Raw genomic sequence first — 72,089 nt, forward strand, 5'->3', positions numbered from 1 at the left:
ACTCCGGGAGTTGGTGATGGACAGGGAGGCCTGGCGTGCTGCGATTCATGGGGTCGCAAAGAGTCGGACACGACTGAGCGACTGAACTGAACTGAACACACAATTCAAGACCTCTTCATATGACTGAAAGATATTAAGACCTACATAAATGATAGATATACCATGTAAATATTTTTGAAGACTTAGTTTTTAGTTCTCCTCACATTGATTTAGGGACTCAATATAATTCCAATGCAAGTCCCAGCAGGCATGTTTGTGAACAATGAGATGCTGATTCTAAGCTGTATATGGAAATGCAAAGGAACAAGCAGGGCTATAACAAAAAACCTGAAGACGAATCACAGTATAACTAAGGCAGGTGAGGGCTTCCATGGTGGCTCAGCAGTAACGAATTCACCTGCAATGCAGGAGACCTGGCTTCGATCCCTGGGTCTGGAAGATCCCCTGGAGAAGCAAACAGCAACCCACTCCATTATTCTTGCCTGGAGGATTCCATGGACAGAGGAGCCTGGTGGGCTGTAGTCCATGGGGTCCCAGAAGAGGTGGACATGATTTAGCGACTAAGCAACAACGACTAAGGCAAGTAACTGGTGTAAGCACAGGCGTAGACAAATGGAAGAGACGAGAGTGCAGAAACAAGCCCAGTGTTACATGACCATTGGAATTAAGACTAGGGCGGCACTGCGGAGGAATGAGAAAAGGATGGTCTTTTCAATAAACAGCCCTGGGTCCACTGGTTATCCCCATGGTAGACAAATGCAACTTGGCATTACTTTCATATTTCCTTTAGAGTAGGCCAGCTAATTAGTGTAGTTTTTGTTGTTCATTCAATGATTACTTGCTAAATGGCATTTTCCTATTTTATTCATAAAATGTATAACTATCTGAATTATTTTACTTATTTGCTTTTTAATTATCTGTCTTGTTTCCAGTATTGCATAAAGTCCTTGAGAAAAAGAATTTTCTCTGTTCTGCTCAAACCAGTGTACTTGGAATATCTAGAACATTGCTTGGCACCATCAGAAGCTTTTTAATAAATAAGTGAATTCATTAACCTGCCAAGGAAATTTGGAATGAAGATAGCAGGTAATACCTTGATCTGGCCCTTGAATGTTGAGACAGAGTTTACTTGGGAGAGCCTGCGTGCTAAGTTGCTTGAGGCATGTCTGACTCTTCACAACCCTATGGACTGTAACTCACCAGGCTCCTTTGTCTATGGAGATTCTCCAGGCAAGAATACTGGAGTGGGCTGCCATGCCCTCGTCCAGGGGATCTTCCGGACATAGGGATTAAACCTACATCTCATGTCTCCTGCATTGGCAGGCAGGTTCTTTACCACTAGCGCCACTTGGATAAACCTTTGGAAGAGCCTGGGGTGGGGTAAAGGTTTGGAATGTATTCCAGATGGGGAGTGTAGTACATACCAAATGTGAGTAAATGTGAGAGGGTATTACAGGGTGACTTTCTAAAGAGGCCATCCCTCTAGGCAGTAAATGGAAATGTTTGTTTAAAACAGAGTTTTATTTATTCAGTCACAAGACTCAGAACCTCTTTGGAGACGGGCCGTGTGTAATCTGTTTTAACAAACCCTGTTCACTTAAGATTGAGAACCACCAGATCAAGCCATTATTCTTCCTTTAGCTGGGACCACTTCAAATTTTAAATCATTTACATGGGCTTTTTTTTTTTTTTTAGCACCACAATTCTATTTTTAATGCCAGTGGAAACATAGGAAGGTGAAAGAAAAAAGAAACTCATAAAAATCTATGGCAATCTGTAAGTATGAAACAATATACTGTTCTAAGGCAATAAGGGAGAATTTCTCTTTCTTCAAGCTGAAAGGGCTTTGAAAATTGAAATTTTGAAAGGGCTCTCAGTTGAGTGAACATAAAAGCCGCAAGCCAGCTGGCCATAAAACATCTTGAGAGACATAGCCATGATTTTTCAGTAGCTATTCTATTAAAGATTTTATTCCACCTTGACTTAGAAGTCAATTTTAAACCGCCTCCACTTCCGGAAAACATTTTTCAGTGATTGTCACAGGATAGGCCGAGTGGCAGGCAGGCTTTAGTTTACTTAAGGAAACTACCAGAAGATTTCAGCCCCAGGTGTTTCTAAATATTATGGGGTGGGGGGAAGGACAACCCTCGACTTTACAAACACAGCAGGCAAGGTAAGGCCTTCTATCTTTCTTCTTTTAAATAAAAACCCTCAATACTGTTTTTCAATCAATTCCTAGCATCTATCTCAGTCTTTACCACGGAAACACTTAAAATTAAGACATTCATGGTTTGTTGGGGAATTAAAATAAGATCGTTTTCGTGGCCATGTGTCTTTTCCCTCAGAGTCATCGAAACAAAAGCGTTTTCAGTCCTTTGTCAAGTTCAGAGTCATCCGTCCACTCTTTTTCACTTCTAAAGTGGACCACTGGCGATTAATCAAAGGCAAGGATCTCCACGTGCTAAACTCCCTCGGGGCAGAGCCAGGGAAGGAGATCGACTCCCAGACCCGCGCCTTCCAGGCTGGGGTCCCTCCTGGACGACCCCTTCTCGCCCCTCCGCAAGTTCTAAGGGCTTTCACCACCTGGCTGGGTGGTCTGACCTTGACTCGCCTGGTCCCCCTCGCCGTCGGCGCTCAGCTACCCTCCGCGGCCACCAGGGGGCGGCCGAGCTCGGCGCCGCCGCGAGGAGGGGGGACTGCGGGGAAAGGAAGTGCCGCGAGTTCTGGCCCGGCCCGCGCGAAGCGCAGGCGGCGGCGAGCTGCGGCCTCTCGCCGGGGCCTCCCCCGCCAGGCCAGTCCCCCTCGTGGCCTTTCCCCGCCCCGCGCGGGCTGCCAGCGGCGGCGTGTTCCGGGTCCTGTGACCCGTCAGGCGGTGCGGCAGCGCGGCGGGAAGGGCGGCCGGTCTCGGAGAAGTTTCGACGGCCGGCGGGGCTCCCGGGGCGCCGCAAGGAGGGCGCGGCCGGGCGGGGCCCCGGAGCTCGCCGAGAGCGGCCGGCCGGCGGTGCGGGGTCGGGGGCGCTCATGGCAGGCGACGGAGCTGGGGACCCGGGCCGGGGGGCGGCCGCCGCCGCGGCGCCGCCGGAGACCAGTGAGCACCTCTTCAAGGTGCTGGTCATCGGCGAACTCGGCGTGGGCAAGACCAGCATCATCAAGCGCTACGTCCACCAGCTCTTCTCCCAGCACTACCGGGCCACCATCGGGGTGGACTTCGCCCTCAAGGTCCTCAACTGGGACAGCAGGACGCTGGTGCGCCTGCAGCTATGGGACATCGCGGGTAAGAGGATGGCGGGAGCCGGGACGTGCGGTGACCCCGAGGCGGGCGGACGGCGGCCTCCGGGCAGGGGGCGCCCGCGGGGTTTCCCCGCCGTCGGAAGCCTGGCGGGGGCGGGGGCGGCGCTCGGCTGCCCTCGGTCTCCTTGCTTCTTTCTGTGTCCTCTGCCAGAACTTGCCTGCCCGAGTAAGTTTGAAAGTAAGGGACTAAACCACCTGGAAAGATGGAAGGGGATGCTGGACTCCAGGGGGAATCAGCACAGTGGAACAGGCTTTGGTAGTCGAAGAATTTAAAAGCAGAACAAGATAAATAAATGCGTAGAGAAAATAACCCTGGTTAGACGCCTCAGCTCGGGCTTTGAAAAGCTCTGGTGTTTTTAAGAGATAGGAGGCCCTCTTCTTTGGAGCTCTCACCTGACCAGAGGTGAGAAGGCCACGGAGGCTTTTCCCGAGTTTTAATTCTGAATCTTGACGAGGAAGAGGGAGGGGAAGGGGCTGGCTCCTCTCATTCGCTTTAACATATTACAGATAAGAACAGAGCTTCAGAGTGGTTGAACGACTTACCCAAAGTTACACTCCTAGTTAGGGACACCCCCGAGACTAGAAACCAGGGTTTCTTTTCAGAAGGGTTTTCATCATCCACCTTGAGTCTGAGACCCTTCCTTGGGAGTGAAACCCCATTCTTTGTAGCCATCCTCGCATTCCTAGGGCAGGCCACTCAGGCAAAGATTTGGGAAAACTTCTCTTGAAACCTTATGCTCCTCTTCTCCCCCTGAACCAACACCTAGCCCCACTCCTGCCTCTCCACACCCAATATATAATATTATTTCCTGGCATTTGCTTTCCATTGTCATTTTGGAGCAGTTTGAGGAGGGTACAGATTCTCCTTACTCTACTGTATGAAAACTTGAACTCTGGCTGGTGTGGTGGGTTGGATGTGTGCATTTAATAAGCCATTAACTTTGGGAAAGTTGAAATATGGAAGTGGTACCAGGAATTACCTTGTTCAGTCATTGTGAGTGTTAAGCTCAGTCTGCCTTCAAGATGGGGGCATGTTCAGGGTTAAAGAGACCATCCTTCATCCTCCACTTGTATGACTGAAGCCTGTAAAAGGTGTGGTCACCCAACTGGTGAAGAGTCAAGGACCCAGGTCTGTCTGCTGGGTACTGCTCTTTTCATCAACGGCTTATTACATATGAGATGATATTGAAGAAATATCACATATATACTTATTTATTTAAGACTAGGCTTCTCTACCTCTGATAGGAAAATAAAGTGATGTATGTCACCTCTAAGAAAGGGGGAATAGTCAGCCTTTGGGCTCAGCTTGTTTTTTTTTTTGGTTACAGAAAACCAAATGTTCGTTTGAAAAGTTTTGAAAAGTCATCTTTTGAAGCCAGAGGCTTCCTTTCGAAACACTTCCTGCTTTTTCACAGAGCACTTATGATAAGAGTATTTCTCCTTGACAAAGTCATGGATTCTAAAGGTTGCCTTACCATGTGATAATCATTCTACCAAAATCTTCAGTGTAGCCGTGAATTTCCATGAAGATGATTTTAAATCTCTGCCTAGGAGAATAGTTGAGTTTGCTTTATTCTTCACGTAAAATAGTGTGGTGTTTAGCAATTAAATTGTGATTGGGTCCTTCTGCGGGTAAATAAAAGATTTTTTTTATGGCACAGTTGTGTTTTTTTAAGCTTCAAGGAAAAATGTTTATATTTGGAGACTTGGGAAAGCAGAAGCATGAGTTAGAGTTTTCTTCCTCTTTTTCATCCTGCTTAACCAGACCTATTTTACTAGGAGGGGAACGTATTCAGTCTCTACCAGACTCTGGTACATATCGGCCTAGGTGGAATTTTCTTGCAGTTTTGCTTAAATCCAAAGCTTGACCCTTTCCAGGAAGGAGAGCAAACCTTTCAGAATCTCCAAAAGGGATTCTATCCAGCAAGTACACACCAGCAATGAACAAGATTAGAGGTAAACTTATGAGATGATTGGAAATTATAAGGTTCATCTTTTAAATAAGGTTTTCAGTATATAAGGAAACTAAGAGCAAAAAATAATGTGGCTTTAACTTAAGGTTTAGGGAGCTCTATCATTAACTCTGTCATTAACAAACCAAAGTTTGGTTTGAATATTTGAGCTACTAGTGAATCCTGGCTCATACCATTTGAATTAAGTAGTCATGATGTAATGGAGGCAAAGTGAAGGTCACTCCAAATAGTTCCCCATGGCTAAACATATTTGCTTTGTGTAGCAACAAAGTTGAATCATATTTAATTCTCAAAGGGGGGAGGTATTCCTTGATTGCAAAATAGTAGGTGGAGCTGGCCACTCGACATGACTAACTTAAGGTGTGCTGTTTTACTGGTTAGACTTTTGTTGCTGCTCTAGAAGTGGGAAAGGTGTAAAGAAATTGTGTCAGGTCTCTGTACTTGAAAGCTCCAGCAAGCATAACAGGCGGGAATTACCCAAATGTTTTCTGTAAATGTAGCCAAGCATTTTAAGCTAAACTCTTCAAATTGAGAACCATAGTGACTCATGGATACAGGCCTTATAAATCCTTATTAAATCAAATGAATGCAGCTTTAAAGTACAGATGCAATTTTACACAATTTTGTGTTAGGCAATTCCTTTCTTTTACTTCATATCTGCTTTGAGACTGCTGCTCAACACATTACTGAAATATACTGAAATATTGAAGTCTTTGATAAGATTTTAAAGAGAGAGTTTAATAAGTGTATATACTAAATTAGGATGCAGTATCTGATCTTCCTTTTAACATGTATTATAGATGAATGAGTATTTGGCTCACTACTTATTATAAGCTTATTAGCAACTGTAGAATTTTCCAAGTAGGCTGAATGGCTGGTCCAGGCTAAATCTTTTTTTTTTTTTAAGCTTGTCCATTTAGATCTAGTATAATTTAGTCTGCATGCATTCATTGCAGTGATTTGCTTTCATAGGGAAGGCAAAATTTTATCTCTACCTTCTTAGAATGTTCAGCTGGTCCAGAGAATTAAATTAATGTAAGATTAATAGCAGAAATTTATTTGAAAGTGAAAGTTGCTCAGTCACGTCCAACTCTTTGTGACCCCTTGGGCTATGTAGTCCATGGCATTCTGCAGGCCAGAATACTGGAGTGGGTAGCCTATCCCTTCTCCAGCAGATCTTCCCAACCTAGGAATTGAACTGGGGTCTCCAGCATTGCAGGCGAATTCTTTACCAACTCAGCTATCAGGGAAGCTTTATGTGACACAAGAGCCCTCATAAGGAAAGGAAGAACCCCCAAAAGTACAAAAATATAAATGCTTTTATACTAGGTTGAACAAAGGCAGCTGTGGAAAAATAACCAAACTCTGTGGGATGCTAAAGGAAGATAAGAGCTATTTTAACAAGATCTGCTTCTGCAGAATTCTCTCAGTTTGATCCTCTCTGTGATGAGCGCAGTTCCTTCCTTCCTTATGGGGAGGACGTCTTTCACATGGGAGTTTTATCTCCTGATTTAAGGGAGAAGAAGGGGAGGTTGGAGTACCCATCTTGCCCTTGTTTTTCAAGTGCCTTTAGTTCAAATAATACTTATGCCACAGTGGCATTAGAGTAGGCAGGGAGCCTATTCTACTGCTTTTCAGTTTTTAGTATCAAAATTTCTTTATAAAAATCTGAGTAATACTCCTTTGGGCCAGAGAACAAATCAGAAACAATGTACTCTGAAATTCATGTAAATATTATTTATTAGAGCATAAAATTCATGCTTGGAAGACCTTATAAGTTATATAAACCATACTTAGATTCACTTTTGAGCCATACTTAGATTCAGTTTCGAGTTTTTTGATTCCCGTCTGAAAATAAAATGTTGATCTTGTCTTCCTTGTTCTCTCTCGCATATTGCCAATTGCTGTAACTAGTGGTCTCTTCTTGATTTCTTTGATAATGCTCCAACTCTTCATGAGCAAGAGTTTTCTTGACCTTCAGAGTGTCTATCGGTCAAGGATTATTAATGTTCAAGTTTTTTCTAAATATGAAGAAGCAGTTCTTTGAGGAATTAGTCTCTGTTATATGTAGTCTCTTAGTCCTGCAGTGACTTTCATAGGGCTTATTGTGGGTCAGTTACTTAATAATTCATTTAAAAGGATTGAAATAAACTCTTTTATTACATCTGACTTGTACAGTCTTGCCATCTTCAGCCTTATTCTGGCTCAGTTTTGTGCTGAATTCCAAGCAAAGCCTACTATCCCATTTTACATCTTCAAATCTTCCTTATTTCGTAAGCCCTGAAACACCTTTGGGTTCCCCGGTCTGGACTGTGCTTTCACAAATGCCCAGACAGGAATTTCAACATAACAGCATATCTGTGTAACTGACATGAACAAAATTTACCTGGTAATGTTGTGCCTGTTGCCTTTCCTTCTTTTGAATGTGTTACCATTCTTAATTAGCCTCAGTTAGCCCAGGTACGGTAAAAGTTGCTCAGATTAGAGGTACAGAGAGCCAAGTTCTGATAAGAAGTACTAAAACTTGATTTGGCTGCAAGCCATTTGCCTAATCAGTCTATTGTTTGAATAGGATTAAAGGCTTTTAGAAACCCTATGGTGTAAACGCAGGGAGGTGTGGTGTGGTAAGCTGACCAAGAAAACACAGGTACTCCATGGCACAGGTCTCATGTCTCTAATAGCAGAGTGGATTTTTGGTAACATAAGAGTGACATAAACTTTTGTCTTAATTTGCAAATGTTCTGGTCAGCCCTGTTTTGGAGCATATGACTCATATTTCATACCTCTTGTAATCATTACCATCTCTTTATGTCATCAGTCCAGAATTTCTAGTTCTTACACTTAATTATGAAGCATACTACTTCCAAGGCAGACACTTTTTGATTGGCTGCATCTCTCTCTCTCTCTCTTTTTTTTTTTTTTTACATTTGGAAAGACTCTTGAAACTGTGGACTTCTCTGAAGTTAATGAAGCTATTTTATTGGTATTTGGTGTAGAGCACACCCTGGAAAACAAGGTAATAATTGCAGCTGTTTGTCTGGACTAGTCTGTGATCTCACAGATTAAACCTGTATGCCATGCATTATTCCAGAGGTGCAGTATTATTTTCAAATACATCTTAGGAATTTCAGCCTTATGTATATGGTATTCTGACCTTCCAAAATGGCAACCCACTCCACTGTTCTTTCCTGGAGAATCCCATGGACAGAGGAGCCTGGCTGACTACAGTCCATCAGATTGCAAAGAGTTGGGCATGATTTATTGACTAACAGCTGCAGCAGCAGCATCCTGACCTTCCAGCTTTCTTAAGCTTTTGATATGTAAAGTTCAGTGATTCTTCTTCTTTAAAAGATATTTTTATTTTGTATTGTGGTATAGCTGATTAACAAACAATGTTACCATAGATAGCTTCTTATTCCCTTTTAACAGGTACTCAAGGTTTTGTTTTTATTCAAGTGAAATGAGATCACCACATCAGGAGACAATTGCCGTTAAAAGAGATAGTTTGTTACTGATAGTTCCCTATAGGAAGGACCATGTCACACCGTGCAGGACCACACAGGGAAGCACCAGGGTCATTTAGGAGGCAGAAGGAGCTGGGAGAAAGCAGAGCAAGGGCTAGAGCCTTTTTTGTGATTTTTGAAGAAAGGAAAGGACCTCGCAGCATAGGCAAGCTGAGCAAGTTTAGATTGGATAGTTTGAAAGATTTCAGTTTGCTAAGATCTATAGGGATGGTCCCTAGTTGTCTCAGACCTAGACTGCAAGAGCCTGACCAAAGAGAGCAAGTAGAGAAGGACTCAGGACTGATTGGTTTGCATATTGAAGACACGCTCTCAGCAAGTTGTTTGCTTTAATAACTAGACAACCCTGGGTGGGGGGCGGGGGGCGCAGTCCAGTCCCTCCCCTGGTCTACAAGGCCCCAAGGTCAAAGTAATCATAAAATATGTTAAAAAAAGAAAAAACCCTGATGAATACATATTTCTAGGCACTTATTAAAATGGACTAAGGAATGAGAAAAAGTAATCTTCCAAAGAAAAAAACTTTGAAGGCCTAAGATTTGAGTCCAAAAATAGCGTATCCTCAAAATAGTGAGGATTTCACACTTAATCAACAATTAAGTAGTAGAGAGTGGGCTCAGTCGACAAGTTTAAGTTGCACTATGACTGTAGAGACCTTCTCTTGGAGGAAGAGATGGTGAAAAAGTGCTGACTTATGTGAGGAGATTTCTGGAGGTGAGATAAATGATCAAGAAAAAGGTGTTAAGAATTATATTCAATTATATTTTCAAAAGAGCTTTTTGCACTTTTTACAGTCACAGAGGCTAAAAACATGTGATTTCTCCACTCTTATTTTGAGAGCAACAAACCACTCAAAAATAAATGGATCAGATCAGATCAGTCGCTCAGTCGTGTCCGACTGTTTGCAACCCCATGAATCGCAGCACGCCAGGCCTCCCTTGTCCATCACCAACTCCCGGAGTTCACTGAGACTCATGTCCATCAAGTCAGTGATGCCATCCAGCCATCTCATCCTCTGTCATCCCCTTCTCCTCCTGCCCCCAATCCCTCCCAGCATCAGAGTCTTTTCCAATGAGTCAACTCTTCGCATGAGGTGGCCAAAGTACTGGAGTTTCAGCTTTAGCATCATTCCTTCCAAAGAAGTACCAGGGCTGATCTCCTTCAGAATGGACTGGTTGGATCTCCTTGCAGTCCAAGGGACTCTCAAGCGTCTTCTCCAACACCACAGTTCAAAAGCATCAATTCTTCGGCGCTCAGCCTTCTTCACAGTCCAACTCTCACATCCATACATGACCACAGGAAAAACCATAGCCTTGACTAGACGAACCTTTGTTGGCAAAGTAATGTCTCTGCTTTTGAATATGCTATCTAGGTTGGTCATAACTTTCCTTCCAAGGAGTAAGCGTCTTTTAATTTCATGACTGCAGTCACCATCTGCAGTGATTTTGGAGCCCAAAAGAATAAAGTCTGACACTGTTTCCACTGTTTCCCCGTCTATTTCCCATGAAGTTATGGGATGGGATGCGGAGGTTTAGTTTAAGGCTTTGTGTTGGTCTTTCTGACAGGAGATCTTAACATTCTTTTCTTCCTCATTTTTTTCACTCATGTCTATCCAGATATTTTCCTTAAGTATTTTCTGTAGTGATTTTTGATTGCTTTGAAATTAAGCTAAATATATATTGGGTGTTTTGGTGTTGTTTTTTGTTTTTAGTGTGACTGTATGGGACTTGCTCCATCAGACTCATCTGAGGTGCTTAAATGTATCTTCCTTAGCATCAGCTATAAGCAGGCTGGCTTCATCTGTCAAACATGCCCATAAATCATGGTTTAACAAGAAAAAAGTTAAGTCCCTCACCTAGTAAGTCTGTGGTTGAGCAGTTCACAGCTGATGAACAGAATCATTCATTCTTCATGGACCAAAGCTGACATTTCAGCACTCAGCTACTCCCTGGCTGTATTCTTTGCCTTTCTGGTCCAGTCAGACACCCATGCCTTTTTGCAAGGGCAGCTGGGAAATCTAGGGCTTTTTCTGTTTGTTTTCAAACTGGACACACTGCTTCCCCAAATAAAATTCTGTGAAGGGGATACTAAAGAGGCAATTAGCAATATTCCACGCTTAACAAGTCAGAGTTCCTAGGGAGAGGGCCTGGAAGTGTGTAATTTACCAGACACCAGGGGTAATCTTTCCCAGGTGGCACTAGTGGTAAAGACCCCACCTGCCAATGCAGGAGACCTAAGAGACACAGGTTCGATCCTGGGTAGGGAAGATCCCCTGGAGGAGGGCACGGCAACCCACACCAGTATTCTTGCCTGGAGAATGCCATGGACAGAGGAGCCTGGTGGGCCACAGTCCACGGGGTCACACAGAGTCGGACACGACTGAGCGACTGAGCACACACAGCATGGGTGATCTGACTCGCTCAAGTTGAGAACAGAGGTTGTGTCTTGCCTGTGCTGTCCATTGCCAACAGACCCATCCTCTGTTCACTCCACTGAACAAGTCTGCTGCTCCCCGGGTTCCTTGACACCCACCTTTCCTGGCCCCTAAGTTCCTGTCTGTTTTGCATCACCCGCTCCTTATCTCTGTTGCTGTCTCAAGAGGTGATGTAAGGAGACAGGATAAATCACACGACAGAGATGGGTCATGTCTTGCTCTCACTGAATGCTGTACTTAAGAAAGGAAAAAGCCAATATCTCGAACTTCCAAAACTATTCTGACTTTGGACACAAACCAAAAAAATACTTTGATTTTATTTCTCTCTTTAAATTGATTAAAGTCAGATGTTCTTTTTACAGTCACCACAGAAGATGTAAATAGTTGAATAAAAACAGACCTTACACTGTGACCTAAATACCACAAAAGCTTGCTCTTCTCTAATTAGCAAAGAGAAAAATCCCGTTCCTGATGTTGCCATCTCAAAAGGAGTTTGTTTTTCTTTTAGTTTAAGGTATTTTTTAACTTTATTTTTCTGTGTTCAGTTTTGTTACTCTCTTGCTTGACAGATGGGTTTGATCTCAACCTCAAATAGTGGTGGCATGGGCACAAACGGTATTTTATACATGAGGTAAATAACAACTTTGCCTCTTCCCCTATAATGCTTTTTTTTCCAAGTGGAAATATATTTCCAGATATAAGCATAGAATCTCAGAGGTAGCAAGTTCTGGTAAAAAACCCTTCGTGTAATCACAGTTAACATTTATGAAAAGCTGCTTTCTAGTCACTGTCTCTCAATTTACTTTTTTAAAATTGAAAAGTAATTGCTTTACAACACGGTGTTTGTTTCTGCCATACGGCAGCATGAGTCAGATGAGTTCAGTTCAGTCGCTCAGCCATGGCCTATTCTTCGCAACCCCGTGGACTGCAGCACACCAGATTTCCCTGTCTATCACCAACTCCTGGAGCTTGCTCAAACTCACGCCCAATGAGTTGGTGATGCCATCCAACCATCTCATCCTCTGTCATTCCCTTCTCCCGCCTTCAATATTTCCCAGAATCAGGGTCTTTTCCAATGAGTCAGTTCTTCCCATCAGGTGGCCAAAATATTGGAGTTTCAGCTTCAGCATCATTCCTTCCAATGAACACCTGGGACTGATCTCCTTTAGAATGGACTGGTTGGATCTCCTTGCAGTCCAAGGGACTCTCAAGAGTCTTCTCCAACACCATAGTTCAAAAGCATCAATTCTTCGGTGCTCAGCTTTCTTCACAATCCAACTCTCACATCCATACATGACCACAGGAAAAACCATAGCCTTGACTAGACGGACCTTTGTTGGCAAAGTCTCTGCTTTTGGATATGCTGTCTAGGTTGGTCATAACTTTCCTTCCAAAGAGTAAGCATCTTTTAATTTCATGGCTGCAATCCCCATGTGCAGTGATTTTGGAGCCCCCAAAAATAAAGTCAGCCACTGTTTCCCCATCTATTTACCATGAAGTGATGGGACTGGATGCCATGATCTTTGTTTTCTGATTTTAGTTCACTGATCCTAAAATGTCAATGTTCTCTCTTGCCATCTCCTGTTTGACCACTTGCAATTTACCTTGATTCATGGACCTAACATTCCACTTTCCTATGCAATATTGTTCTTTATAGCATTGGACTTTACTTCCAATACCAGTAACATCCACAACTGGGCATTGTTTTCACTTCATCTCAGCCCCTTCTTTCTTTCTGGAGCTATTTTTCCACTCTTCTCCATATTGGGCCGCTACCGACCTGGGGAGTTCATCTTTCAGGGTCAGATACATGTACACATATGTCCCCTCCCTCCTGAATCCCCCTCCCGTCTCCCTCCCCCAACCCCACCTTTCTAGGTTGTCACATAGCACTAGACTGAGCTCCCTGTGTCACACAGCAAATCCTACTTGCTATCTGTTTTACATATGTTAATACATATGTTTCTGGGGAAATTACAGTTGAGTAAACTGAGACTCAATAAGGTTAAGGGATTTCCTCAAGGTCTGTATACCTGTAACTTGCAGAGTTAGGGTATGAATCCAGAGATTTCTGATTGCAAAGGTTTTATGGTCATGTTATATTATCTTGTCTTTCTGCTTTACGTATGATAGAAAAGAAAACCAGACAAATGAATGGCGTTGTATGAAATCACATGACTCCTTTTACCTTCTTCATGGTACCGTATTAAAATATGAAATTCAGTTCATTATTGAATCCAGCCTCATATGGTGCTAATTTGATGCATTAGCTTTTAGACCTGTTTTATTTGAGGGTAATACAGTCATTTTTTTATGAAAAATTGTGTAAACAAGTCGGGGGGAATGGGTTTTTAGTTACATTGTTTTATTGGTCAGTATTATGGTAATTTTTTATTTTTTTTAATTTTTAAAACAATTTTTTTTTCTTTGTGCCATTTTTAAAATTTTATTTATTTTTTTTATTTTTTAACTGTACAATATTGGTTTTGCCATATATCAACATGAATCCACCACAGGTATACACATGTTCCCCATCCTGAACCCTCCTCCCTCCTCCCTCTCCATACCATCCCTCTGCGTTGTCCCAGTGCACCAGCCCCAAGCATCCAGTATTTTTTTTTTTTACTTTACAATATTGTATTGGTTTTGCCATACATCAACATGAATCCGCCACGGGTGTACACGTGTTCCCAGTCTTGAACCCCCCTCCCACCTCCCTCCCCATACCATCCCTCTGGGTCATCCCAGTGCACCAGCCCCAAGCTTCCTGTATCCTGCATTGAACGTGGACTGGCGATTCGTTTCTTATATGATATTATACATGTTTTTTAATGTAAGGAATTTTTTTTAATCTTCTAACAATGCCTATACTTTTAGCATGTTAAATATTTAAGTGTGATTCTGGGGCACATTTATAAGGGCTTTATAAAGTAGTAGTATAAAAAGTCATTAAATAGATGCCCTAAAAATGACAAAACCTATGTGACTATGAATTGTAGCTTCTTACGTATAAAACCTAAGACCCATTATGACATCACCATATTATCTATATCAAGCTATAAAATTTTTTAGTGGCTAGATAAATATCTTTCTAGAACCCGTGACTGGACTTATATTTTGGCTAGATCTTGAACTGTTACCCACCAACCACACAAGCATGTTAAAAATGCTTCATCTCTGAAATGCATACTGAACTTTAAGGATATGTTTTTAAAGAACTTTATATGCACTCACTAGAAACTTCATTTTTGCCCAGTCACCTTAAGCAAGAACATGTAGCTCAGTAATTCTTGTTGTTTGTTGTTTAGTTGCTAAGTTGTGTCCGACCCTTTTGCAGCCCCATGGACTGTAGCCCAGGCTCCTCTGTCCATGGGATTTCCCAGGCAAGAATACTGAGTGGGTTGCCTTTTGATTCTCCAGGCAAGAACACTGGATGGGCGGGATGGATGGATCTTCCTGCTCCAGGGATCTAACCTTATGTTCCCTGCATTGGCAGGTGGATTCTTTACCTCTGAGCCACCTGGGAAGCCCAATAATTCTTAATGAGTGGGAAAGGATAAGCATTTATACTTGGAAAGCTAAGCACTGATTGTCTTATTGCTCTGATTTATTTTTCATTGTGTGACTTATATTTTGAATTTCAAATAACATTTAGAGATATCTAGATTTTTTGGCAAATGGGCACATGAACATAAAGTTTTGAGACACACATTGAAAAATAGTGATTAAAACCATAGAGAAGGCGTCTCTGGCCTGTATTTCTGATAAAATGTTCAAAATTTTTTTTGCTTTCAAATCTGAGAGCAAATATTTCCCTTTAGAAAATTTGCCTACACTAAAAAGAGAGAAGGCAAGCCATTTTGTGATTTTCTTTTCCTTGATTAGAATACATATTCTTGGAAATGTATCAAGTTGTCTCAACTCCTTCTCAAAGTCATTAGTGTTGGGTACTCCAGATATTGGGGAAGCATTTTAATCCTTTTGCCAACATGTGTACCTTACAGGTCATCATCCATTAGAGTATGTATTACCAAGTCGTGCATCTTTAAATGTCTTTGAGCCTAGATGACTAGCACTGTCCGCTTTTTTTCCCTTTCTCATTGCCAACATATCTAGTTATAATCAGGGTTACTTCCGCTAGATAAGGAAGTAACACAGCTTTTTAAAGGATAACACATTTTAGAAGCCATTTGGAATATTCAGGCAATATGCCCACAGCAATATGGTTGAAAAAGCCTGTCCCCAGTATCAGCCTAGCTAGTGAACTCATCAGTGAGGCATGTCCTTAGCTGCTGTGGTCAGCCACTCGGGGACACAGAGCAAGCCTGTAACTTTTGTGGCAGGGCTGTGTGTCCTTGAGGAATGTCTTTCCCAGGCTCATGCTGCTTTGGATCTATTTGGAGACATGGGGCCATGGGGAGCAATGTATACTCCAGAAAATCCTTGGCTACCAGATCAGGCAGCACATTGGATAAGACATCAACCTAAGACACTTGAGTAATGTTGTCTCACTGAGATTTTATTTTCTCATCTTTAAAATAAGGGAGGTTGGATGAGATAATCTGGAGCATCATCTTCTAGTTTATAATCTTGTCTGTTAGAGTATCAGAAAAGCATAAAGTAACCCCTCTCCTTCCTGTAAGAGGAGATTACAGCTCTGGTCTAGGAAGGTGGTGTTTATTGCTCAGAGTTCTCCCCACCGTGTCTGTACTACTACTGCAGACCATGTAAGAGGAAGATCTCCCAGGTTCTGCTGAGTTTACATATTGGTGTACACTTTCACTCCACACACACACACACGCACCATGAAACAAGATACATGCAGCTGTCTTTACATTTAATAACTGCATACTTTCTCCTCTAACCGGTCCGCTTCCATCACAGGACACAAGCCAGGAGCATTCAGCATGCAGCATGGCAGAAATGTCCTGCTTTTATTTATGTACTTGTGGAAAGAAGAGTCCTAGAGAATAATAAAAATTTCTTAGAATAAACTTAAAATGGTTGATTGGCTGCCCTCCAAAATTTAAAAAAAAAAAATGTTAAGATTCCATGGATTTCTAATGCAATTCTAGTTAGCATGACAGTCTTACCTATTAGCCCTTATTGATCCTTTAGCCCTTATCTGAAGCTAGGAAGGGCTGGCTTCTGCAGTGCTGTAAAAGGGGAAGTAGAACACCTGTTTCTCCTAGTGATGACTCAGTGCTTCTGGGAAACTGCCTCCAGCAGTTAAAACTTAGCCTTTTAGTCCATGGATGGTGAACAAGGCTCTGACTCGGCTGGCTGCCCCCAGGGGCATGCAAACTGACAGTCACAGCATGAAAGTAAAGAAATAAAGTTTATGAAGATATTGTATTTTCATAGTATAAGCATTTGAAAGGCATTTTTTGATAATGTATCTTTCAAAAAGACTAGTAAGATTAGCGTACCCACTTCAGTGAATGGCATCCCCTTGTTGAATACCATAATATGCTCTTTGTATCTCTGATTACACCTAACACATCATGGCATCACTTGGTTTCTTTCCCCGGATGGACTGGGAGTCTTGGGATCCTATTCATTGTTTCACCAGTGTCTAGCACAGTGCCTGGTACATAGGAGGAACCTAATACATATTTTCTAGTTGAGATCAAACCTAGCTATAAGAGGTAAAAAGATATTTGGGAGTTGTACCAGTCGAGATAGGCTAGGTTGTGGTAGGGTGCCAACAGCCTTAAAATGAGGAAGATCCCCTGGAGGAGGGCGTGGCAACCTACTCCAGTATTCTTGCCTGGAGAATCCTATGGACAGTGGAGCCTGGCGGGCTACAGTCCATGGGGTCGCAAAGAGTCGGATATGACTGAGCGACTGACACACTTTCACACTCTTTCTACATGTCCTTGGGAGGGAGCAGAAGTTGGGGGATGGTGAGGAATGTGAGGGTGGTTTTTCACTGGAGCCCCTTGAAGACCCAGGCTAAAAGAGGCCCTACCATCTGATACCATCACCTCAAAGTAGGGGTAACCTTGCTGCCACCCGACAAGTGATTCTGCTGGGCAGGGACACTTCTGTCCACATTCCATGAATACAGCTGGTTTAGTCGGGGCAGGACAGTATGGTCCTCCATGTATTCAAAAGTGGAGGAAAATGGATTATTCGTGAACATTAGTTGTGGTTTCCACTGGACTCCTTTGTTTTAGATAGTAATAAGGGAATAGCTAAAATTACCCAAGGAGCAGTCATAACAAAGATACAGGCTGCAATTCTTATTCTTGTAGGAAAGTTTACTTTCCTGCTTAACAACCGAAAGAGTTTAGCAACCCTGTGCATTTAAACCTTGAAAACAACAGAGCTAAATCTAAGTTTCACCTTGTTCAATTTTTGGAGAATAGTTCTGTTAATTTTATGTTAAGATTATTATTCTAGATGAACTTCTTTTATCTTTCTTCAGTCCCTAATTCAATGACACATGTTTTAGAAACTTTTATTTTTCACTTGTCTTTACCAGTTCAGGAAGATCTCTGAAGCACTTTTGAATTTTTTAAAAAAGAGATTATGAACCAAGTACAGTGGAAGTATATTTTTCTTATTCTTTTGGAGAATAAGCTACTCCCATAAATGCATGGGCTTGGCCTTTTGATGGTGGGTCATTTACATTTGATCCCCGTTGCTGTCTTCTGGATTTGGTGATTGCAGAATTGTCAGAAAATCATTATAACATTAAAATTATAGCATAGTTTTCTGATATACAACGTAGAATTCTGATACTCTAAAATATCAGAAGTGAGAGCTTGGAGGAACTTTGATGATCTCTAAAGAATTGATGCTTTTGAACTGTGGTGTTGGAGAAGACTCTTGAGAGTCCCTTGGACTACAAGGAGATCCAACCAGTCCATCCTAAAGGAGCTCAGTCCTGGGTGTTCATTGAAAGGACTGATGCTGAAGCTTAAACTCCAATACTTTGGCCACCTCATGCGAAGAGTTGACTCATTGGAAAAGACCCTGATGCTGGGAGGGATTGGGGGCAGGAGGAGAAGGGGACGACAGAGGATGAGATGGCTGGATGGCATCACCGACTCGATGGACATGAGTTTGAGTGAACTCCGGGAGTTGGTGATGGACAGGGAGGCCTGGTGTGCTGCAATTGATGGAGTCACAAAGAGTCGGACACAACTGAGCGACTGAAATGAACTGAACTGAAAGGTCTCTAAAGACAGTTGGCTGATTTAAACAGACAACATTATTTCCTGGGGTAGCTTGACTGTCGGGTGCTTGATATTTGATTCTGTAGGATGGTTGTACTTTTCTCAGGTTTATTTTTCTTTGCAACCCATTTTCACCACTTTGAGGTAAAACACTTAACTACCTAATAATTTAAGGCTTTGCCATGTGTGAAAGTGAACTCATTAGTTGCTCAGTCGTGTCTAACTCTTTGCACACTATGGACTATAGCCTGCTAGGCTCCTCTGTCCATGGGATTCTCCAGGCAAGAATACTGGAGTGGATTGCCAGTTCCTTCTCCAAGAGATCTTCCTGACCTAGAGATTGAACTCACGTCTTCTGCATTGGCAGGCATATTCCTTACCTCTGAGCCACCAGGGAAGCCCAGTGATAGTACTTAGCTAGTATTTATTCAGTGGTCACTTATGGACCTGGCGTTTTACACTCTTTGAACTTAAAGTATAACCTACAAAGTTAAGGGAGAAGTTAAGGGTGTACTTTCATGAATTTTATATACTACTCCTGGTAAAGGTATAGACTGTCCCTAAACCCTTAGCACAGAAATCATTAAACTATTTTTGTAAAGTTCTTGATAGTAATTATTTTAGGCTTTGTGAGCCATTTACTCTCTATTGCAACAACTCATCTCCACCATTATAGAATGAAATCAGGCATATAATATGTAAATAGATGAGGGTGATATTCCATTCCTATTGATATATGGCAAAACCAATACAATATTGTAAAGTTAAAAAATAAAATAAAAAAAAAAAAAGATCTTTATTGAAACTCATCAGGGAATTTGGGCTTTTTGAGCATGAGTTGCCTGTTGTCCTTGCTTGGCCCTTAAAATAAACCCTTCTCTGCTCCAAAAAAAAAAAAAAAAAAAAAACCCACAACTTTATTTAGCTAAGTTCTGCCAAACTCAGCCCTAAATATACTCCCAGGCAGGCATTTTACATTTAACTTCCCAGTGACCATATATGAGGTAGGTATTTTTTATAGCTTTATTGTGATATAGTTGACATAGAGTAAACTGTACAATTTTATAAGTTTTACGCTTGGGAAATACCACCATTGTCAAGATTGCAAGCATTTGTTATCATTTGAAATCTAATTTCTCTAATCCATTCCCCGCCCTTGTCCAACATAATCAACTGATCTGCTTTCTCTTACTGTATTAGTGTAGTTTCTAATTTTTTTGGTATTTGATATAAGTAGACTCACAGTATCACCTCCTCCTCCTCTGGCCTGGTTATTTTGACTCAGCATAATTATTTTGAGATCCATCCATGTTGTTACATTTATTCATAATTTGTTCCTTTCCTTTTTATTGTTGAGTTGTGGTCCATTGTATGAATATACCATAGCTTATTCATTACTATATGAATAGACATTTGGGTTGCTTCCAGTTTGGGGCTGTTAAAAATGAAGCTCCTCTGAGCAGTCGTGGGCATGCCTTCGTATAGATGTGTGCCTTCATTTTGTTAGCAAATGCCTAGGAGTGGGATGGCTTGGTTGTATGCTAGATATATGTTTACATTTTTGAGAAAGTATCAAATTGTTTTCCAACATGGTTACACTATTTTTAAGGATTATTCTTACCAGCTGTGTATGAGAGTTCCAGTTGCTCCACAACTTCACCAGCACTTGGTATAGTCAGACTTTTTCATTATAGCCTTTCTTGTGGGTATAAAGGATCAGCTCAGTTGTGGTTTAAACCCAGTGATTAATAATTTTGAGCATCATTTCTTTTGCTTATTTATCATCATATAAATTCTTGGGTTAAGTGTTTTAATATTTTGCTTATTCTATCAAATTGTTTTTTGTTCTCTTATTTTGGAGTTCTGAGAATTCTGTATATTCTAAGTATGTTTTTTAAATCAGATATAATATATATGTACTTTTTTCTCCCAGTTTGTGCCTTTACTTTTCATTTGCTTAACAATGTTGTTGTTTGGCCTTCTGAGTCCTGACTGACTCTTTGCAACCCCATGGACTGCAGTACATCAGGCTTCCCTGTCCTTCACTATCTCCCAGACTTTGCTCAAACTCATGTCCATTGAGTTGGTGTTGCTGTCCAACCATCTCATCCTCTGTTGCCCTCTTCTCCTACTGTCCTCAATTTTTCCCAGCATCAGGGTCTTTTCCAATGAATGGGCTCTTCGGATCAGGTGGCAAAGTACTAGAGTTTCAGCTTCAGCATCAGTCCTTCCAGTGAATATTCAGAGTTGATTTCCTTTAGGATTGACAGGTTTGATCTCCTTGCAGTTCAAGGAAGTCTCAAGTGTCTTCTCTAGTACCACAGTTCGAAAGCATCAATTCTTCGACACTCAGCTTTCTTTATGGTCCAAATCTCACATCTGTACATGACTACTGGTAAGACAAACAAAGGTCTGTCTAGTCAAAGCTATGGTTTTTCCAGTAGTCATGTATGGATGTGAGAATTGGACTACAAAGAAAGCTGAGCACCAAAGAATTGATGCTTTTGAACTGTGGTGTTGGAGAAGACTCATGAGTCTTCTTGGATTGCAAGGAGATCCAACAAGTCCGTCCGTCATAAAGGAAATCAGTCCTGAATATTCATTGGAAGGACTGATGCTGAAGCTGAAACTCCAATACTTTGGCCACCTGACGTGAGGAACTGACTCATTGGACAAGACCCTGATTCTGGGAAAGGTTGAAGGCAGGAGGAGAAGGGGACACCAGAGGATGAGATGGTTGGATGGCATCATCAACTTGATGGACATGAGTTTTAGTTAGCTCTGGGAGTTGGTGATGAACAGGAAAGCCTGGTGTGCTGAGGTCCATGGGGTCGCAAAGAGTCAGACATGACTGAGCAACTGAACTGAACTGGTAAAACCATAACTTTGACTATATGGACCATTGTTGGCAAAATTAATACACTGTCTAGGTTTTTCATAGATTTCTTCCAAGGAGGAAGTGCCTTTTAATTTCATGGCTGCAGTCACTGTCTTCAGTGATTTTGGAGCCCAGGAATATAAAGTCTGTCACTATTTCCACTTTTTCCCCCATCTATTTGCCATGAAGTGATGGGACTGGATCCTATGATCTTAATTTTTTAATATTGAATTTTAAGCCAGCTTTTTCACTTTCCTCTTTCACTTTCATCAAGAGGCTCTTTAGCCCTCTTCTCTTTCTGCCATTAGAGTGGTATCATCTGCGAATCTGAGGTTATTGATATTTCTCCCAGCAATCTTGATTCTAGCTTGTGATTCATCCAGCCTAGCGTTTCACATGATGCACTCTGCATATAAGTTAAAAAAGCAGTGTAACAGTATACAGCCTTGACATACTCCTTTCCCAATGTGGAACCTCTCCATTGTTCCATGTCCAATTCTAACTATTGCTTCTTGTCCGGCATACAGGTTTCTCAAGAGGCAGATAAGGTAGTCTGGTATTCCCATTGCTTTAAGACTTTTCCACAATTTGTGTGATCCACACAGTTAAAGGCTTTAGCGTAGTCAATGAAGCAGATGTTTTTCTGCTTGCTTTTTCTGTGATACAACGGATGTTGGCAATTTGATCTCTGGTTCCTCTGCTTTTTCTAAATCCAACTTGTACACTTAGAATTTCTTGGTTCACATACTGCTGAAGCCCAACTTGAAGGATTTTTAGCATTACCTTGCTAGCATGTGAAATGTGCCCATTTGTACGATAATTGAAACATTCATTGGCATGGCTTTTCTTTGGAATTGGAATGAAAACTGACCTTTTCCAGTCCTGTGGCCACTGCTGAGTTTTCCAAATTTGCTGACATATTGACTGCAGCACTTTGATAGCATCATCTTTTAGGATTTGGAATAGCTCAGCTGGAGTTCCATCCTGTCCACCAGCTTTCCTTGTATCTGGGCTTCCCTGGTGTCTCAGTTGGTAAGGAATCTGCCTGCAATGAAGGAGACCCAGATTTGATCTCTGGGTCTGGAAGATCCCTGGGAGAAGGGAATGGCCACCCACTCCAGTATTCTTGCCTGGAGAGTTCCATGGACAGAGGAGCCTGGCAGGCTACAGTCATGGGATCGCAAACAGTCGGACACAACTGAGTGACGAACATTATTCTGTTAGGTCGTTGCTGTTTCTGTCCTTTACGTTGCCCATCTTATCTTTGCATGAAATGCTTAACAGTGTAATTGGCACCGTTTAGACTTGTCATATATGGTGGTGTTAGAAAGCACACTGTCTGCTGTGAGAATGTCAAGGAGGATTGAATCCTGGCCCTGGAACTGGAATGGGTATTTTTTTTTAATTTTATTTTATTTTTAAACTTTACAATATTAGTTTTGCCAAATATCGAAATGAATCCACCACAGGTATACCTGTGTTCCCCATCCTGAACCCTCCTCTCTCCTCCCTCCATACCCTCCCTCTGAGTTGTCCCAGTGCACCAGCCCCAAGCATCCAGTATCGGCATCGAACCTGGACTGGCAACTCGTTTCGTACATGATATTATACATGTTTCAATGCCATTCTCCCAAATCTCCCCACCCTCTCCCTCTCCCACAGAGTCCATAAGACTGATCTATACATCGGTGTCTCTTTTGCTGTCTCGTACACAGGGTTATTGTTACCATCTTTCTAAATTCCATATATATGCGTTAGTATACTGTATTGGTGTTTTTCTTTCTGGCTTACTTCACTCTGTATAATAGGTTCCAGTTTCATCCATCTCATTAGAACTGATTCAAATGTATTCTTTTTAATGGCTGAGTAATACTCCATTGTATATATGTACCACAGCTTTCTTATCCATTCATCTGCTGATGGGCATCTAGGTTGCTTCCATGTCTTGGCTATTATAAACAGTGCTGCAATGAACATTGGGGTACACGTGTCTCTTTCCCTTCTGGTTTCCTCAGTGTGTATGCCCAGCAGTGGGATTGCTGGATCATAAGGCAGTTCTATTTCCAGTTTTTTTAAGGAATCTCCACACTGTTCTCCATAGTGGCTGTACTAGTTTGCATTCCCACCAACAGTGTAAGAGAGTTCCCTTTTCTCCATACCCTCTCCAGCATTTATTGCTTGTAGACTTTTGGATCGCAGCCATTCTGACTGGTGTGAAATGGTACCTCATAGTGGTTTTGATTTGCATTTCTCTGATAATGAGTGATGTTGAGCATCTTTTCATGTGTTTGTTAGCCATCTGTATGTCTTCTTTGGAGAAATGTCTATTTAGTTCTTTGGCCCATTTTTTGATTGAGTCATTTATTTTTCTGGAGTTGAGCTGTAGGAGTTGCTTGTATATTTTTGAGATTAGTTGTTTGTCAGTTGCTTCATTTGCTATTATTTTCTCCCATTCTGAAGGCTGCCTTTTCACCTTGCTAATAGTTTCCTTTGTTGTGCAGAAGCTTTTAAGTTTAATTAGTTCCCATTTGTTTATTTTTGCTTTTATTTCCAATATTCTGGGAGGTGGGTCACAGAGGATCCTGCTGTGATGTATGTCAGAGAGTGTTTTGCCTATGTTCTCCTCTAGGAGTTTTATAGTTTCTGGTCTTACGTTGAGATCTTTAATCCATTTAGAGTTTATTTTTGTGTATGGTGTTAGAAAGTGTTCTAGTTTCATTCTTTTACAAGTGGTTGACCAGTTTTCCCAGCACCACTTGTTAAAGAGATTGTCTTTAATCCATTGTATATTCTTGCCTCCTTTGTCAAAGATAAGGTGTCCATAGGTGCGTGGATTTATCTCCGGGCTTTCTATTTTGTTCCATTGATCAATATTTCTGTCTTTGTGCCAGTACCATACTGTCTTGATAACTGTGGCTTTGTAATAGAGCCTGAAGTCAGGTAGGTTGATTCCTCCAGTTCCATTCTTCTTTCTCAAGATCGCTTTGGCTATTCGAGGTTTTTTGTATTTCCATACAAATTGTGAAATTATTTGTTCTAGCTCTGTGAAGAATACTGTCAGTAGCTTGATAGGGATTGCATTGAATCTATACATTGCTTTGGGTAGTATACTCATTTTCACTATATTGATTTCTTCCAATCCATGAACATGGTATATTTCTCCATCTATTAGTGTCCTCTTTGATTTCTTTCACCAGTGTTTTATTGTTTTCTATATATAGGTCTTTAGTTTCTTTAGGTAGATATATTCCTAAGTATTTTATTCTTTCCGTTGCAATGGTGAATGGAATTGTTTCCTTAATTTCTCTTTCAGTTTTCTCATTATTAGTGTATAGGAATGCAAGGGATTTCTGTGTGTTGATTTTATATCCTGCAACTTTACTATAACCATTGATTAGTTCTAGTAATTTTCTGGTGGAGTCTTTAGGGTTTTCTATGTAGAGGATCATGTGATCTGCAAATAGTGAGAGTTTTACTTCTTCTTTTCCAATTTGGATTCCTTTTATTTGTTTTTCTGCTCTGATTGCTGTGGCCAGAACTTCCAAAACTATGTTGAATAGTAATGGTGAAAGTGGGCACCCTTGTCTTGTTCCTGACTTTAGAGGAAATGCTTTCAATTTTTCACCATTGAGGATAATGTTTGCTATGGGTTTGTCATATATAGCTTTTATTATGTTGAGGTATGTTCCTTCTATTCCTGCTTTCTGGAGAGTTCTTATCATAAATGGATGTTGAATTTTGTCAAAGGCTTGGGTATTTTAAGTCACAAGATCCTCCTCAAAAATGCCTTGTCTCATACATTTCTTTTTTTCTTATGGTTTAACCAGAAATTTTATATGAATACAAACTTGTATGTTCACTAACACAGCTGGCAAAAAGAAATATTTGGGGAGAGAATTTACAGATGATTCTAGAAACAAAAGTCACTAGAGTGCAATAGTTCTTCATAATTTCTGGATTTCTATATACGTTTGTTAGTTTGGCACCTTACCCTCTTCTAAATTAAAGCGTAGCCCAAAGGAATGTTTTTATAATTATGTAATTATGTTATCTGGACTAAGTTAGCAGTACTCATTTCTCTTATTGCTGTAGTTGTTTCATATAATTAAAATTGAGAAAAATAAAAATCATTGGTATTGTGTGCTCTCTGTTTGGAATTAGGTGCACCTTAATGCATCTGTGCAGTGTTTACAAAATGGTGATACTGACCTTGAATGGTTGGTCTGTTCTCTGCCAGCATGCCTTGTGTGATAATTAAATGCACATTAATAGAAAAGGATACAACATGAGCTTTTTATAAATGTCAGCATTGTGAGCAAATAAACTAAATAGTTGGCTGGTCAGATTTACATCACTAATAATATATGAACATGATAATGACATTTCTCATGTGACTGTTCATTATAACAAAATTTGGAACTCTGAACTGTCACAGTACACCTCAGATAAGCCCCTCTGGGGAGCAGTCATAAACTAGATGAACTCTGTTTATCCATTTAAGTTTGACTGTTGTGTTCTTCTTCAATTATTCCATTAATAATATCTAAAAATGTGTGATGGCATAGAATTTGGAGGAGAAAAATGATTAATTTAGGGGACAGTCTTGCTTTCTTTACTACCAGTAAAATTAGATAAAAGCTTGTTTTTCATTGTATGTTTTAATAGGAAAATGTTCCATCGTAGCACATGTTTTTATCATTAGACAAAGAGTTATAAATCTTAGATTTGTAGTGATCGCAGTCATTTTCCCTTAGCACTATAGTCAGTACTTTGCCCCACTAAAGGTAAGAGCTTTAGAAGTCAGGGCAGCTGCAGGATAGGTCAGAATGACGGGCATGTTTCCACACACTTGGGAGTCAGGAGATCCAGCCTTAGTCCCATCTTCTTTAGTTGGAGCTGTTGGAGTCCTGGCCAGGCAGCTTTTGCACGTTTTTCTGTCTGTCAGATGAAGAAAAAATTCTTCCTAAGTCAATACCAGATAGTAAGTGAATGCTTTGCTAAGACCTATATGGTATGTTTAATGGTAGATTTTTTTTCCAAAAAAAAAAAAGTGTTTAACATATTAAGCTATTTTAAAAGTACAATGATATCCTAAGAGCTCTATAGTTGATCCTTCTTTTAATAGCACAGTTGTACCATGTTTTACTAAAGTAGTGGTTTTGCACATTTACCTTCTTAGAGGAGAGCAGTCTTGCATTTCGAGTCAAAAGTGAGAAAGTAGCATTTATATATATATACACACACACATACACACATATACACACACATACATACATATACACTATCAGGTGTTAAAAAGATTGCTTGTGGGAACTTGCTGTCTAACATAGGGAGCCCAGCCTGGCACTCTGACTTCCTAGAGAAGTGGGATGGGAGAAGGGAGGGAGGCTCAAGAGGGAAGGAGTATATGTATTCACATTGTTGTACTGCAGATACCAGCACAGAGTTGTGAAGTAATTATCCTCCTTTAAAAAAATTTAAAAAGGAAAAGGAAAGTGGGTTTTGCTGGAGATGTGAAAAAAGAGGAGTTAAGAACATGAGCTCCTTTATCTCAGGTCCAGGCCTAATCTTTTTGACTAGCGTTTTACCCACCACACTTATCTTCTTCCTGCAAGTCTGTTTTCTTCTATTCTTGTCTCTTCCCTCCACACCCAACTTTCTTTTTTTTGCTTTGGTACCTCTCTTAGACCAGGGCGAGTGAGAGGGCCCATGATGGATTCTGTAGCTATAGGAGTGGCATCTTGATATTTGTGGAGAATGTAGTGTACATGCACAGAGGACATAAAACAAGTAACTGTCCTGAGAGCAGGTGAGCAACCACTTCTGCCCTGTGGGTTGTGGTTCTGTGTGTGTCCTTAATCCCACCCATCTCTGTTGCTCTGGAATGACAGATGTGTTTACAACATTATTCTTAGGGTTAAAAAGGGTTATATCTAAATACAGCCTCTGACTGAATTTTAAGTTTTTGATGTCTCACTATATTTATTTCTAGGACAGGAGCGTTTTGGCAACATGACCCGAGTATATTACAAAGAAGCTGTTGGTGCCTTCATTGTCTTTGATATTTCGAGAGGTTCCACGTTTGATGCTGTTTTAAAATGGAAAAGTGATCTGGATAGTAAAGTACATCTTCCAAACGGCAGCCCTATTCCTGCTGTCCTTTTAGCTAACAAATGTGACCAGAAAAAGGACAGTGGCCAGACTCCTTCCCAGATGGACCAGTTCTGCAAAGAACATGGCTTCACAGGATGGTTTGAAACCTCTGCGAAGGTGAGCTCTGCTGCGTGTTTGTATCTGCTCTGCAGTTAACTCATACATCTTACCTGTAACTGTAAAGGATTTAGACAGATTTACCCGAGTGTTTTTCAGCAGCCTAGTGAAAGGTGAAACATAGATATGTTACAGCTTATTTCAGTCAGCTACAGGAAGGTTTTCAGAATTGGCTAGTAGGGAGGTGAATAGAAGGGCAGATTTTACATTAAAATAAAAAATATTATTAGAGCAAAGAACAAATGACATTTTCTGTGAGTTTGAGTCCTTAAGGTATTTTTCATGCACCCTGGAGTTTATGGGGTATGAAGTATATTGTCAAGCACAACTAATTTTGATTTTTACAGAAGATTTAACAAAACATAGGGACATAGACATCCTTAGTGAAGATGTAAGTCGTGGGCAGGACTAACAAAGACATTGAAAAGGTCAAAGGGAAGATGTATTTAGATGATGTTGGAGGAATTGTAGATCAATTGTGTATGAAAAATTTGAGCAAAAGGAAAGCATCAACAATTGTGACATATTTTGTCATGAACAGTAGAGTAAGATGTTGTTCTTTCAACCATGATGGAAAACTGGATAAAATATTTTTTGAAGAAAAATACAGATTGGCTGATGAAAATCTTAATAGTCTACATATACTGGAAACCAAAGGTGAAAATCCCAAGCATAAAATTTTGTGTTGGAGTGTATTTATATGCATTGCAAGTTTCACTTTAGAGGTCCAGTAACAATCAGACATGGAAGAATGATGAAATGTTGGTGAAATTATGTGATGGTGACAAACTCGAAACCAAACTGATATAATTTTAACACAGTTTCAGCTTTTAGTACACTTCAGTGAATTTCTTATGTATAGAGAGGATTTAGATGGATTTACCAGAGTGGTTTATATATATATATATATAAACACATAAAAAATATGTATGTGTGAAGAATATGGATTAAAGATCTAAACGTAAGACCAGAAACTATAAAACTCCTAGAGGAGAACATAGGCAAAACACTCTCCGACATACATCACAGCAGGATCCTCTATGACCCACCTCCCAGAATATTGGAAATAAAAGCAAAAATAAACAAATGGGACCTAATTAACCTTAAAAGCTTCTGCACAACAAAGGAAACTATTAGCAAGGTGAAAAGACAGCCTTCAGAATGGGAGAAAATAATAGCAAATGAAGCAAGCGACAAACAACTAATCTCAAAAATATACAAGCAACTCCTACAGCTCAACTCCAGAAAAATAAATGACCCAATCAAAAAATGGGCCAAAGAACCAAATAGACATTTCTCCAAAGAAGACATACAGATGGCTAACAAACACATGAAAAGATGCTCAACATCACTCATTATCAGAGAAATGCAAATCAAAACCACTATGAGGTACCATTTCACACCAGTCAGAATGGCTGCGATCCAAAAGTCTACAAGCAATAAATGCTGGAGAGGGTGTGGAGAAAAGGGAACCCTCTTACACTGTTGGTGGGAATGCAAACTAGTACAGCCACTATGGAGAACAGTGTGGAGATTCTTTAAAAAACTGGAAATAGAACTGCCTTATGATCCAGCAACCCCACTGCTGGGCATACACACTGAGGAAACCAGAAGGGAAAGAGACACGTGTACCCCAATGTTCATCGCAGCACTGTTTATAATAGCCAAGACATGGAAGCAACCTAGATGCCCATCAGCAGATGAATGGATAAGAAAGCTTTGGTACATATACACAATGGAGTATTACTCAGCCATTAAAAAGAATACATTTGAATCAGTTCTAATGAGGTGGATGAAACTGGTGCCTATTATACAGAGTGAAGTAAGCCAGAAGGAAAAACATAAATACAGTATACTAACGCATATATATGGAATTTAGAAAGATGGTAACAATAACCCAGTGTACGAGACAGCAAAAGAGACACTGATGTATAGAACAGTCTTATGGACTCTGTGGGAGAGGGAGAGGGTGGGAAGATTTGGGAGAATGGCAATGAAACATGTAAAATATCATGTAGGAAACGAGTTGCCAGTCCAGGTTCGATGCACGATGCTGGATGCTTGGGGCTGGTGCACTGGGACGGCCCAGAGGGATGGTATGGGGAGGGAGGAGGGAGGAGGGTTCGGGATGGGGAACACATGTATACCTGTGGCAGATTCATTTTGATATTTGGCAAAACTAATACAATTATGTAAAGTTTAAAAATAAAATAAAATTAGAAAAAAAAAACTAAATAAAAAATATGTATGTGTGTGTATGTATATATATGTATGTATATATGTATACATATACATACACACACATACATATTTTTATGTGTGTATACATATACATACACACACATACATATTTTTTTTTCCTCCAAATCACCTACTTAACAGGTTACTTTAGCTTTACTAGAAACCCACCCTAAAAGTGGAAGATTATTTGCTGCCACTGAAGATGAGAATAATGAAAGCAAACCTATGGGAGACTACACAAAATGTGCTCTGAAAATATTGTGATGGAGGGGTCATTGGGAAGAACAGTGTCTGCTAGGGGCAGAAGTGTTTACTTCTAGGCTAAAGGCTATTTATTATATAATAAATCTACTCTATTATAAATTAAAATTTAGTTTCATATTTAAAAAGTAGTGGTGGAACAGAGATGAAGCCCAGAGGTGTACTGCATGAGCACTCAGCCAAACAGGAAGGAAGAGATTGCAGAAGGGACGGCTTTTCATAGAGGTACTTGTTCTGGGAGCCATGCCCTCTTGTCTTCTCTCTGCATCTGTCAAGGGATTTGTTTTACTTCCCAGCTTTGTTGGAAAAAAATTAGTGGTGTGTGTAAATGTTTACTAGAGCAAGAGATTTGACAGAGAAGATGAATGTATTACAGATAAAAATTCCTCTTCTGTTTTTTTTTTAAATTAATCATTCAGGTAATAAATCCAAATTTCTCCCCAGAATCTAGATGGAAGATTCATAAACAATAGTATCATGTGGCATGTAGCCTGAGACTGTGTAAGTCATCAGCTTCATTATATGTATAGACAGGGTAGCTTGTAGAGGTAAAAAGGAAAATATTCATATGTTCTGTGCCTTCCTACAAATATATTTCCTACAGATTTCCTTAGTGATGAGTATTTCAAGAGAAATATAATATAAAATTTTGGTTAAAATTTTTAGTCAAGGTTTAAAATACTGCCTACATGCCATTAACACCTCTGATTCTGAGCTGGCCAGCAGTTAGCTTCAAACTGATTTCTGCTAGACTTGCAGGGATCACAGCCTGTTCCTTTGGGAACACAGCCAAAAGGCAAGTTTAAATTCATGAGCTTCATCTCTTCACCTTTATGGCAAATAATGGATTTCCAATATGAAAATGTGTGACTAATTACACTATAGCATGGGACTTTCTGTTCTTAATGAGTTACAATTAGATGCAGTTAGAGAATGTTTTAATTATTTGGTATAACGGGGATGGTGGAGACTGAGGGACATTAGGGCATTTAAAGATCAATACTTTAATTAAAGTTTATGCTTACCTTAGGAGTAGAGGTTAAAAAAAATAAAGCTTGTGTTGGTGCTAGAAAAGATACCTGAATAAATAGCAGAGGTCTTTACTCCTCGGACAGAGTTCTCACTGTCTGAGAAAGTTCCAACAAATAAGGGAGAAGCCTAGAATGAACCTTGCGGTATTAGCTTGGAATTGGAAAGGTCCATATGAACTTAACGTTTAACATATATACACATACATATATGTATAAATCCTGTGTTTATGTGTATATTTGTGTGTGTGCATATACACACATGCACACATACACACATATATGTATAAACAGATAAACATAGAGGCAGATACTAATGTATGTATTGTTGTTCGATCACTTAGTTCATGTCTGATTCTTTGAGACCATATGGATGCAGCACGCCAGGCTTCCCTGTCCTTCACTATCTCCTGGAGTTTGCTCAAACTCATGTCCATTGAGTCGATGATGCCATCCAACCATCTCATCCTCTGTCGTCCCCTTCTCTTCTTAGCCTCAGTCTTTCCCAGCATCAGGGTCTTTTTCAGTGAGTGGCTCTTCTCATCAGGTATCCAAAGTATTGGAGCCTCAGCTTCAGCATCAGTCCTTCCAATGAATATTCAGGGTTGATTTCCTTTAGGATGGACTGGTTGGATCTCCTTGCAGTCCAAGGGACTCTTAAGAGTCTTCTCCAGCACCACAGTTCAAAAACATCACATATTTCCTGGGTGTGTCTGCTGAAGAAGCCATAACGACACAGAACTCATGAGTTTACAAGTCCTCAGAATCTGGTTTTTAAATACAGTTATCTAGTAACTAGTGGAACAAGGAAAGTAAAGATGTGCCTGAGGTATTCTGTGATGCCAGAAGCTAAGGAAACAACACAACGATGGAAACATGTCAAAAAGACACAGGCGCCTGCTTGTAAGAGCTCCAAAATTTAAGACAATAGATTGAACAACAAAGTAAATATTTATTGTTATGGATCTAATCCATAGAATAAAGTAATAACCTGTGACATGAACAAACAAGTGACTAAGAGGGAGAGAAGAGAAAAAACTCTTCCTAACTGTAGAATTCCAAATCATAAATGAAGAAGAAATGATGGAGATAGAAAGTCACCATTAAATATAACAGTAATACTTGTTCCAGGGAGAAAATTAATTGATGTCAAAATGAGTAGGGAAAGGTATGGTGAAAAACAGGGTATTTACACACTTGTACTTACTAAGTGCAAAGTGAAAAATAGTCCCTTTTCAGTGGAGAAGCCTGGCAGACATGAACTGAAGCAAGTGTACCTCCTCAGATGCTGAAAAGAGCACATCGTGCTTAGTCGCTCAGTCGTGTCTGACTCTTTGCGATCCCTGGCTCCTTTGTGCATGGGGTTTTCCAGACAAGAATAATGGAGTGGGTTGCCATTTCCTCCTCCAGGGAATCTTCCTGGCCCAGGGATGGAACCTGTGTCTTGTATTGCCAGGGAGTTTCTTTACCATGGAGCCACGTGGGAAGTTCATAAGTATATATTTACGTATTTTCCACAATAGCTTTAGAAATGTCTATCAGTTCCTACTACCTCTACTTTATAAATAAGCACAGTTTTTGCTATGTGTTACTTAGTATATATGCAATGACAGCATATGAATCAGTCACACAAATATGATAGCTAGTGATTCCTTAGAGCCTCCTTAACATCTCACCCACAACATTGTTTCAGCTCAGTTTATACACATCAACTAAAAGTCACAATTTGCAGTCAGGGATGGGGAAGTGATATGCTGCATTTATCATATTTTAATGTGGTTTGAACCCTTTAACATTTTTTTCCACAGGGTATCTTGAATACTGGAAGTAGATGTTCAAGAACAGATTATTGAGTTTTGTTTTGATATCTGTAAAATGAAAAGTGAAAGTGAAATGGTTCAGTCGTGTCCGACTCTTTGCAACCCCATGGACTGTAGCCTACCAGGCTGCTCAGTCCATGTGATTTTCCAGGCAAGAGCACCAGAGTGGGTTGCCATTTCCTTCTCCAGGGGATCTTCCTGACCCAGGGATTGAACCTGGGTCTCCTGCATTGCAGGCAGATGCTTTACCCTCTGAGCCACCAGGGAAGCCCTTTTATATCTGTGCTTTCACTTATGTGGCTGGCAACCTAGAGCAGGATGAAGATTCATCTTCAGCCATGGAGACAGTTCATTGAACCTCAGCACCAAAGTTTAAAACATTGAAAAACAAGAACATCAGAAAGAGGGATCCTTTGTAGGAAGAAGAGGGTTCTCTAGACCTGTTAGACAATAGTATTGACTCTCAGCAAACAGTTTTAATATTGGAGCAGGAGATGGAGCTGTCCTTATCGTGCCCTCTCTAACACACTTTCCTAGTTCCTAGTAATAATACTCTTAGTGTTTTCCTCTAAGAATTAATCCTTGATTCTGCCCTGTAGGATAATGTCAACATCGATGAAGCAGCCCGGTTCCTGGTGGAGAACATTCTTGCCAACCACCAAAGCTTCCCTAATGAAGAAAACGATGGCAGGATTAAACTGGAAGAGGAGACTGTGAAAAAAGAGAGCAAGACCCAGTGTTGCTGACTTGGCATCTGCTTCTCTCCTGCGGGTGCAGTCTGACTGACTGGAAGCAAGGTCCTGAAACTGGATTGCAGATGGTGGATGCCCAGGGCTGCGCCTGAAAATGAATGATGCCACCCCGGGAGCCTGAGACTTTTTGAAAAGGACCCTGGCGGAGGAGTCCTGCCAATGGCTCCACCCCTTCACCCTGAGCACTTAGGCTTCTGCTGTTGTTGCCATCATATTCAGGATAATGTTGACGTCCTTTTCAACAACTTTTAAAATAACAGTTGCTCAGTATTTGTTAAGACTTACAAGTTGTGACTTTCAGTGTGAAAACTGGGTGGTAATAAACTTTCCCTGCAGCCTCGCTGTAGTTTCATGAGTCTATATTTTTGTCGCATCCTCATATTTGAGAGAGGCTTTTGGACTCTTAGGGCTTCCCCTCATGGCTCAGATGGTAAAGAATCTGCCTGTAATGCAGGAGACCCGGGTTTAACCCCTGGGTCAGGAAGATCCCTTGGAGAAAGGAATGGTTACCCGCTCCAATATTCTTGCCCGGAGAATCCCATGGACAAAGGAGCCTGGTGAGCTACAGTCCATGGGGTCGCAAAGAGTCAGACACGACTGAATGACTATCACTTTCACTATCACTTTAGATTCAGCCATGGAAAGCTGGAAGTTTCTGTTTAGCAATCTATTTTTCTAGCCAGAACTTTGGTACTTCATGTAAAATTGTTATCCTTAAAATATATAATTTAAGTAGCCCTGGCTAGTGTAAGCATGTGGTTATTCCTCTTAAATACCTTAAAATCCCCTCCTAAGGATTCAAGAAACACTCCCACCACCCTGGCTTTCTGGTATGGTTGCTACCAGTTGGAAACAACATAAATGAACATCTCTCCTTCATCAGTTCTCTCCTCTCTTCTTTCTGTGTGTTTGTTGATAACTAAGAACTCGATTGATATTATTGTTGCAGTTCTAAGTAGTCCTTTCAAATCTGTAATAATGCTTTAGGAGAGAATTTATTTCTAAGTAAGTGTATACAATTAAGATTTCTACAGCAGATATTGTGAAAGAAATTGGGTCACGTGGTTTTACACAAAGTTTTGAACATTTAAAGTATAGTACATGAGAAACTTAAAAGCAGGGTCACAATATTTGTATTGTCATTTAAAATGAAACTTTTGTTTTAAATTCATGTAGTTCTAGAAAGGTCATTTGGTGTATACTTTTTCTGCCTTAGAAAAGTCTGTGTCTGTTACTTTTGCCTTTATTTTTCTTTTGCCCTTTATTTTTAAGGGAGTTGATATCATATGAAAGGTTCAACTTATCTCTTTCAAAGGAAATTTAAAGGTTATCTGTGACATCCCAAAACCAGTGCACAATGAGGCCTTGTATATTAAGCCTGAGCTCAAATAGGAAAGATCTATACATTTATTTAGCAGGGGGAAAAAAAAAAAGCAAATTGCATTTTCTCTGACAGGCGTATTCTGAGAATAAGTAGTCATTGTTATGAGCAGTAGAATGTAGCTTGCTCTTCCGTGTTAAACCTGAACCTTGGCTAGGAATTACCAATGGATTTATATGTTATATATTTAAGTAAATCAAATCTTTAACCTCTTTGGACAAGTATTCTTTACAGAATCAGATTTTTCTTAGGCCAAGGAATAGAAAGCAGACCCTGATTTAAGTAACACTACTTAGTTAATACAACCCTTAAGTCTTCCTTTTTAGGAAACATACGTGTCATACTTTAAATAATTTTTTTTTCTAGTGTAGGCACAAAGTTAAACTTTTTAAGCTTTCTTAAATTACAGAGTCCAATAGTATAAGTATTATGAAATATTCATGCCAAAACCAAAAGATTAGCAATATAAAACTTATTCTAGACAGTCACTGAAAGACTGAAGTCTGCTTGGAATATTCTTTTTTCATATATTGATTTTTATTTTTTACAGGAAATTCATCATGTTTAAATTGATTTAGCAGTAAATTCAAAACCATGAGTATAGCACTTTCTTTGCCCATTTTCATATTTGTTTTCTTCTTTTAGAATAATTTTAAAGATTCAGACAGTTCAGTTGAGTCCAACTCTTTGAGACCCCATGGACTGCAGCATGCCAGGCTTCCCTCTCCATCACCAACTCTCAGAGCTTGCTCAAACTCATGATCATTGAGTTGGTGATGCCATCCAACCATCTCACCCTCTGTCATCCCCTTCTCCTCCTGCCTTCAGTCTTTCTCAGCATTAGGGTCTTTTCAAATGAGTCAGCTCTTCTCATCAGGTGGCCAAAGTATTGGAGCTTCAGCTTCAACTCAGTCCTTCCAATGAATATTCAGGATTGATTTCCTTTAGGATTGGCTGGTTTGATATCTTTGCTGTCCAAGGGACTCTCAAGAGTCTTCTCTAACATCACAGTTCAAAAGCATCAATTCTTCGGCCCTCAGCTTTCTTTATGGTCCAACTGTCACATCTATGCATGATTACTAGAAAAACGGTAACTGGCTAGATGGACCTAAGTGATGTCTCTGCTTTTGAATATGCTGTCTAGGTTTGTCATAGCTTTTCTTCGAAGGAGCAAGTGTCTTAATTTCATGGCTATAGTCACCATCTGCAGTGATTTTGGAGCCCAAGAAAATAAAGTCTGTCACTGATTCCACTGTTTCCCCATCTATTTTCCATCAGTCTTTTGAAAATTGATAGCACCTTAAAAAATTACTTTTCTGCAAATAATTTCCAAACAAACGCAGGGTTCTGTATGTAAGTGTGAGGTAGTTTTCTATTTATTATTCCATACACTGTAGAAGGAAAACTCCTAAATTCTTAACTGTAATTTGTTTTTGCAGCTTATACATAAAGCTTGAATTTAGGGTGTCAGGGAAATGAAAGGTGTCCTCCACCCTTTCTAGGTTCTTCTGGCTGGTCTAAGAATTAACTGACATGAGACATTAATAAGAAAAAATCAGTTGTATACAAACGACCCCACCGGAAAAGGAAACCCAAGTAAATTGAGGCTTATCTACCATCTGAGAGAAAGGAAAGAGGGTGAGGGTTGTGGCTTCAAAAAGGAGGAAAGCAGTTCACATCGAGGTGGAAAAACAAATGTTTGGTAAAGAAGTGTTGCTTTGCCAGCAGAGAGTGACACACAGAGAACTCTGGTCTCCAGGTCCTGCTGAGTGCCCTGCCACCACACCTGATCCAGGTTCTCTGTAGGTATCTCTGGTGACTGCTCTTTCTGGATCAGACCTTTTATCTAAGTCCTTTTAGGGAGTTAAGGTGGAGGTGAAAAAAAAAAGACTTCCTGAGTCTAGGGTTTCTTAAAAAATAATCAGCCTAACCTAATCCTCATGTCAAAGAGACATATTTTGGGGTAGAAAATTTTGCTCCCCTACAAGGGTAAGCTACATAAACAATTAAAAGAAGAGAATATTTTGAAATTCCTTATTCACTTAATCGCTAATTGAAAATGCCTGCACTCACTTCAGATTTAATTTTCTGAGGATAGCGCTCAGAAATCTTTTTTTAAAAAAAAATGGTGATGTTCATTTTGAAAACCCTATCATTTGGGTAGCAATAGTTGAAGTGTAATTTAGTTTGAAATCTATGGTTTTACATGAACCATGAACTTGCCCAAAATATAACACTTGCATTTCCATTTATAAATTAGTGTTTCTTGAAAGTCTGAACCCCTTAAACAGTGGGCCAGCAAAAGAAAGTCTCTTCATCCACCACAGAAAATGGAGACCTAAGGGTTTTGAAAGGCTGGACTAATCTACAAGTAATGTAGCCATTTGGAAAAAGGAAGTCATATCTCTGTTCCTACCTCTATTACACTGTTCCCTAAAATGATACAATCCGTAAATTAATAACATAAGTGTGAAAACAAGAAATAAAACTACAAAAGCCTTAGCATGTATGAAAAAAATTTGACATTGGGCTAAAGAAAATCCTTAAATCTTCATATTCTTTAAACCAAAGAGGAAAACAGATGTTTTTTTGTTACAGTAGTATATCTTGGATAGCAAATGATGTAAGTAAAATTATATCAAATATAGCAAAGAAAATATTTTCAACTTGGATGAGGATTAATAAACTGGATAATAGTAATAGTAAAAATTCTAGAAAACAATGAGCAAATAATATAAAACTAGCACTTACAGAAGAGACAATTCATGTGTCAAATCTTAGTAACCAGGAAAATTAGCAGAAAATGTATGAGTTTGAGTATATCCCTGATCTGGATGAACATACAGGAATATAGATATTCATAATCCACTGTTAACTGGATTTGATAGACACCTCCAAGTTTTTCTTCCTGGTTGTTGTTCACTTTAGACTCTTAGTCCCACATCTTGCCTAGAAGTGGAACTGCTATTGTTGGGGAAAGAGAATTAAGAACAAAACCTCCTCCCAACCCAGAAAACCCCTCCACAAAGGTAGAACAGAAAGAAAGCAGTTATTATTGAATAAGCATGAAACTAGAACATGCTCATCACAGGCAATATGCTAAGTGACGGTAAAGACGGAAAGGAATTTTACCCTTTCATGTAGCCAACAGATCCAACTCATTCCATGGCGTTGTCAAAGTATGCAATAATTAGTCCTCAGGCAAGAGGGCTTATCAGCCTCACTGGTCACACATAGTGAATCCAAAATTCATTTAATAACTAGGATGACCATTTGCATTAGCTAACAGGGTTTATCCAAAGGAAAAATAAGCTTCGTATGTATTTATGGCAGAAAGCAGTTTCACAACTTGATGTGAGGTTCCAACAAAGTTAGGCTTCTCTGCTTCCAGAGAAACTTGGCAATGGAACCCTATATTCCTTGATGATCACATGTCAGAGAGATGGCTCCTGGGTCCTTGAGCAAGCTGACGAGAGTCTTATTATCTTTAAAAATGATTTATATACGTTTCAAAGACACAGAGAACTTAAGTTTTCAAATGTAAATACCAACTCTGGATAAACATTTGCTTATATGCACAGGGAGAATATAGAGGAGCCTGTTCACTGCGGCACTGATTGGTTTGTTGCTGTTGTTCTTTAGTCGCTAAGTAGTGTCTGACTCTTTCTGACCCCATGGACTGTGGCCCCACCAGGCTTCTCTGTCCATGGGATTTCCCAGGCAAGTATACTGGAGTGGGTTGCCATTTCCTTCTCCAGGGGATCTTCCCAACCCAGAGATTGAACCTGCATCTCCTGCATTATAGGGGAGTTCTTTACCACTGACACACCTGAGAAGCCCAGCACTGACTGTATACACAGGCAAAAAAAAAAAAAGTAATCTAAATGCTTATCTATAGGGGAAAAATGATATGGATGAATGAATACCCATACAGGGAGATACTGTACAGCCATATAGTAACAAAGTGAAAGTGTTAATTGCTCAGTCCTGTCCAATTCTTTGCGACACCATGGACTGTAACCTCCCAGGATTCTGTGCATAGAATTCTCCAGGCAAGAATACTGCAGTGGGTTGCCATTACCTTCTCCAGGGAATCTTTTCCAACACAGTGATTGAATCCTGGTCTCCCACATTGCGTGCAGATTCTTTACAGTAACAATTATACAAAAAGATGTATTAAGAATTTAAAGACTGCACAGCTAAATGCCAAATTCCTGATTATAATTGCCTCAGGCAAGTGTTAGAATTGGGGAATTTGGTCAAGGCTGACTTGAGCTTTTCAGATAATATTTACATTTTTATGGTACAGTTCATTTTACATTGGTCAGTATGTTTCCTATGCAACTACTAAAATGGAATATTTCCATTTGAACCATAATACTTAAAAAAATACTGCTTTGAATTACCTTTGAAATATTTATTTTTTACTACATTTAATAATATCCTTTAGGATTTGGCCCTTCTTGGATCTTACACATACTAATTTACTTACTAAACCAGTTAATTTTCCTAAGATAGCTGGACTTATTCAGCTCAGAGTTTAAAATGTAGATCAACATTTGCATGGAGTGAAATTTTATTGCTCCCTCTAGCCAGTGTCCAAGAATAAACAATTTGTGAAATTTAAAGAACAGGCTTTATCTGTACGTGAAATCATAAGAACCACCTACTTCTTTTCCAAAACAGGATTTTTTTTTGAAATATGAATATAGAAAATCATCAGTCTTTTTATTTCTGATTCTCCAAGTTGTTTATGTGTCGTGGGATGAGGAGGTAGAATGTAGGTGATTTGGTTAGAGTTACGTATTAGATACTGCTAGAAGTATATATAGATTAGTAGATCAATCTATTGCCTCTGAAAAGTCCCCTGAATACCACTGGCATTGTCCTGCTAGTTGATCAACATTTCCCAATCAAACCATTATCTTTCAATCTTCTACTCACTGCCAAACCTGCTGTAGAGGTTTGCTTGTACATACGTTATAAATTTTATGTTCACTCTAAGTTAACATGTAATGCTATTTTTTAGTGGTAGGATTATTTTGCTGATTTTTTTTTGAACTGCACTAAATTTATACCTGCCATTTCCCTCCCTTTAAGAAAACCTTGCTTTTGAGTTTTTAGTATAGCTTAAGTCATGCTGTTAAATTGTAATTTGAGAGCCTACAGCACTTTAAAGAAATACAATAATGGCTTTAAGTGAAGCCATAATAATACTGGTTGAAACTGGCTTCAATTTCAATTCAACATACCATTTCACTGTCTGTGACTAAAAGATGAAATTCTGAGGATTTGTTTTATTGATTACAAACTGAAATACTCTCCAATTTTTTTTTCTCTTATGGAAATTTAGTACTGTAAAATATTACAGTATTTTCTAGCCAATGTGATTCAGAATGACTATAATAGCTGGAAGTAGAATCTAATTTTCATACCATAACAGCTTTAAAATTGTATATATATACTCTAGATATATTTTTGTGTGTTACTAACTGAGCATGTTTCTTTTCAATTCTGTCTAATAAGATGACTAATGATAAATTCATTGCATGTTGCAACTGATATGTAATATGTATAACAGTTGTCTCTCCACAGAAATGAATTACAAGTAAAATAGGAACTGATGACAGACAGGATGGATGTACAAGCACTCCTCAAATACATGCAAAGCTAAGCATATTATATTCTAAAGTAATGGTCATTGTTAAACAAAAATCAACTTGTATTCAAACATTTAAAGACCCATTTCGGTAGAAGATGAAGATTGGTTAAGTCAGTGTTAAGTGTAAAATACTACGTTATGTTTTGAATTTATATATTATAATATTTCAATGTTTTCTCACCATACATTTTTGTTTAAACTGTAAGGGGAACGTGAAATGAATACTTCTTTCTGTAGTAGACTTTTAAGGCATTTCATGACTAAATGAATAACTACAAAGAAGAATTTACTTCATTAAATTTTAAGATAGCTCTAGGATGAACCATACTAATCTGAATCAAGAGTATATGAAATCGACTCCTGTACCCAGCTCTAACTCATTGTTACGTAAGACTATCTTGAATTGTGGGTGCCAGACATAATCCAGTGTGATAACTAAGACATTATTCAAGTCAATGGTCATGCATGAGCATGTGCTACCATTGGAATGTCAGCATCAGATCCTCTACTTATAATTCAAAGGAGACAAGTAAAGGTTTTCTGCTCTCCTTTAATTCCTTATGTAATATATTAAATCAACAGGTAAAGAAGGGAAACCGGTATTTATTTTCTTCTTAATGAGTTGGACAATCTTCCAAATGACTACTTCTAGCAGTGATATTTTTGGAACTGCACATTATGAAAGAGTTAGTCTGTCTTTTTAACCTTACTAAATGACATATTTGTAAGTACATTTTTGAAGACTTCTTGTACTTTTCAAACCAGAGTTAATGGTGAACTTAAAAGAGAAAATGAAACATGTCTGTCAAATGGAATTACCTATGAGCTTCTCCACCCACTCAGTCTGCTTACATTAGAAAGGAAATTTAGCCAAATCCTGCTGGGTCCTTATATAATTTTTCTTTCTTTTCCTAGTTCTCATGTTTTAAATAAAATATCTATATGTCATGGCTGGTTAACTCTGTTCTAATATTCATTTTGAAGTCACTTTAAAGTGGTGGAGTTCATTATTTCTAAAGCAGTATTAGTATATAGGAAATTACCTTAAATCTGAAAAAAGTATCTGAAATAAAAATGAGGTATTATATGCTGAATTCAAAATTACTTTCCTATTTAATAATTTAATGATTGCTTCTTAAAAAGCATTTTGATGTACAAGATAAGTTGATATCTTTAAGAAAAATTACTTCATTAAGTATGCCACAGCTGTATAACCAGATCAGAATTTATACAAAGATATAGGGGAAAAAAAGATAGGAATGGGACCCAAGAGTGAAAATTTACCAAGGACCATCTATATAACCAACCATATTTCCAAGGTTTTTTTTTAAAAAGCAAGAGATGAATCAGAATTAGGAACTTAGGGCAGATTGCATCCTGTCACCCATTTAATTCTGTCTCCCTCAAGAGATATGTTGAAGTCCTAACCCCCAGCACCCCAGAATGTGACCATATTTGGAAACAAGATGGTTGCAGATATAAATTGTTCAGATGAGGTACTAGCGTAGGATGGTCTCCCAATAAAATGTGGCTGGTGTCCTCATAAGAAGAGGGACATGTGAAGACATAGGAAGAATGTCGTGTGAAGACAGAGGATTGGAGTTCCTTGACATCCACAAGCTGAGGAACACCAGAGACTGCCAGAAAAATCACCAGAAACTAGGATAAGGGAAGGATTCGTCTATAGATTTTAGAGGGAGCATGGTACTGCTGGAACTTTGATTCTGGACTTTCAGCCTCCAGAACTATAGATGATGAGTTTTTGTTATTTAAAGCCACCCAACTTGGGGTACTTTGTTAGAGTAACCCTAGGAAATGAATATACACTCTAATACCAGCTGTACTTACTTCATGGGTCAGAGAAATTACTGAAAGTGGGAAAAATCAGAAAAATGAAGGTCAAGCTGGAAGCAATACAAAGAACAAAATGCTGAAAACATGGTAAGGGGTATAGAATTCAACAAGGCCAAAAGAAATTGAAATAAATTTGTTTTAAAAGCCAGAGAAAAGGAATGGAAATGGACAACGGAGCTCTAGCAATTGGCATGCTCATAATATGCCAAAGTAAAGTGATAAACAGTTTGAAAATAATAAGATGTTAAAGACATGATAAGGCAAAGCAAACAAACAAACAAAAAAAAAAAGGCACAAATATCAATCAAGGTGAGTGTTGGGCAAATGCTCCAAATGAAACATAAGAGAACATTTTATTACAGAGAGGAATCCATAATGGGAATCTAACAATGATAAATATGTTTAACATCAACACTCATAAAACAAATTCTAGGAAGTATTCAGGGAAAAAAATGAAGTACAAAAATTCAGTTAAACTTTCCTCAATCAATTATGAAGTAATATAAGATAGATTCTCTGCAAACACACATACTCCCCACTCCCACAAAAGGATATATGTTATTTTCCAGTAATCATGGAAATATCAATCACAAAAATCACTGGACTACCCATAAAGAAACTTCAAATTCTCAAAAAAAGAGTTGACAACATTCATCACAAAGCAATTAGATCAGAAAACAGCAGAAGGCCACACCAACTAAACAACTCAGCTAAACAAAAATTAACCTGGACATATATCTCAGACCAAGGAGCAAATCAAACCTATTATTATAGGCTGTCTAGAAAATAACTATGATGAAGACACCATATATAGCAACCACCAAACTTCAGATAACAATTCCAAAATCAAAATGCTTACCTTGTAATTCTTGTATTCTTTAATAAAAGTGAATGGAATAAACATTCAATACAAGAATTTAGAAGAGGAGTCAAGGAAGAAAATAATACTGATAGCAGATGTTTGTTTACTAGAAAACAATTTTTGTAAGAAAAATTTTTTGAAGGGGGAGGGTAAAAATATATAAGCCTAAAAATTATAGAGAAAGAAAATAATGGAATTTAAATGAGAAAGTAAAAGATCCCAATTGAAAATTTTGTTCAACCCTATGCAAGTGAATTAAAAGGAAAAAAATTTCTTAAACTTCCTCAAGGAGAAAAATAATCCAATTTTTGTATTTGAGAAATAAATGGTCAAAATCTAACTTACCAAGGCATCCTTCTTTGTAACTATTATCACCAAAAACTGCACCAAGTCTAGAATATATCATGGGGAACTCAATGAAACTTTTAAGGAACTTGTCTTTCCAATACCATTTAAACTGTTCCAAAGTGTAGAACAAAGAAAACTCTTTATTTTAAAGGAAATTAGCTTTGAAAGCATGAAAAATACCTTGTTGCTGACTAAAGTTGAGCAAGTGATGACACTAACTTACCAGCCAGTTTGTGGATGGTTTCTACCAGACTGTAACTAGAAAATGACTAGTTACTAGTGATTAAGAAATCTGAGAAGTACTGCAAGGTAATTTTGGCAATGCAAAGTGTGTCCCTTGGGCCCTGAGGATCACTGACCTCCTGCACGCCCACACTTACCGTACAATGTCAGAATCAGAAGTAATGGGCTTTCTAGAAATGGAAGGGGGGGTGAGACAGAAGGGGCTTCCCCAGTGGCTCCGTGATAAAGAATCTGCCTGCAATGCAGGAGACCAGTGTTCCATGCCTGGGTGGGAAAGAGACCCTGGAGGAGGGCATGACAACCCATTCCAGTATTCTTATCTAGAGAATTCCAAGGACAGAGGATCCTGGGGCTACAGTTCACAGGATCGCAAAGAATCAGACATGACTGAGTGACAGCATGCACACAAGACAGAGGAACAAACTCTATGATTTCCAATTCAATCTTGCAGGTGTTTTATTATAATTCCAATTTACTATTAAGAATGAAACAGCCCACTGTTGTGAATTGATGATTACATAAATATCAAAACTCTCAAACATCAAGAAATGTAATTTGTTAGAACGAAAGCCCTTTATAATAAAAATGATCAAACCATTTTTTCCAGGATTAAATATACATATAAATGAAGTTAGCATGATATTTATACTGAACTTGACAAGGGTGCATGAAAGTAGCAAACTAGCTACCAACCTTAAAGTGAGGCAAAAACCCTTTATAAATAATTAACAAATGAAACAACAGGACAATAAAGACCAACATAAGATGCCCAGGATGGGTTTATACAATTGTTTACTATTAGAATTATTAGGAAAGCTATTAATGATATGTAATATGGAAAAAATCAAAATATTATGTTATTTTTCTGTAAATGTTGAAAAAGATTGTCTAAGAGTTAAGTGTAATTAATCTTTCATTCAATAAAAAACTCAGAGGCAACTTTAAAAAATAGTAATAAGTAGATACTTCCTGAATATGGCTTTTTAAACTACTGTGCCCTAAAGTTAACACCTGGGCAAATGTTTACACTGGTGGGATCCAAAATATTAGAGATGCAGATAAAAATTGAGATAATTTTATTATTTTGAAAAATGATATTTTTCCTGAAGTTGATAGATTAAATGTTTGTTAGAGCAAATATCATGTAAGACATGTTATGCACTCTCAAGAATATTAGTTTGGTTACTTCTTCAGCAGGTTCCAACTAACTGATTATATTGTCTGCAAGCAAATATTGACTTTTAGGAAAATGTACTTTACTTAATAGTTAAGGCTTTTTTGGTGGTTTTCATTCAACTTCCCTTGGGAGCATGTACTAGCTTCTGTCCTGTTTAAACATCTCATACCTAGTTTCTGTGGAAACACTTTTATGGACAAAACATTTATAAATAAATGTCCTTAAAATATAGAAATAGATTGACGATCGAGACCAATATCAAAAGACTATATCATACAAAAATCTGTGTCCTTTTTAAAGTACTGTGTTTATAAAAAATGTAATATGAGGCAGCATACTTATTAATGTAATACTTGTAAAAAATTAATATGACTGCATAGACTTTTAGAAGCAAAAGGTTAACACTGGTTTGGTAGCCTTTTTTCTGGCCTTGATAACACCTGGTAACTTTCAGTTCAGTTCAGTCGCTCAGTCGTGTCCTACTCTTTGTGACCCCATGGACTGCAGCATGCCAGGCCTCCCTTTCCATCACCAACTCCCGGAGTTTACCCAAACTCATGTCCATGGAGTTGGTGATGTCATTCAACTATTTCATCTTCTGTCATCCCCTTCTCCTCCTACCTTTAATCTTTCCGTGCATTGGGGTCTTTTCAAATGAGTCAGCTCTTCGCACTGAGTGGCCGAAGTATTGGAATTTCAGCTTCAGCATCAGTCCTTCCAATGAATACTCAGGACTGATCTCCTTTAGGATGGACTGGTTGGATCTCCTTGCAGTCCAAGGGACTCTCAAAAATCTTCTCCAACACCACAGTTCAAAAGCATCAATTCTTTGGTGCTCAGCTTTCTTTATAGTCCAACTCTCACATCCATACATGACTACTGGAAAAACCATAGCCTTGACTAGACGCACTTTTGTTGACAAAGTAATGTCTCTGCTTTTTAATATGCTGTCTATGTTGGTCATAACTTTCCTTCCAAGGAGTAAGCGTCTTTTAATTTCATGGCTGCAGTTTCCATCTGCAGTGATTTTGGAGCCTAAATAAATAAATAAAGCCAGCCATTGTTTCCACTGTTTCCCCATCTATTTGCATTGAAGTGATGGGACCAGATGCCATGATCTTAGTTTTCTGAATGTTGAGTTTAAGGCAACTTTTTCCTTCTCTTTCATTTTCATCAAGAAGCTCTTTACTTCCTCTTCACTTTCTGCCATAAGGGTGGTATCATCTGCATATCTGAGGTTATTGATATTTCTCCTGGCAATTTTGATTCCAGCTTGTGCTGCTTCTAGCCCAGCGTTTTTCATGATGTACTCTGCATAGAAGTTAAATAAGCAGGGTGACAATATACAGCCTTGACGTACTCCTTTTCCTATTTGGAACCAGTCTGTTGTTCCATGTCCAGTTCTAACTGTTGCTTCCTGACCTGCATACAGATTTCTCAAGAGGCAGTTCAGGTGGTTTGGTATTCCCATCTCTTTCAGAATTTTCCAGAGTTTATTGTGATTCACACAGTCAAAGGCTTTGGCATGGTCAATAAAGCAAAAGTAGATGTTTTTCTGAAACTGTCTTGCTTTTTCAATGATCCAGCAGATGTTGGCAATTTGACCTCTGGTTCCTCTGCCTTTTCTAAACTAGTTGGAACATCTGGAAGTTCACGGTTCATGTATTGCTAAAGCCTGACTTGGAGAATTTTGAACATTACCCTTTGTCAAATCCTCCTTGAAACACTAACTCAAGGAACTGGTGAAGAGTATGCCTACAGTAGAGCCAAGATAAATCAGACTTTGTTCAAGAACCATGTAGGAGACCAAGCTATTGGGCTTCATTGTCAGTATTCTTTATAAAGAGTAACCAGTACTGATGAAATAGCCTCATGAAGGTGTAGGTTCATGTAACTACAGAGTGGGTGGCAGGACTAGAATTAAGATACCTAAATTGGAAAGTAAAATTATCTCTATTTGTAGAAAACTTGATATTATATTTGGAAAACCCTAAAGAATTCACTAAAACACTAGTTCTTGTTATTTAGCCACTAAGTCATATACAACTCTTTGGGACTGTATGGACTATCACCTGCCAGACTCCCTTATCCATGGGATTCTCCAGGCAAGAATACTGGAATGGGTTGCCATTTCCTACTCTAGGAGATCTTCCCAGCCCAGGGATTGAAACTTTGTCTCCTGCATTGGCAGGTGGATTCTTTACTGGTGACCTCCCAAGGAAGCCCCAAATACTAGTAGCTTTAGTTTTTTATAAACTAGCTCAGCAAAGTGGCTTTAATACGATCAATTCACAACATAAAAAAAATAGTTATATTTCTCTACAGTAGTGATGAGCAATCTGAAAATGAAATTAACAAAGCAGTTCCATTCACAATACCATCAAAAAGAACAAAGTACTTAGGAATAAATTTAACCAAGGAAGTATACAATCTGTAAGCTAAAAACAACAAAACATTATTTTAATAAATGAAAAGTGAAAGTTAGTTGCACAGTCATGTCTGATCTTTGCAATCCCTTGGACTGTAGCCGGCCAGGCTCCTCTCTCTTTGAAATTCTCCAGGCAAAAGTACTGGAGTGGGTTGCCATTTCTTTCTCCAGGGGATCTTCTGACCCCAGGATTGAACCCAGGTCTCCTACATTGCAGGCAGATTTTTTACCAACTTAACTACTAGGGAAACCTTTTTTTTTTTTTAATAAATGAAAGATCTAAATAAATAGAAAGACACCTGTATTCATGGATTGAAATTTTTAATATTCTTAAAGTGACGGTAGTTCCCAGGTTAAATGCAATCCCTATGAAATGCCTGATTGCCCTTTTTTTTTTTTTTTTTCTGCCGAAAGAGATAAGTTAATCCTATAATTCATATGGAAATGCAAGAGACATCAAATAGCCAAACCAATCTTGAAGGAGAAAAAATTAGGAGGACTTACACCTTCTGATTTTAAAACTCACTCCATAGCTACAGCAATCAAGACAGTTATAGGTTCAGTACAGAGTCATAGAGTAGGTGCCAGGTCATATGATAAGTGTCTCTACACTAAACACAATAACAGTTTGACAGACATTTTAAAATTGAATTTCCCAATATGAGGTAAATGTTATTGCAAAGAAAAACACTAAATCTTTAATTTAGAATTATCATTTATGACTTTGTATATTGAACTTTCTCACACATGAACATACCTGCTCTGACACTCGAAGTACTCATTTTTGTAAAAAAGAAAAGAACATTATATTTGTGCAGAGCTCAGTATTAAGCTGTAAGACATTAGCTTCTCTCTGTTGCTATGGGCAAGTTACTTGAATGACTTCCACAGATTCTTAAACTGAACAAATTGCTTCCCACTCAGTTATAATTTTACCATGCAGAGGCTAGAAATTGGGAATAAATAATGAAGGAGGTCATCCAGGTTCACATTTAATGCTCTGTGTGGGATGTCACTGGTGGAGAGGGGAAACACAACCTAGGGGTAGAGAGATCTTGCTTTATGATCTGAAAGAAACTCTGGTAGCTCTGACTTTACTTTCATGAAAGTAAATGGGGAAAGCAAGGCACAACTGTGGTTGCTAAAGTTGTGCTTTTAAAGTTATACTACACAGAAATAATTAAACAATCTCCAATTTTTAAAAAAAAAATGTGAACTATAGGTTGATTATGAATGTGGTACTATTTGCTCTGTATTTGTTATATTATTGAGATAAAGATTGAAGAAATGGAAAACGTAAGCAATGTTTTTCCTCAAACCACCTTTTGTGTAATCCATAACTTTATTGAGGGTCTTCCCTGATAGTTCAGACAGTAAAGAGCCTGCCTGCAATGCAGGAGATCCGGGTTCTATCCCTGGGTGGAGAAGATCCCCTGCAGAACAGAATGGCAATCCACTCCAGTATTCTTTCCTGGAGAACTCCACGGACAGAGGAGCCTGGTGGGCTATAGTTAATGCAGTCACAAAGGGTCAGGCACAACTGAGTGGCTAACACTAATAGCTTTATTGACAAAAGATTTGCTGGTGGCTCAGACAAGAATCTCCCGGCAATGTGGGAGACCCAGGTTCTATCCCTGGGTCAGAAAGATCCCCCTGGAGAAGGGAATGGCCAACCACTCCAGCATTCTTGCCTGGAGAATTCCATGAACAGAGGAGCCTGATGGACTACAGTCCATGGGGTCGCAGAGTCAGACCCCATGATTGAGCAACTAGCATTTTCCCTTTCTTTTGGTGGATTAAAGATGGCCACAAGTTCTTTATACTCTTCCTTTAGGAAGTAGATTTTATTTTCTCCCAACCTGAATCTAGTCTTATCCCATGGCTGCTTAACTAATATAGCAGAAGTGACACCATGCCAGTTCTAAGATTAGCCTTTTTTTTTTTTTGGCTACATTGGGTCCTAGCCCCGGCACTGGGAATATGCATTGCATCAAGTGGGATCTTTTGCTGTGACACAGGGACACTTTAGTTGTGGCAGGGGGATTCCAGAGACCCAGAGCTTGAGTAGTTGCCACGGCATGGGCCCAGTTGCTCTGCACTATGTGGAATCTTAGCTTCCCAAGGAGGGGTGAAATCCAGGTCTCCTGCACTGCAAGGCAGACTGCCAACCATGGACCACCAGGGAAGTACCTAGGCTTAGCCTTTTAGGGGACTGACAGGCAGCTTTTGCTCTGTCCTCTGGGAACACTCATTGCTATAACTCTGCCTTCTAGAACCTAGCTGCCATCTGTGAAAAGTCCAAGCTGCCTGAGGGTCTCTGTGAGGTGCTTCGGTCAATATGCCCAGCTGAGCTTCCAGGCTTCACCCAGCATCAGCTGGCAGCCAGCTGAGTGAATCATCTTAGATGTTCAAGCCCAATAGAGCCACCCAATAACTGGTCCCAACTGTGACAGCTCTGGCCTAGTACTATTCAGGCGATCACAATTAACAGGCAGGACGTGAGGGGTAATCAAATGGTTGTTTTAAGCTGTCCTCAGTTTTTGTCCACACCCAGCTTAGATTCCATGGATTGTCATTCTAGTCACATACACATTAATCCTCTGCCTCTTTTTCCTTGTATGTTTCTCTTGGCACTTCATATACTTGGAATTCCATGGTAATTGTATATTGTTCCATTCACGAAGTCCAAAGTTTTCATGAGTTATCTTTGTATGCCTCTCTCACTCATTTCTTTTTATTCCTGAGTGGTATTACTGAATATTCACATTTTGTTTGTTCTGTTGATGGACATTTAGGTTATTTCCAACTTTTGCTATCACGAATAAAGGTGCTATTAATTTTCTTGTACAGATCTTTATGTGACTGTGTGTTTTCATTTCTCTTAGGTAAATATCTAAGACTGGAATTTCTGGATATTATAGTAGGTGTGTGTTTAACTTTATAAGAAACTGCCAAACAGTTTTCCAGAGTCATTTCCCATCATCAGTGACTAACAGTTGGCGTTGCTTGGCATCCTCTCAAAATTTAATATGTGTACTGGTTAGTTATTGCTTCATAACAAATTGCTACATAACTTGGTGCCAGAAAATAACACCCATCTGAGCCAATTCACTGGAACTTGACGGCTTAGGATAGCCTCACTTGTATATTTGGTGATCACTCTATCGTCAACTGGGATAACAGGGATGACTTAGCCTTGTGTGTTTCAGAGGCTGACCAGGACTCACCCACATGGCTGGCTGGTTACAAGGTCAGCAAGAAAAAACAAACTCCATTCCACTTCCACTTTCTAATCCTCTGCTTGGCTTATGTTTGTTCTAGTAGCCAAAGAAAATCATGTGGCCAAGAACATATTTAAAAGATGAGGAATTAGGCTCCACCTTTAATAGAAGAACTGAAAAATCACATTGGAAAGGAGTATTATTGCAGGAATAGGAAGTATTTGAGGCCTTTTAGCAATCTACCTTTCAGAAATCTTTGATCACAAAGCCTTTAATGTATCTTCAAATGAAAAAAATATAATCCTGGTTCCAGAATTCCCCAAAGTTTCATTTCAGTTTTGGCATCAGCTGTAAAGTTTAGGATCTAGTTATCTAAATCAGATCCAAATATAGATGAGGTTACAAGAACTATAGTCATCAAGAGTTAGTCAGGAAAACAGATGTAGCATGAGTGTTAGGGGAATAAGGGATTCATTGTAGGAATTAGACCTCACATGAAAGTGAAAGTAGATGGAGTGAATTGGAAGGGTTGTTGGAGATTCATAAAAAGAGTCATTTATGAGTCTACCCAAAGTTCTGGTGCAAGTAGACAAGTTAGAGTTTTCAGGGAAATCTGAGAAACTGAATGGCCATTGCAGTAGGACCAAAAACAGGAAGTTCCTGGAGAATTCTACGGGAATTTGCTGTCTTTTTGTCACTAACATTTTTGTGAGTCCAGAGTCAAGCATCTGATGGTAAACCTGGGGCTGCTGTTGATCACTTTGGAAGATGAGTTGGCCAACCTTGTGAAATAAGATCATGCCATGACTCAGTGACTAGATCTGCACTGGTGTGACACTAAATCAGACACCAACAAACTTCCGAGGGTACTGCTTTATTTATATGCCTTAAATTATACACAAGTTTCTCTTTTGGCCAAATCTAAAACAGAAAAGAAAATTCTGGGAGTGATAATTCTAAATTTAATCAGATTGACAGAAAAAATCCAGTATACTGCTGTTAGTTTTATTTTGTGATTTCAGGATTATCCTAGGTCTGTATTATACATACTTATTATATCTCACTGTGTTTTAATTTATACTACCCTAATGACTGCTTATTGACTATTGATATTCCTTAGCTTGTGATTGTCCATGTTTTGTGCTAACTTTTATTAGGTTTTATATGTTTTTATTATTGAATTTTGGAAAGTCTTTTTACATTCTAAATACAAATCTTTCATTGTATAAGCATATTGCGATGATTTTATCCCATTGAGGCTTGCCTTCTAATTTTCTTGTAATGACTATTTTTGAACAAAAGTTTTTTAATTTTAATGAAGTTCAGTTTATTAAAATTTTTACTATGGTTTGTGATCTTTATGTTTTAAGAAATCATTGAACATCTGAAAGTTGCAAAGATACATGCCAGTATTCTTTTAAGGAGATTTAGATTTTTATGTTTAGATCTACAACCCATCTTGAGTTAATTTTTATATATGGAGTGAGATATTGGTTCAAGTTTCTTTTTTTTTTTTTTCACGTAGACAGCTAGTTCTTCTGACACTGTATATTAAAAACCACATATAATCTCTTTGTCCACATTGTTGCATTAACATCTTTAAAATTACTGCATTTTATTGTGTATGTCATCTATTTTTGACTTCTTATTTTAATTAAACTATTCTATTCCATAGCAATAATTATTATAGCTTTATAGTAATTCTTTCAAATTTTTAAAAGTAAATCTTGCAAATTTCTTCTATTTAAATATTTTAAAAAATTATTTCTAGGTCACTGGCATTTCTTTATAAATAATAGCAGATTGTCAATTTATGCCAAAAAAAAAAAAAAAAAAACTGCATGAGTTTTGATTGGAAAGCATTGATTCTGTAGAATTTGGGGGAAATTGACATTTTTAAAAATATTAAGTCTTCTAATCTATGAACATGATGTATTTCTTCATTTGTTTAGGTCTTCTTTAATTTTAGCAATAAGATTTTCAGGTAGGAGCCTTGTAAAGCTTTTGATAAATTTATTAATCAAGTACTTTTCTTGCAGGCATTGTAACATTGGTTTAACCTCCCATCCCCATGCCAGTCTATAGTCAATAGGACAGCCAAATTATTATTATTAAAAATAAAATTAGATGTCAGTCCTCACATCGTAACAAACAAATGGCTGCTTCTATTAAGCTTAATAAACACCAGAGTCATCTTAATAGTCTAAAAGTTCATCTTGTCTCATTTCCTACCATTGTTCCCCTGTACCCTCTCTAACAAACACATTGAGCTCCTTGATCTTTCTCCAAATGCCTTCCTCCATAGAGGCTTCGTTGCTGTTTCCTTTGCCACATGCAACTGCTTGAGACCTCATGGACCATAGCCCTCTGTGGTTATGGACCAGGCTTCTCTGTCCATGGGATTCTCCAGGCAAGAATACTGGAGGGGGTTGCCATGTCCTCCTCCATTGTCTGCCACAGCTTACTCCAAATACGTTCATGGCTTCTTTCTTCACTATCTTCAGGCCTTTTCTCAGAGGTCATTGTATCACCTGACTCCTGATCATTTTATATGAAATAAACCTAACTCACCCACTTACCATCACCCCATCCTACTTACCTGGGAGACCTAATATTTTCATTTGTCCAAGCTAGATGCCCCAGCTTATGCCTCCTAACTAGATGGCTTCCCACCTAGTTTTCAATTCCTTTTATTGTAAAAAGTATCCTAATTTGAATAATAAATTATTTATCACCCTGTCCTTACCTAGATTCATTTTTCCTCAGGGCACTTATCAATTATGTGTCATATTCTATATTTACAGGTTTGTTTTCTAGTTCTCCAAAGGGACTATAAATTCTGTGTGACAGAGTCTTTATTTTTATTGTTGACTGTTTTATCTCCAACACATTGAATATCACCCAACTTAATTTGTCACGTTAAGTAAATAATTAATAAGTATACTAGATGAATGAATTTGGAAACTGTTTGAACTTGTTTTTTTCTTCTTCCTATAAAATTAAGTCCTAGATTGAATGAGGTTGTTAAGGCCATTCCAGCTCTAAAAGACAATGATTGCTTGTAAAACCTCATTCCTTTCTGATACAAGTTTCATTTAAGCCAACAGTGCAGAGGGAAAACACTAGAGCAAAGCCATAGACATCGTTCTGTAGCAGAATTTCATCTAAGCATCATGGATTTGATTTAAAAATCACTACCTCGGTGACAACTTGCAGGAGGACTCAAACATAAATCCTTGTTAATCATTTTCTGACCTCGTTGAGTTTTTTCATACATTTCTTGAAATATTAAAAAAAATATTTCTTATGGGATGGGTAAATTATGATAAAGACCCCCCCAGTTTTCTGTCTCTAGGCCAGACTTGTCCCTTGAACCTCTAACTCCTTTAACCAAATGCTTGTGAAATTTCTGCTTGTGTTTCTAATTGGCATCTCAAACCGAACGTGTTCAAACGTGAACTCCTAATTTTCTCCCCAAACTTTCTGCTTTCAAAGTCTTTCTCACTTTAGTGGATGGAAGTTCTGTCTTTTCAATTGCTCAGGCTAAAATCCTCGCTGTCATTCTTGATTCTTCCTTTATCTTACACCATGTATCCAATCTATCAGCAAATCCTTTTAGCTGTTCCTTCAAATGCACCCAGGATTTGACTGGTTCTCGCCCCTTACACCTCTGCCCTTGTGTAGCCAACACTGCATTGGTCTGAAGTACTGCAGTAACGTTTTAACTAGTTTTCGCTGGCTGCTGCTTTACTCATCCCTCAATACCCACCCATGTGTATTTTCAATAAAGCACCCTGAAAGATCATTTTAAAACCTAAACCAGATCATGTCACTTCTCTGCCCCAATTCCTCTAATTGCTTCCATCTGACTCAGAATAGAGGCCATGTTTCTGAGAAGGGCCAATAGGATCTGCAATCCAGCTGGCTCTCTGACTTCATCTTTTCTGCTTTTCTTCTTCTTCTATTTGTTCTAGTCACAGCAGCAGAGAACACAGTATATATCCTCCCGCCTCAAAAAAATATTTGCTATTGACCTTGCCTAGAATACGCATCCCCTCAGAGGTCTATGTGGCTTGATATCTTACTTTAGGTCTCTCCATAAATGTCATATTATCAAAGGCCATTCCTGTGCCCTCCATATAATATAGCAACATCCTCCTTAGTTCCCACATTTCCTATTTCCTTTAACGTACTTCCTTTTTTCTGCTTAGCAGTTAGCCCCACCTGAGATATTGGAACAACATAATATATTCTGTGTAATTTTTTTTTGTCTGTTCTCTTCTAGAATGTAAGTTCATAAGCTCTATAAATTTGTTGCAATAAACCTAACTTATTTTAAGTTAATTATTTTTAAATTGATGTGTGTTTTGAAGCTGTTTTGAATTTGAGGACTACCCTAGAAGTCCAGTGGTTAAGAATCTGTGCTTTCACTGCAGAGAATGTGGGTTCAATCCCTGGTTGGGGAACTAAGATCCCAAATGCCACAGGGTGGGGGTCAAAAAATTGTTTTAAAAATTGTTTATGAAGCTGAGTTCAGTTCAATCACTCAGTCGTGTCCAGATCTTTGCGACTTCATGGACTGTAGCACACCAGGCTTCCCTGTCCATTACCAACTCCCGGAGCTTGCTCAAACTCATGTCCACTGAGTCGGTGATACCATCCAACCATCCTCTGTTGACCCCTTCTCCTCCTGCCTTCAATCTTTCCCAGCATCAGGGTCTTTTCTAAGGAGTCAGTTCTTCCCATCTGGCCAAAGTATTGGAGTTTCAGCCTCAACATCAGTCCTTCCAATGAATGTTCATTACTGATTTCCTTTAGATTGATGGGTTGGATCTTCTTGCTGTCCAAGGATCTCTCAAGAGTCTTCTCTGACACCACAGTTCAAAAGCATCAATTCTTCGGTGCTCAGCTTTCTTTATGGTCCAACTCTTACATCCATACATGACCACAGGAAAAACCATACCTTTAACTAGATGGACTTTTGTTGGCAAAGTAATGTCTCTGCTTTTTAATATGCTGTTTAGGTTTGTCATAACTTTTCTTCCAAGGAGCAATCATTTTAATTTCATGGCTGCAGTCACCATCCACAGTGATTTTAGAGCACAAAAAAAGTAAAGTCTCTTTCTGTTTCCTTTGTTTCCCCGTCGATTTTCCACGAAGTGATGTGACTGGATGCCATGATCTTAGTTTTTTGAATGTTGAGTTTTAAGCAAGCTTTTTCATTCTCTTCTTTCACTCTCATCAAGAAGCTCTTTAATTCCTCTTTGCTTTCTGCCATATGGGTGGTGTCATCTGCATATTTGAGGTTACTGATATTTCTCCCAGCAATCTTGATTCCAGCTTGTGCTTCATCCAGTCTGGCATTTCACATGATGTACTCTGCATATAAGTTAATTAAGCAGGGTGACAATATACAACCTTGATGTACTCTTTTCCCAATTTGGAACCAGTCTATTGTTCCATGTCTGGTTCTAACTGTTGCTTCTTGACCTGCATACAGATTTCTCAGGAGGCAGGTCAGGTGGTCTGGTAGTCCCTTCTCTTTAAGAATTTTCTACAGTTGTTGTGATCCATACAGTCAAAGGCTTTGGTGTAGTCAATGAAACAGAAGTAGATGTTTTTCTGGAATCCTCTTGCTCTTTCTATGATCCAACAGATGTTGGCAATTTGATCTCTGGTTCCCCTGCCTTTTCTAAATCCAGCTGGAACATGAAGCTGAGAATATGCACAAATGCAAATAGTGTAAAATGCCCAATAACATAAGCATCATCCTCCAACTGAGCAACACACACTTGGAGTCTAGAAGGATGGCAAGGTTGGATGTCGATCTTTCTTAGCTCTCATGGGCGAGGGAAAGAGTGGCAGAATCAGAGATGTGTTGGTTCTTTCCCACTTTTTCCAGTGCACTAATTACTTCTTGCTGCTTTAGTTCTACAAACAAACCATAGAGTATATACCTTACACAACCTTCTTGTTGTTCAGCATTCTCCGGGGCCACACCCTGTGCAAGACCTTCCCCACCGAAGAGCTCATTAATCCCAGAAGTGCCGGTGTCTATGGTAGCACGACAGAGGATCTGGACTTTCATCTAGTGCAGCCTGACAGTTTTCTATATGAGGAAACTGGAACTCAGGGAAGTGAAATGACTTATCCAAAACTACTCAGACATGGCCCCAAGTCCAAGTCTCCAGTTCCCCATTCCTATTAATCTAGGGTCCTAGATCCATAGCATTCTCCAGCAGGAATACTGGAGTAGGTTGTCATTTCTTTCTCCAGGGGATCTTCCTGACCCAGGGACTGAAAACACATATCATATCTCCTGCATTGGCAAGCGGGTTCTTTACCACTAGTATTACCTGGGAAGCCCCTATTAATCTATACTGTAATGTATTTCATCAGCCTGCTATTCATGATGATTAAATATAGGAAATTACCTGAAAGTTCAACAACAGAACAATGGTGACACATATTCATATGATACCTTACTATACAGCTTTAAAAATTATCATGTAGAAAGTCATTAAATGACATGGGAAGTATTGGCAGCATAGCTAAGTAGAACAAACAGTCAAATAATATAACCTCAATTATATAAAATAGTTGTGTTAATGATGACAAGGCTCTACACATAAAAAAAAAATCAGTGGTTACTTCTGGATAATAGGATTAGCATCTTTTTTAACTTGTTTTTCCACTTTCATAATTCCATTTAAATAAAAATCCATTTTGAAGTTTTCCCTTGCATCACACATCCAGTGAACTTTAAGGTGTGCATTTTTAAACAATGAAATATATGTCTATGTGTTAACTTTTCTTATATAAATAGCATGTGTAAGATATATGTGAGGCATAAATGTATGGAAAATTCAACAAACTTCATAGAATTACTAGCAGTTAGGTCAAAATAGAAAATGATTTCTAACTCTCTGAAACAGGTATACAAGGTGAAGGTTTGGGGAGGAGAATAATATAGCTAGTTATAATCAGGAAGCCTTACTTTTTTCTGTTTAATTTTTCTGTTTAAAGATTATACTTCCTTATTATGCAAAATTATTTTCTTACGCTCCAAAAACCTTTAAAAATTATTTGAAACCCTTATAAATCATCATAGCATGAAATCTTATTAGTCTCTTCTTTGCAACGACAGTTTTTGCCAAGCTATTTTAGAACTTTCATGTAGAAAAATAGTGAATCTTCATGGGATGATTATGCTTATTTTACTTTGTTTTTCTTTCTCGCACCATATGCATCTCAATCAGTTTTCACAATAACCAGTTTATAACCATTGCTTACATGAGTAAAATGACTTCAGAGAGTCTAAATAACTTGCCTAGCTTCATACCTCCAGGATGTCATGGAGCTAGGTTGCAGTGCAAGTCTACATGCCCATAAATGCACATAATACTGTTTATACAGAATATTATATTTTATTTTTACTAAAGTATAGTTGATTTACAATATTACATATGTTTCAGATGTACAGCATAGTGAGTGACTATCCTTGAAAATTTACTCCATTATAAATTATTGCAAGATAATAGCTATAATCCTCTTGCTATACACAGTATATATATACAATGCAGCCTTGCTGCTTGTCTATTTCACACATAGCATTTGGTAATCTCACACCCCTAGTTTTTCCCTTCCCCACTCCCTCTTCTCCTTGGTAACGACAAGCTTGTTTTCTATGTCTGTGAGTCTGTTTCTGTTGTGCACATACGTTCATTCATATTATTTTTAGATTTCACATATAAGTGATATCATGCAATACTTGTTTCTCTGACTCATTTCACTTAGTATAAGTCCATCCTCCTTACTGCAAATGGCAGGGTTTCTTTCTTTCACGGCTGAGTAATATTCCGTTGTGTGTATGTATGTGTGTATGTGTTGTGTTGTGTGTATATATTTATATACAATATATATACCGCATCTTTTTAATCCAGTCATCTAGATAGAATATTTTACTATATATTATATGTGAAGTCACTCAGTCATGTCCGACTCTTTGTGACCCCGTAGACTGTAGCCTACCAGGCTCCTCTGTCCATGGGATTTTCCAGGCAATAGTACTGGAGTGGATTGCCATTTCCTTCTCCAGGAATATTAATATTAGTAAATATTTATAGTAATATTCATATACTATAATATTCATAGCAAATATTAATATTTACTACATTACTGTGGTGGCATTTCTTGACACAAGTGAGAAAATGGAGATGTTTATCCTAATTTTTCACTCTTAGGCACCTCAAAGGGTCATCTCTCACTATCCAGAACTTACAGCAGTATGTCACCCAGGGCTACTCCATGATCCAGATCTCAATTGTCATTCCACTCCTATCACCAGGTATCTGTCCTTTGCTGAGTCCACGTGGCCTTGACAGCAGCTAGATACTTGTTTCCAAAAGAACTTCCTAAGTACATCCTGTCGGATAGCCTTACTCGGGGTTGCCTCTGTGCTTGATTCACACTTTTTGTATAGAATTCATTGCATTGTCTTATAAATATCATTCCAGTTTTTGTTCACCCCATAAGATTATTAGTTTTTCAGGGGCAGGAACCAAATTTTGTTCATATATTTAGAAATTTGTTATTATTAAGTCACTAAGTTGTGTCTGACTCTTTGTGACCCCATGGACTGTACCCCACCAAGCTTCTCTGTCCATGGGATTTCCCAGGCAAGAATATTGGAGTGGGTTGCCATTACCCAATGCATAAAATGAAATGTCCAGGTAAACTAAACCTCCAAATAAAAACAATTAGTTTCAAATCATTATTTATCAGAGAATACATTGCCAGCACCAAACAAAGTAGAATTCATAAAATGATAATAAAAACACAACAAATAAAAAATATATCCCATTAGGAGGAAAAACAAAATTAAGTCAACTGGAATTGTCCTAGATATATATGACATTCATATGACATAGATGACAAATTTAATAGTAAGTTCTTAAAACAGTTATTGTAACTATATGTAATACTTTTAAGATGGCAAAAGCTATCCATCTAAGTAGTGTTTCCCTGGACCTCCCATAGGCCTGAGACGTATCCGTTGGTGCATTCTCTTCCACTATTATCCTGCCCTGGTTTACCGCAAGTTGATGTTGAGCAATTGCATTGCAATCCCACATAGGAGCTGCTAGTGCTCCAGCTCTCACCAATGAAGGGTTCCACATTACCTGTTGCTCAGCCACGAAGTTCCATATCAAGATCTTGCTTTTAACAGTGATTTTAATTAACTTTGTTATGGTGTCCCTGGGTGTAGTTTTCGCCACGATTTTTTGGTTGGTTTGTTTGTTTGCAGTAGAGTTTATTGAGTTTCTGAGATTTATAGCTTTGACAAAATTTGGAAAAATTCTCATCATTATTTTCCTGTCTAATGTTTTCTGGATCTTCTTCTCCCAACCCCCACATCTGCCCTCCTTGCTTATTTATTCAGGGACTCCAGTCTCATGTGGGGCTTCACAGGTAGCACTGGTGGTAAAGAACCTGCCTGCCAATTCAGGATACATAAGAGATGCTGGTTTGACCCCTGGGTCAGGAAGATTCCCTGGAAGGGGGCATGCCAACCCACTCCAGGATTCGTGTCTGGAGAATCCCATGGACAGAGGAGCCTGGAGGGCTAGTCCACAGGGTCACAAAGTCGGACATGACTGAAGCGACTTAGCGCACGCACACACATGCTCGCTGCATGTGCGTTAGTCTATGTAAAGTTGTTCCACAGCTCCCTGAGATCCTATTCTTTTTTTCCTTGTGTTTCATATTGGATTGTTTCTGTTGCTGTGTCTTCAAATGAATTGATCTGTTCTTCTGCAATCTCTAATCTGCCATTCATCCCAATCAGTGTATTTTTTCAACATAGACATTGAACGTGCAGTTTTGGGTGTTCTAAAGAATTTAATGTAGTTAATCTTTCTTTAGCTTCTTGAACATGTGGTACACCATGATAACAGCTATTTCAATGTCCTGTCTGCTAATTCTGTCATCCATGTTTTTTTCCTGAGTCATTTTCAATTGGTTGATTTTTTTTCTCCTTTTAATGGGACATATTTTCCTGCTTCTTTTTTCATGCTCAGTAAGTTTTATTGGATACCAATCTTTTTGAATTTTATCTGTTGGATCCTGGTTATTTTTGCACTTCTATGCTGCTGCTACTGCTGCTGCTGCTACTGCTGCTAACTCGCTTCAGTCGTGTCCGACTCTGTGCGACCCCATAGACGGCAGCTCACCAGGCTCCCCCGTCCCTGGGATTCTCCAGGCAAGAACACTGGAGTGGGTTGCCATTTCCTTCTCCAATGCATGAAAGTGAAAATTGAAAGTGAAGTTGCTCAGTCAGGTCAGACTCTTAGCGACCCCATGGACTGCAGCCTACCAGGCTCCTCCGTCCATGGGATTTTCCAGGCAAGAGTACTGGAGTGGGGTGCCATAGTCTTAAATTTGTTCAGGGAAGCTGTTAATCTCCTTGGAAATAGTTTGATCATTTCAGGTCTTGCTTTTAAGTTTTGTTAGGTGGAAACAGTGAGGAGTTTCATTTAGGGTGAAATTTTCACCACTGTTGAGGGAACAAAACTGCATGTTCCATCTCCAGTGAATGCTAAGGTCTATGCAGCCACGCTGGTGGGAACAGGCCCCGTGTGAACTCATGCTTTTAACCCTTTCACAGGGTTCTTTGCATGACTCAGGGCAGTTCCACCTGTGCTCCAGCTGATCAGACCTGCACTCTGACAGACACTGAGGACCCATTCTCAGGCTCTCCTCTCTGCACTGCTCTCTCCTCAACAGACTTTCATCTAGAAGCTTCAGCCTGCTAGCACTCCTGGATTCCAGCTCCGTCTCCCCAAACCAGGGGCACCATCGGGCTCTGCATGGGCTCCTCACCCTGTGCCAGGCCCTCACAGTGAGCTGAGACAGATATAAAGCCCATCTTTTTGTTGTCTGTTTAACTGCAGTACAGTTGATTTACAATATTACATAAATTGTGTTGTTTAGTCGCTAAGTCATGTCTGACTCTTTTGTAACCCCATGGATTGTAGCCTGCCAGGCTCCTCTGTCCATGGAATTTCCCAGGCAAGAATCCTGGAGTGGGTTGCTATTTCCTCCTCCAGGAGATGTTTCCAACCCAGGGATTGAACCAGAGTCTCCTGCATTGGCAGGCTAATTCTTTACTACTGAGCCACCAGAGAAGTCCCCTTATATAAATTACAGGTGTACATAGAAGAATTTTTTAAAGAGAGAAGCAGAAATGATTTTGCTGGGGTTCCTTGACCCTATTTCAAAGGTGGATTTTGCTGGGGTTCCCTGACCCGGTTTCAGAGGTGGAAGCCACAGGCACCCTGCCCACAGGCCCTTTTCACGTTGCCTCCAACGCAGACTCCAGGTCATGGTGGGCCTGGCTAGGCCCTCAGTACTTGAAAAGGTCGATGAAGTGCTGCGGGGACACAGGCGTGAAGCAGCTGCCGTGCAGGGGTGGCCCGAGTCCTCGAGTAATAAAGCAAGGCGGCAGTCCTTCCAGAAGAGGATGCTGCAGTGCCGGCAGAAGTGCAGGGTGTCTCCATACTGCTCCTTGGTGGGGTAGTGCTTCTGAAGTGCAAAATACATCAGCTTCCACTCCACATGGCCTTTTTCTGAAAGGATCAAGTGTCTACAAAACTGCTTCTCCCCAAAGTGGTACTGGCAGAGCTTCTTCCACAGCTGCCGGTCCTCGCTGAGCGCGGACAGTGTCGGGGTCACCTGACCCAGGGTGACGATGTCCCACCCATCCGAGAACCTGTACAGGATGTTGCTGAGCATGTGCACAGGAAGGTCGCTGAGCGTCAGGCCACTGTCCACCTCCGTCATCTGAAGATTCTGCAGGTGCTGCTGCCAGCGGAGAACGGTCTCTAATCGGCAAATCCAGATGTTGATGTTTCCCACCAGCACAGACTTCCCTACTCCTCGGATCAGAATGCACAGGGTGGAGCTGAGGTCTTGGAGAAGATCCTTGATCAGGCGAGGGTTTTGGTGGTCACCGAGAACCTTCTGAACGATCTTATCCAGGATGTTGAAGTAGTTCTTCTGGGCCACACCACTCAGCGAGGTCAGCTGGGACTTTGCAATCAGCTGCAATAGCCTGACCACATAATTGAACCTTCGGATGTCCTGGATCGCACTCGAGAAGTCTAAGCGATTAAAAGCTTCTCCCAAAGTACAGTAGCCATGTCTTTCTCTTGTGCTTTCTTTATGGACATAGATCCAGTTTTCACGATAAAAACATACAATACTAACGCATATATATGGAATTTAGAAAGATGGTAACGATAACCCTGTATACGAGACAGCAAAAGAGACACTGATGTATAGAACAGGCTTATGGACTCTGTGGGAGAGGGAGAGGGTGGGAAGATTTGGGAGAATGGCATTGAAACATGTGAAATGTCATGTATGAAACGAGATGCCAGTCCAGGTTCAATGCACGATGCTGGATGCTTGGGGCTGGTGCACTGGGACGACCCAGAGGGATGATATGGGGAGGGAGGAGGGAGGAGGGTTCAGGATGGGGAACACATGTTTTAAAATTATTAAATTAAAAAAATTAAAAAAATTAAAAAAATAAATTACAGGTGTACAATATTGTGATTCACAATTTGTCAAGTTTATGCTACATCTATACCTATTATAAAATATTGACTATATTTTTCCTGTTGTATATTATATCCATGTAGCTTACTTTCGGAGAAGGTGATGGCACCCCACTCCAGTACTCCTGGCAAATCCAATGGACGGAGGAGCCTGGTAGGCTGCAGTCCATGGGGTCGCTAGGAGTGGGACACGACTGAGCGGCTTCGCTTTCACCTTTCACATTCACTTTTCACTTTCATGCATTGGAGAAGGAAATGGCAACCCACTCCAGTGTTCTTGCCTGGAGAATCCCAGGGATGGGGGAGCCTGGTGGGCTGCCGTCTATGGGGTCGCACAGAGTCGGACACGACTGAAGTGACTTAGCAGCAGCAGCTTACTTTATTCATAGTAGTTTGTATCTCTTAATCTTCTACCTCTATATTGACCTCCCTCCATCTCCTGCCTGGTAACCACTAATTTGTTCTCTATATCTGAGTCTGTTTCTTTTTTGTTATATTCACTAGATTCCACATACAAGTGATATCATAGAGCATCTGAGTTTGTCTGAATTATTTCATGTAGCATAATACCCTCCAAGTCCATTCACATTGCTTCAAATGGCACATTTTCATTCCTTTTATGACTGAGTAGTATTCCAGTATGTGTGTGCCGATAGAGATAGATACATAGATGACAGATAGATAGATAGATGATAGATAAATATACACACACCACATTTTATCCATTCATCTGTTGATAGAGACTTAGGTCATTTCCATATCTTAGCAATTGTAAATAATACTGCCATTAACATTGGTGTGCCTGCATCCCTTTGAATTAGCGGTCTTTTTCTTCAGATATATACCTGGGAGTGAAGTTGCTGGGTCATATGGTAGTTCTATTTTAGTTTTTTGAGACACACTCACCCCCATACTGTTTTCCTTAGCATCTGTTCCAATTTATATTCCCACCACCAGTGCAGGAGGGCTCCCTTTTCTCCAAATCCTTGCCAACATTTGTTATTTCTGTTCTTTTTCACTGAAGCCATTCTGACAGGTATAAATGATATGGCGGTTTATATTTGGTTTCCCTGAAGAACAACGTTGAGCATCTTTTCATGTGCCTATTGGCCATCTGCATGTCCTCTTTGGAAAAATATGTATTCATTTTTAATTTGGTTGTTTGCTTTTTGATTTAGGTGGTATGAGCTGTTGATACAGTTTGGATATTCATTCCCTACCAGTCATATCATAAGTATCTTATGCCTTTCAGTAGGTTGTTTTTTTCATTTTGTTGCTGGTTTCCTTTGCTGTGCAAAAGCTTCTAAGTTTAATTAGGTCCTGTTTGTTTATTTTTGCTTTCATTTCCTTTGCTTTAGAATAAAGATAAAAAAATATTGTTATGACTTATGTCAAGATTGTTCTGCCTATGTTTTCCTCTAGGAATTTTATGGTTTCCAGGCTTATATGTAGGTCTTTATTCCATTTTGAGTTTATTTTTGTATAGGTATTAGAGAACATCCTAATTTTATTCTTTTACATGTAGCTGTCCAATTTTCCCAGCATCACTTATTAAAGAGACTATATTTTCTCCATTGTATATTCTTTCCTCCTTTGTCCATAAAAGCATGGTTTATTTCTGAAAACTCACCTTTGTTTTTTTTTTTTCATCTCTGGGATCACTGATTCATTGCCTCAAAGTCAATGTCCTCATATATTTTATTCAGTATTTGCTATTGCCTGTGAAAATGTAAATTCACTCTCTGTCCCTTCATCTTGTTTGGAAGCAGAAGGCTTCCCATATCTCATTCTAGAGTCTGCTTCCTACAGACTTTCCTTTCATATCTGCTATTGACTGTTCTAGGCGAGTTCCCAGGAAACAGACCCACACTCTCAGACTTGTGTGCATGATGTTTATTAGTAAGAGTTCTCAGTAACCTCGCTCAGAGGATAAGGCAAGAAGAATTGGGCAGCAGAGGTTGAACTGCAATGCTATTGTGAGAGACATCTCTCCCAATAATGAGGGAGCTCTAAAGAGAAAAATATCTGTCAGAGTTGTCCCATATATCCCTCTCCTTATACCCACCCCTGAGATGCAGGATGCTCTGAGTGAGGAGCTTTCTCTGGTGGGGGAGGAAATGCCTCAGTCCAGTCTAAGAACCACCACCTCCATAGGTGATTGCAGCCTCATATTAATGCAGGTCAGTTTGCATTCTAATGAATTCTTCTTTTTTACAGTCAGAAAAACGGTTGTTTCTTATTTAAACAGCTTATTGAAATGAAAATTGTTTTTCAACTAGTTTCAGGAAAATATCATTTCCTTATTATCCCACTTTTGTTAAGAATCTCTGTTCAGAATTTCCTTTCAAAGACAATCAAAACTATACATTAAGGTTTGTCCTGAAAAATGAGGCTTTCTATGGCAGGGACAACTGGTTTCATTTCTGCCAGTTCCGAGTCTTCCAGAATTAGTGGGCTCTAAAGAGACTGGATGTTAGGGTTCAAAACTGAATCTAAGTTGAAATTTATAGCAATTTTTTCAAGGACATGTAGTACAGAATGTTCTGTACTCATTCTGTTTAAAACAGACAGTATGGGCTGACATCTATGGGATCACACAGAGTCGGACACGACTGAAGTGACTTAGCAGCAGCAGCAACACCCACCTTGAAAGCTTACACAGGTAAAGAGTTCCAGTTAAATAAGATGAAGAAGCTCTAGAAATCTGCTGTTCAACATTGTGCCTATAATTGTTGTTTAGTCACTCAGTCATGTCTCACTCCTTTGCAACCCCATGGACTGTAGCCTGCCAGTCTCCTCTGTCCATGGGTTTATCCAGGCAAGAATCCTGGAGTGCGTTGCCATTCCTTCTCCAGCGGATCTTCCAGACCCAGGGATTAAACCCCTGTCTCCTGCATTGTCAGGTGGATTCTTAACCACTAAACCATTCAGTTCAGTTCAGTCACTCAGTCGTGTCTAACTCTTTGCGACCCTATGGACTGCAGCATGCCAGGCTTCTCTGTCTATCACCAATTCCCAGAGCTTGCTCAAATTCATGTCCATCAAGTCAGTGATGCCATCCAACCATCTCATCCTCTGTCATCCCCTTCTCCTCCACCTTCAATCTTTCCCAGCATCAGGATCTTTTCCAATGAGTCAGTTCTTCCCATCATGTGGCCAAAGGATTGGCGTTTCAGCTTCAGTATCAGTACTTCCAATGAATATTTAGGACTGATTTCCTTGAAGATTGACTGGTTTGATCTCCTTGCAGTCCAAGGGACTCTCAGGAGTCTTCTCCAACACCACAGTTCAAAAGCATCAATATTTTGGTGCTCAGCTTTCTTTATAGTCCAACTCTCACATCCATACATGACCACTGGAAAAACCATAGCTTTGACTAGATGGACCTTTGTCTGCAAAATAATGTCTCTGCTTTTGAATATGCTGTCTAGATTGGTCATAGCTTTTCTTCCAAGGAGTAAACGTCTTTTAATTTCATGGCTGCAACCACCATCTGCAGTGATTTTGGAGCCCCCCAAAATAAAGTCTCTCATTGTTTCCCCATCTATTTTCCATGAAGTGATGGGACTCAATGCCATGATTTTAGTTTTTTGAATGTTGAGTTTAAGCCAACTTTTTCACTCTCCTCTCTCACTTTCATCAAGAGGCTCTTTAGTTCCTCTTCACTTTCTGCCATAATGGTGGTGTCATCTGCGTATCTGAGGTTATTGATATTTCTCCTGGCAATCCTGATTCCAATTTGTGCTTCATCCAGCTTGACATTTCTCATGATGTACTCTGCACATAAGATAAATAAGCAGGGTGACAGTACACAGCCTTGACATACTCCTTTCCCAATATGGCACCAGTCTGTTGTTCCATGTCCACTTCTAACTTGCTTCTTTACCTGCATACAGATTTCTCAGGAGGCAGGTAAGGTGGTCTAATATTCCTATCTATTCTAGAATTTTCCACAGTTTGTGGTGATCCACACAGTCAAAGGCTTTGGTGTAGTCAATATAGCAGAAGTAGATGTTTTTCTGGAATTCCCTTGCTTTTTCGATGATCCAATGGATGTTGGCAATTTGATCTCTGGTTCCTCTGCCTTTTTTAAAACCAGCTTGAACATCTGGAAGTTCACAGTTCACATACTGTTGAAGCCTGGCTTGGAGAATTTTGAGCATTACTTTACTAGCATGTGAGATGAGTGTAATTGTGTGGTAGTTTGAGCATTCTTTGGCATTGCCTTTCTTTGGAATTGGAATGAAAACTGACCTTTTCCAGTCCTGTGGCCATTACTCAGTTTTCCAAATTTGCTGGCATATTCAGTGCAGCACTTTTACAGCATCATCTTTTAGGATTTGAAACAGCTCAAGTGGAATGCTATCACCTCTACTAGCTTTGTTTGTAGTGTTGCTTTCTAAGGCTCACTTGACTTCACATTCCAGGATGTCTGGCTCTAGGTCAGTGATCACACCATCATGGTTATCTGGGTGATGAAGGTCTTTTTGTATAGTTCTTTTGTGTATTCTTGCCACCTCTTCTTAATATCTTCTGCTTCTGTTAGGTCCATACCATTTCTGTCCTTTATTGAGCACATCTTTGTATGAAATGTTCCCCTGGCATCTTTAATTTTCTTGAAGAGATCTTTAGTCTTTCCCATTCTATTCTTTTCCTCTATTTCTTTGCACTGATCACTAAGGAACGCTTTCTTATCTCTCCTTGCTATTCTTTGGAACTCTGCATTCTAATGGGTACATCTTTCCTTTTCTACTTTGCCTTTAGCTTCTCTTCTTTTCTCAGCTATTTGTAAGGCCTCCTCAGACAATCTTTTAGCATTTCTTTTTCTTGGAAATGGTCTTGATCACTGCCTCCTGTACAAAGTCAGGAACCTCTGTCTATAATTCTTCAGGCACCAGAGTGCCTGAAGAACTGAGTCGTTAGCAACACTATGTTATGCACCAAAAAAATTATTAGATACATAGATTTTGTATTCCTTGCTTACAACAATAAATGAAATGAAGTGAAATGAAATAAAATAAAAGCATGAACTCTGAAACCAGACTGTTCACATTTACATTCCAGCTCCACCCTCTCTGTGCTTTGGACTTTGGGCAAGGTGTTGAGCTTTCTAAAACTCCCCTTCCTTCTCTGTAAAATGGGCTGATAGCAACACTTCATAGGGTTGCAACTACTGAGGGAGTCTGAAGCAGAAACTGTGGTTATAAAAAGCACGGATGTGGCACTGGATTGCTTGGGCCTGAATGCTGCCTGATACTTACTAATTTAATTTAGCCTCTGCTTGTTTTCTTATTTACAAAAGAGAGATTGTAGTACTAGCATATCCCTCGGGTGTTTATGGTGATTAAGTGGGTTATTATAGAGCAACAGTTTTGTAGAGCGCCAAGCATATAGTCAGTGCTCAATAAATGTTAAGTTCTGATTATGAGGTGTGGCAGAGGTTTGCAGAGTTTGAAGTGAGTTTGGTTCACCAAATTCCAAGTGCCCTTACAGTTTATAAGTGAGAAGGACCAGGGCCTAAGTAATGATGAAAATGAGGTGCAACAAGATTGGATTTTTTAAAAAAATAAACAAATAAAGCTCTGTGGAAAATAAAGGAGAAGAATACTGATTTCTAAGGGAAAGAGATTACTGAAGGACAGAACTTGAAAGGGCAGTTAACCTGAACCCCAAGCAGGACAGGTAGAATTTATGCTTCCTCATTGATTTGGTTAAAGGTGAGCAAGCTGATACTTGACCTAATTGCAAAGAGGTGGCTGACCAGCACCCTCTCTGTCATGTCCTGTGGCCGTGGGACCAAGTGGGAAGCTGCCCAGAGCTATGGCTCTAAGAACCAGAAAAGCTGCCACTCTCCTGCTCAGTTCCTGTCGTCTGGGCTCCCAGTGCTGGGTAGAGAAGTGGTTACTGAAACTCACTTCCCCATGCAGTCCAAAGAGAGACCCCTGCTTGGTCTGTTTCCGCAGGCACGAGGAAGTAAGTATTTCTACCCACTTCCCTATGGAGCCAGGGTTACTGTTGTCTGAAGTTGCAACTCTTCCTCAAAAAGTTAAGTACAGACTAAAGAAAGGGTAGCTCTAATGCAATACAAGCCCTGTGTCTTGAAAGCTGTTAAACAGCAAGAGAACTTGGAAACTGCTAAGCTGAGCTGCAGGGCAGTCACCTGGACTTGCTATTTTCGGGAGCATCTCTGAACGACCATAGCCCATATATTTGGTCAGAGGATTCCAGAGGCCAATGCCATGGAGGCAGGCCAGTCCTGCTCTGCCACTGGCCCTGTGTCAGAGGCAAAGTCCCTTTACCTCTCTACATTTCAGTATCCTTAACTGTGAAGTAAGGGAAGCGTTACCTATCATGACTTGAGTGTTGATAATGGTCCAAGCACAACATTTCAGGGAATTATTACTCTTTCCTTTTCACAAATGAAGAAAATGGGATTCAGGGAATTTAAATGACTTATCCAGGGCAAGTCAGCTAATAAGAGTCAGTATTTAAATTCAGGTCTGTGTCTACTGTCTATACTCTAAGGAGCTAGCTCCCCTCCCTAAGCCTGGCAAGTCACAGGAACTCAATAAATCACAGGTATTATTAACATTTCAAAATGACACTGACCATGATTACCATCTGCACATCAGAATATGGGTTTGCAAAAAAACATATATGTAGGGCTAATTGTTCTTTTTGCACTGGCACATACAAACACCATCTTATGACTTATAAAGGAGCATATTTGTCTCTTAAAATCATGATATGACCAGAGTTTGGCTTCAGAAAAAAGAGGCAAAATTCCTTTTCTGCATGCTGCATACATAATATTATAAAAGAGAAAGAACGTTGGACAAAGAATCAAAGCACAACTTTATACTTTAAAAATAGATTTTTATTATCTCATTCCATCCTGATATCAACTCCTTTATTTTTATCCTAATTTAATAGATAGGAAAAGGCTTCCCTGGTGACTCAGACCATAAAGAATCTGCCTGCAATGGGGGAGACCCAAGCTTGATCCCTGGGTTGGGAAGATCCCCTGGAGTAGGGAATGGCTACCTACTCCAGTATTCTTGCCTGGAGAATTCCATGGACGGAGGAGCTTGGCGGACTACAGTCCAAAGCGTGGCAAAGAGTCAGACACGACTGAGTGACTAATCCACACACACACACAATAGATAAGAAAACAGTCTCTGAGTGGAGTAGTGATATGTTTGGGTTAAACCAGGGATCCCCCATTTATTTACTCTTGTTCACATTCTGCTACCAAGAAGCCAAGCACCTTTTTGTAGGACATTTGCTCTTCTCTTGGTTAGGGGTTCTTCATCTGTAGAACATGCGTGAGCTGCAGATCATCTGATTTCCAACTAAAGGACAGACTCTTCTGTAATGGCCTTGGCATCTTGCAGCCATTAACTATGATTTCAGGGATGGCCCTTGCTCAAGAGGAAACTCGCCCTTCCATGGGTTGGTTGCTTAAAACTGTGCTATTTTTACCCAATAGTCTTCATATATGCTTATGGCTTTGCACGGATGACACTGATCAGATTTAGTATTAAAATACTATTTTCATTAAGCTTGATCCTTTACTTTCAATCAGGAGAGTTCTCTGGAAATCTCAGCCCTGTGATAAATGAGGCAGAGTGCTCAAGATGTCTTCCTTCTCTTCACATATACAGCTGTTCGTAGGGCATTTCTGCAGTCATAATATTAGCACAGCTGATAGAAGTCCTTTACCTTGCAGATAGAATACAAAGAGGTTGCTGTCTGATTGTCACCTTTGTAAACCCCAATAAGACTAACACAGTCTGACAAAGCAAAAGCCATGTTGAATGAAGACTAGGCATTGATTCCTCAGAGCAGTTCAAAGATTTACTTTTCAGGAACCTGCTTCTCTCCTGTAGAGCTGGGCCAATGAACAGTTCCAAGAACAGAGGGAATGTCTTTATTTAAAGATGGGTAAGATGGCTTAGTTTCATTGAGTTAGACAAGGCTGTGGTCCCTGTGATCAGATTGACTAGTTTTCTGTGATTATGGTTTCAGTGTGTCTGACCTCTAATGCCCTCTCGCAACACCTCCCGTCTTATTTGGGTTTCTCTTACCTTGGATGTAGGTATCTCTTCACGGCTGCTCCAGCAAAGCACAGCCGCTGCTCCTTACCTTGGACTAGGGGTATCTCCTTATGGTCACCCCTCCTGATCTTGAACGTGGAGTAGCTCCTCTCAGCCCTCCTCCTGCACAGAGTTGGACATGACTGAAGCGACTTAGCAGAAGCAGCAGCAGCACACGCTAGTAAAGTAATGCTCAAAATCCTCCAAGCCAGGCTTCAGCAATACATGAACCATGAACTTCCAGATGTTCAAACTGGTTTTAGAAAAGGCAGAGGAACCAGAGATCAAATTGCCAACATCTGCTGGATCATGGAAAATGCAAGAGAGTTCCAGAAAAACATCTATTTCTGCTTTATTGACTATGCCAAAGCCTTTGACTGTGTGGATCACAATCAACTGTGGAAAATTCTTCAAGAGATGGAGATACCAGACCACCTGACCTGCCTCTTGAGAAACATGTATGCAGGTCAAGAAGCAATAGTTAGAACTGGACATGGAACAACAGACTGGTTCCAAATAGGAAAAGGAGTTCGTCAAGGCTGTATAT

General features: G+C 39.5%; 2 protein-coding genes and 1 pseudogene across 6 annotated transcripts in view; 2 read left to right on the forward strand and 1 right to left on the reverse strand.

Moving 5' to 3' along the window:
- The first annotated feature begins 2,874 nt into the window (after positions 1-2,874).
- Positions 2,875-34,530, forward strand: RAB32 (RAB32, member RAS oncogene family). The gene is made up of 3 exons (XM_019966944.2): positions 2,875-3,274; positions 27,271-27,548; positions 33,498-34,530. Exons 1-3 carry the CDS (start codon positions 3,022-3,024, stop codon positions 33,642-33,644), a joined length of 678 nt encoding a protein of 225 aa, XP_019822503.2. The 5' UTR covers positions 2,875-3,021; the 3' UTR covers positions 33,645-34,530.
- A 27,564-nt stretch (positions 34,531-62,094) lies between these two features.
- On the reverse strand, positions 62,095-64,474 carry LOC109563572 (F-box only protein 25 pseudogene; annotated as a pseudogene).
- Positions 64,475-71,598: 7,124 nt separating this feature from the next.
- Positions 71,599-72,089, forward strand: part of ADGB (androglobin) — a 193,602-nt gene continuing 193,111 nt past the window's right edge. For 2 of the 5 annotated variants that reach the window (XR_011568515.1, XM_070796318.1), the window contains exon 1: positions 71,600-72,089. This exon is cut by the window's right edge and continues 109 nt beyond it. Coding sequence is in view for 3 of the 5 variants with exons in the window: in XM_070796318.1 (XP_070652419.1) it covers positions 71,732-72,089 (358 nt within the window). In the remaining 2 variants the exon portion in view is untranslated. The other 3 variants (XM_070796316.1, XM_070796317.1, XR_011568516.1) reach the window with 2 other exon arrangements.

Source organism: Bos indicus, chromosome 9 (genome assembly GCF_029378745.1).
Source record: "Bos indicus isolate NIAB-ARS_2022 breed Sahiwal x Tharparkar chromosome 9, NIAB-ARS_B.indTharparkar_mat_pri_1.0, whole genome shotgun sequence".
Taxonomy (NCBI): Eukaryota; Metazoa; Chordata; class Mammalia; order Artiodactyla; family Bovidae; genus Bos; species Bos indicus.

Bases quoted from the DNA above. Each gene is read 5' to 3' on its own strand.
- RAB32 (XM_019966944.2), top strand. From the start codon at position 3,022: ATGGCAGGCGACGGAGCTGGGGACCCGGGCCGGGGGGCGGCCGCCGCC. The intron at 3,275-27,270 runs GTAAGAGGATGG...ATTTATTTCTAG, and splicing joins GCAGCTATGGGACATCGCGG to GACAGGAGCGTTTTGGCAAC. The intron at 27,549-33,497 runs GTGAGCTCTGCT...TCTGCCCTGTAG, and splicing joins GGTTTGAAACCTCTGCGAAG to GATAATGTCAACATCGATGA.